Raw genomic sequence first — 72,089 nt, 5'->3', positions numbered from 1 at the left:
CCACTTCCATCACACGGAGTTCAAATTCCCTCTAAACCCTTTCAGAATATAATCACAGATGTAGTATGTCCTCTGCCTAAAACTAAGAAAGGTAACCAGTACATCCTCCCAGTCCTATGCCCTACCACCAGATATCTTGAAGCTTTTCCCCTAAAGAATATTTCTGCGAAAAATGTTGCTAACAATTTAATCCATGTTTACTACCTTTGGCATTCACCAAGAGGTGCAGAGTGACAAAAGCTCTAACTTCACCAGTGACTTCTTTTGTCAAGTCTTGAATGAACTTGGTGTCCAGCAAACCCTGTACACAGCTTACCATCCATAGTCGCAAGGAGCCCTTAAGAGGAGCCACCAAACTCTTAGAGCCATGTCTTGCAAATACTGTCATGAGAAGCGCCAGGACTGGGATGAAGGTTTGCCCTTTCTATTGTTTGCCATTCGAGAAGCCCCTCAGGAATCCATCAGTTACTCTCCCCTCATTAGTTCTTGGTAGGAAGGTGAGAGGACCACCTAAAGTAATCAAGGATAATTTGATCAGTCCAAACCCGACACGACTACTTTCTGTAACTTCTTACCTTGAACAGCTTAAACACTCTTCATAAGTTTTGCCTGTTTGCCAGAAAGCATTTAAGTTCTGCTCAAGAGACTATCAAAACCAAATATGACTTAAAGGCAAATGCAAGAAAATTTAACCAGACACATCCTGTCGACATATAGATATGTTGCAACATTTTGCATTTGCCAGTCCTGACAACGTACTGGTACGTTGCGCAATTGCAAGGTTCATAATTTGCACAATTTTCAATTTTTGCATGTGATTTTTCGTACGTATACACGGGACACCTTCCTCTATTCCTCTACAAGATGCCAAGCAGGGACAATGCCTTACACTGCATAACCTCCCCCGCTTGCATGCCATTGTCTCGGCAATTCACCTGTTACCAGTGACCAGGCCAATAAGACATTCAGGGCCAGAGTGATTCCCCAATCAATGACAATGTGGAGGACAAAGTTTACATAGCATTAGAGGAAGAAACAGTCATAAATGATGATCAGGTAATGTGGCAAAAAAAGGTCAGGTATGGTGATGAGTTAGTGAGTGAAACAATGCTTATAATGCCTATATTACTGTTTGAAAACCAATATACTCTCGTACTACATATAAATTTGTACCAAGTAAATAAATAAATACTGTTTATGAGTGGTGTGAAATAGTTACCCTCCCATAGAACTCGTTTTCTTTGGTGCCAGCCTGTTAGAAAACCCAGTAAGGTAAGGAGGTACTGCTACCTGGATCGAGTATTTTAAACCTCAGATGAGCGATTTCTCTGTGAATTTTCAATGTTTCTCACCAAAAGCAGAGGTTTTGGCCAAAAAAAAAAAAAAAATTGACAATACCTCGGGATTGGGGGGTGTCGGAGGTGCGAAATAGCTCGGGACATGACGGGTTAAAGAGGGTGATAAAATGATAACCTACTTCCCAGTCCATAGTTCTCCATTATCTGCAAAATATCATGGCCCTTATTCAATCAGAAATAAATGAATTTATATCACAGATACTCCTGACCACTGCCAGGCAACACAGCTTGTTCATATTAACTTACTGAGGCCTTATATAAACCAAAGCCCTGCAACTGATCCCTTGAGGCTCCCCTGTACAGTAAGAAACACGAGTAGAAATGGCACGTTGGAAACTGCTGATCTTGAGTGACTGGAGTGGCTACTCTAATGCAGAGATATTAAAGAAGTTACCGTATACTTAGAACATCTGAATTCCACACAAGTAAATGAGCTCTTCATCGTGTTGTCTACCTACCAGGAGGTGTTTGAAGATACACCTGGTCACTGTATTTAAAGTACCATGATGTGGAATTAATACCTGGAACTACTTTATCCGCCAGGCACCATACAGACTTCCCCATCGGATGAGAGAGCAGATGAAGGAAGAAGTGGATTACCTATTGGAAAACGGGTTAGCAGTCCTCAGCAATTCACCTTGGGTCTCTCCCTGCCTGCTGGTATCCAAAAAGGACGGAACACTGCACCTTTGAACAGCCTACTGACGAGTCAACATTGTGACCACGCCTGATGCATATCCTTTCCCTCGGATAGATGACCTTATTGATACAGTGGGCTAGTCAAAGTTCATTTCTATAACAGACTGGCTTAAGGATGACCATCAATTACCTTTAACTAAGACTGCCCAATTAATATCTGCTTTCGTTAACCCATTTGGACTCTATCAGTATTTGGTTATGCCCTATGAGATGCGTAAAGCCCTGCTACCTTTCAGAGACTAATGAACAACTTTCTACAGGACCTTGAGGGAGTACAAGTGTACCTAGATGACATAATTATTTTTCAGATACTTGGTCTCGACATATTGGGCCGTAGTTCAGGCGGTCCAATGGTGACGTTCAGTCGTCAGACATTCCTGAGCGTCAGTCACCCTTAATATAGAAAATCTGGACCGTCAGTCTTGACGAAGCCCAGTTCAGGAGTTTGAACGCCACGACAGTCGCTAGACTGGGCAAGAATGCACTGCATGAGCACTGATAGCGCGCGAATTCTAAATGTTTCTTCTTTTTCATAAACCAGACACTTCGCAAACCCATTCTAAGCTGTTATTTTTATGTATGAAATAGAATTTATGCGCTAGAACTGGCAAAAAATTACCGTAGAAACCTCAAAGGAATGCATTAATGAGCAAGTTACGGATCCCGTGTACTGCATAGGCTGAGCATGTATTATAATTTATCCTCCTTTGTCTTTACTTGCATGAAATTATTAATTATTAAAGACCCCTAAATCTGAATTCATCCAAGCAAAGTGAATGAATTATTGCTTACTTCATAGACTTCCATGGTAAGTTTCTTGCCAGCTCACCAGTCAGGAACTACAATACAGTGTGTCCAGATATGTGCATCTCTACTCATGTAGCAGTACATCATATGTTCCTAAATTTGTACTGAAAGATGTAAATACATTGCTGTTACAGAATTATTTTTAGCATGCAGGCTGTCTTGCCTCTGTAGGCTACAAGCTGGTTGAATGGTGACATTTCAGCATCAACACGTGAGAGATGCACAAACACTTCATTTTTTTTCAGCAATTTCTATCCACTCCTGTCATCCAGCCATAACCAGTAGACCATGTTGGAAAATACAGGTTATCAGATGTGTGTACTGCCAAAGTTATTCATTTAGTTTCTATATATTTGGTTATAGTTTTGTCCCTATACTATTGCCACCTTCCCTGACTTGGTTATTACTTCAAAATTTCCATTGTAGCTTAGTAGTTAGTTTTCTTGTATTCACATTATTATTAGCTTTCCCTTGAAATACTGTGCAGTGATTCAGGTTACTTGGTATAGCACAGTATCTCTTCCTCTATCCCAGTCTGCTAGATCAATCTTACCTCTTTTCCCAGAAATAATTCCACCTCTATAATATTTTTATCGAGTTCTGCTTTATGCATTTTCAGACTGCTTACAGTCCGGGCTAGAAAGCACGATTATTGAGTGAACCTTGCATTTGGACATACATTTTTTTTTTTACACTGGCTTTAGACAATTTCGACCTGCTGATTTCAAGTGTGATGAGTGCCAGACGATAAAAGTTGAGCGTTTTTGTAGAAATCTCTTTAAAGCAGGTATATAAAATCATGGTAAAAGGCATTGGCTATCTCCTTTTATACCTATCTAGAGCAACAGCTCTGCCAAGATTGACAAATTTGTATGGAGTTAAGTAAAATTAATTTAATTTTACACTTCATTATTACTTATGTATTGCTAAATAGGTCATTAATGTATATTATGAAAAAACTAAAGATGCTGTAATTTATAGTTTCATTCAAAACTGAATTCTGATTAGAAGGCTGGTAAAGATTTGTCTTTGTCTTTCTTGCAGTGATGGATTGCGCAATATGTGGTAGCAACACGACGAAATGGACCATATTCACCACTGACCAGCAGCTCTATCAGGTGGCTGTTAGCATAACCAGGGTGGACCGCTACCTCTTCAGTAAATTTGTCCCAAGGCTTGGCGGTATGCACATGCTAATGAGCTTGTGCTGTTGGTGTACTGATGGCAGGAAGTGGCCTTGAAGCCATTCAAAAATCTACATTTTATGGAGTGCCTAAACTGCTTTCTGGCAAGAAGTTCCCCCCAAATGTAAGAGCATTGCACCTTGCTGTAGAAGGACTTTTGCGTCCAAAACTGGTCAGTCAGGAACTTCACACAATTATGGAGCTCATTGAATACCTTGATGACACAAGCCAGCAGAGTAACACAACCAAGCTATAGGTGGACAGCCTTATCAAACCTGAATTCATCATGATGACATTTGTTCGGGTAGAGAGGGAAGGGGACTGGCCACTCCTTTTGTTTGCAGCGGAAAAGATGCTCCCATATTTTTTCGCATCAGTTCACGTCAATTATGCACGCTATGGGCTCTATTATCTATGGTTTACGCAACGTCTTGATCCCGAACTTCTGAAAGGGTTTATATCTGGAGAGCATGTCATGTGTCACCAAGCTGGCCTATGGAATGCTATATGGTCAGATCTCTTCAATGAGACCACCTACATGCGATATGGCAAAGGACCATCTGGCATCACTGGATCTACTTTAAATGAAACACTCTAGCCAATTGGGCACTATCTCACAGCTCATGTGCACAGCTGATGAATGACCTGGAAGCAATGAAAGATGGAGAAGCTCAACATGTTGTCACCTCTCACAAGGAGGTGCAACTGACACGCAGTCACGCATCACGGCAGATGTGACTGATAGAATGAACATATGATGCTCTTTCAACATGCATTGACATACAATGATAATCATCCAGTCTCTGGTCTTGTTGATATATTTTCTGGGCGAGTTGTTGATGATCCTAGTTAATGTTCATTGTTGCCTCGAAATCGGAACTGCCCAGTGGTTAGAATATGAGAGCCAATGGCCATCAGGCTTCCACAACAAGTTAAAAAGAAATGTCAAAACCATAGCAGCTGCAATGACACGTACTACTAAGGTTGGCCAAAGTCACATCATTGTCGATACTGAATTTACCTATGCATACATCACTGCAATACTGGTATCATCAACAGAGACCATTTCCATAGAGAGAATATTCTCTCATGAACTGGTTCACACCCAACTTCTCTCTGTAGGAGAATGGTGAAATGAGGACATGCAGAAAGTCTGTACTCAAGCATAAACTTCACATAGTATGTGGAATACGGCACTGCCAACATCCAATGGTGGTAATCGTAGATGGCTGTGCTTTATTATGGACAATTCCTTGGCCAGCATTACCTGCAAAGCCTTCATCGTTCATCAGCACTGCAGTGTCCAGAATCATGCGATATACTGAGACAGCATCAGTCCTTCATGTGGTGTTTGACAGATACTATATGCTGAGTACAAAGTCATGCTGTCGAACCTCATGACAGAAACTATTGAGTCGCATGTTCAAGCTGACAGAAGAATCGCTTTTACCCAAACAGGCCATCGTGTTGAATGTAAGTGCAAACAAGGAACAGGTCATCCATATGATTGTAAAAAAGTTGTGTTCCATCCAGGTCCCACAAGGAAAATGCATCATCGTGACTGGCCCTGATCCACATCCAATAGAAGTTGTGGTTGGTTCACAGCAGAAAGCAATAACACATGAGGAGGCAGATGTCATCATGGCATATTACATGATTCACGAAGCTTCTGCAGGCTTTTCACCAATTCGGGTTGTATCTGATAACACTGATGTGCTTCTTATCCTTGCACATTACCTGCATGCATGAACAAGCGGCTTGCCAACTACAGTTGAGGTAACCATGGAGTCATGTTCTGGAAAGAACACTGTCATCATTGTCAATGAGGTGGTCAATATGCATGCTGCAGTCATCTGTAACCTTCTTGAAGCTCATGCCCTTACTGGATGTAATGCAGTCTCTTTATTTGCTGGTACTGGCAAGGCAAGTGTGTTCAGAACACTTGAAAAGTTCACTGGTTTGCTTCTTCTAGGTGATGTTGCAGCATCACCAAATGACTTCACTAGCTCTTGTTAAATTTGTACCCATGTTATATGGGCAGGAGCCAGAGATATCACTAGGCCACATGGTGCTAATATTTTCAAGAGAAAACTTGCTGGTAAACAACATGTACCACCAAAGTTGAGTAGCCTTCCACCTACTCAAGGTGCATTTAAGCTACATTGTGAGGAAGCCCATTTCCAAACAGCTTTGTGGAAATCAGCAGGCATGGTTTCGCAGCCTGGCTTGGACCCTTTGCAGCATGGCTGGGAAATGAGTGGACAAGAATTGCGACCAAAGTATGCTCTGCCTGGACAGTTAGCTGCATCAGATGAAGTGCTTAATGTCAACTGTGGCTGCAAAACGACACGCTGTCCATGCACAAAAATTACACTTCCGTGCTCAGACTTCTGCAAATGCATGAGCCAAGCAAGCTGTCAAAACCCATTCAAACTGAACATGGACAGCAGTGTTGACGATGGCGATGAGTCTGAATAAATATTGTGTGAATATATTATTATAAACATTATATTTTGTCAGAATTAATTTTTGAATTGATTTCTGAAACTGAATACTCATAACCCGTCATATGATACCATTACGATATAAAGTCTTTGTGTACTTTTTTTCATGTATGGATAAATCATTATTGTCATATTTCTAGTAATATCATCTAAATGTTCTGTCAACAAAAACATAATATATAACATAATTTACACCTTTAATAACCATTGAGATTCATTCTCAGCATTTCATAGGATTCCTGGCAATAATTTTGGATTTTTGTGTTTTTACAAAAATGCTCAAAGTTTAACATCTGGCACTCATCATATTTGGATTCAGCACAAAAAAGTCTAGAAACAGTCATGCAAACTACTGTATGTTAAAAGACAAGGTCTAACAATTTCTAGCCTGGACTATTACTGTTCTACTTTTCTAGCTTTCCCCTCAACTATTCATATTCTTGCTCTCCTTCACTAAATATTTATCTCATTATTTCCTTTTTGTCACAGGGAATGCTTAACTGCTCCTTCATGCTTTTATATATCCCTTTCACCCAAACCAATAGTCCCTGCCTTTCTTACTCATCTACCCCATTACAATAACTGCCATTTCCATCTAATTAACCATTTTTGTACTACATATGCATGTTACAGGCCATCTCCTGATGCCCGCAGCTGTTTTCAGGTAAGAAAATCTCTTGGGATAAAGGTCCCTCAGGATTTTTTCTAAATCGAAATAATCTGCATTGCTTTATTAACAAATATTGTATTAAAGCCAAAACACCTATGCTCAAAACTAAGCGTTTGAAATAGGTACCCCACTGCAGGGGGTCACCTTGACGTGGTGGCGGGGTTTGAAGCATGGTTGGCGGTGCCACCTACTTTGGAGGCGTGCCTACCTTTGTAGGGTTCGGCATTTGTCTGCCACGTGGGCCAAGCAACCCCTACATCACTGGTGGAGGAGGCCTGCTGGTGATGTTAGTCCCTGCCCTTTTGCCATCTAGGGCAGGACTGTTGCCTCCCCAAGTGTTTGCCGTGCTGGGAAACAGGAGTCCTGGGGGTTGAGTGATGCTGCATGGTGCGCCCTGCAGCTAGGAATACACCTCTTTGGCCCTTTATTCTGGCTAGATGGGCGGCCTGGTTGGGCCCGACCAGGTCAATCGGCTGGTCATGCATTGGCTAGGGTCTAGTGGGCACTGGGGGGGCCTAGTGGCTCCTATCGTCCTAGAGTCACCGTTGCCCAGGTCCCCCTGTGGTTACCCACGTATACTCTCCTGCTACCTCTGGGGTCGCCAGTGGTGTCGTCCCTGGCATAAGACCTCACCTTGTTGGGCTCCATGGCAGGTGGAGGGGTGGGGGAATGAAGCTCATAGACGAGCCATATGGAAAATTTTGATAAAAATGTTGTTGACAACACGGTCTCTGTCCCAGGACGTTCTTCGGATTGAACCACCCTCATAGCCACTCTGGAGCCTTTTCAAGACCATGGTGGCTTTCCTTCTATGCCCCAGCGTTCAACTGGGACTGGGAGGAAACCACATTGGGTTGGTTCGTCTCTTGGGTTCAGCTCAGATGACACAGAGCCTAAGTCATTTGTCAAGTATCTAGTGCTCAGGTTATCCAGAGGTGGATCTGTGCTGGATACTGACATATTTGAATTGCACCGTTCGATTATTTCAGTTTGTGGCAGAGAATTCCGAATATCATCCCAGGGCGATGGAAGCATCCTCACTGAAGTATCGTCACCTGAAGAGAGCTTGCAATTATTGAGTTTGACCTCGGTTTCTGGATTAGATGTTTCATGCACTCCAAACAGTACCAGTGTAAAGGAGTGATCTTTTCTTGTGACCTCCTTCGATACTCAAAGGCCAGGTTTTTAGAGAAACTGCAGTTGTCAGGCGTGGTGAAGGTCAAACGCGTACAGAAGAAAATCGAAGGAATATTGACCCCAACACCGAGATTGTTCCTGACATTTGATAGATTAACGCTACCTAAATCTGTGAAGCTGGCTTGGCTGTCACTTCCTGTGAAGCCATATGTGCCCACCCCAAGGTGGTATTTCCACTGTCAGGGATATGGCCATGTCAGCAAATTTTGCTGCCGTGCACAGGCTGGACTTCCTGGTGTTTGTGTTTCTTGTGGTGGATCAAGCCATACCAGCGACTGTACAGGACCCATTAAATGCTATCACTGTGGAGGTCCTCATGCTGTCTTTTCAAAAAGCTGTCCAAGATACTGCCTTGAAAAGGAGATCTTATCCATTCATACACGTGAGAGGGTTTCATTTCCTGAAGCAAAAAGAAGAGCCCAGACACTCTTCTTTCAGCCAGGGGGTATTTATGCTTCTCTCCTTTCTAGAACACCAATGCATCGCCCTGTATCTCAAAGGCAGCCTCAACCCACTCCAGTACCCACTCCTTCAACTCGTGATATGCAGAATGCTGTCCCCATGGTTAGTACTGTTGGTGAGAAAGATGCTTGCCCAACTGCTACTCCAACTGCTTCCACCCCCACTTCAGTGGCTGACGACTTGTACACTTCTGTGGTGGAGGCAGACATTCACATTGACTGGACTCCTTCTCCCATCGTAGCCGGTATGCCCGAGGCTACATCTGTACCTGGCAAATGTCATCGTTGTTCATCAGAGTCCTCTGAGCATGAAGACCGGCCACCTAAGGTCTCTGTTGTCGACCCTTGTGTCGACCCCTCTCCTGTTCCCTCTGCCCCTCAGACTGAGGAATCTAGCCAGGTGACAGCTGAAGCTGATGGTTCATCGCTGGTCTGGTCCCCACCTGGGGAGGTTGTTGGACATCTCGCTGGTGCTTCAGATCTACAGCATAGGATGTCCTCCTCAAATGATCGAGTCCTAAGGACTCTACTTCCACTTCTGGGGCTTCTGGTGGGAGCACTGGCCGTCCTACACCTTCAAAACCAGCCTCCAAGCCACCTTCCAAACAAACTGGTATGCCCACTCCAAGAAGGAGTGTTGTAAAACTTACTTCCTCAGCCTCTCGTTTACCCACAGATGTTCGACAGAGGGTGAGGGTTTCTAGTGCTGGACAGGCTCCTGTTAAGGGACTTCATAAGCATCAATCGAAACCCGCTCGTTTGTCAGGTGTACAGTCCCGCATTTAATCATCATTCTTCCATTATGGTTTCCATCATCCAGTGGAACTGTCGGGGTTTATGTGCCAACTATGAGGAATTGTGTCTTCTTGTTTCTCAATTTACTCCTCTGTGCATGTATATCCAGGAGACCATGGTGGGTGATACTGTTCCTTCCAGTCCCTCTGGCTACCACACCTTTTATTCTGATCCTGTGCAGGGCCAAGGTCATCATGGGGTGCTGCTATCTTTCTTCACAAGGATATTCCATACAATCATCTGGACATCTCCACTTCCCTGCAGGCTGTCGCTCTCTGGATGTTTTTACGTCAGCAGTATACAGTTTGCAGTCTTTATCTTTCTCCTAGTGCTACTGTTGAAAGGGTGGACCTGGAACGCCTTATTCATGATCTTCCTTCTCCCTTTCTGTTACTAGGAGATATGAATGGTCACCGTCCGTTATGGGGAAAAAGTGAGGCTAACCCTCGGGGTGTAATGCTGGCCTCTTTAGTGGAAGACGAGGAGTTAGGCATTTTTAATGCCAATAAAATGACTTATTTCCATAGGCAGACTGGAACCTTTACTGCCATTGATTTGTCAATGGCAGTAAAATTTCCAGTAGTTGCAAGGAGAGTGGAAAGGTTACAACAGGATGAGAAAAAGACAGAGTATAAGAGAGAAGTAGAGGAACGATTGGGCAAATATGAATTGGAGCAGATGGGAGACGTGGAAGGTGTGTGTAGGATATTTACAGTAGAAATATGTGCAGCATGTGATGTGGTGTGTGGAAGGAAGAGAAGACGGAGTGGGATGCAAGGAACAGCGTGGTGGACTGAAGAGGTGAGACAGGCTGTGGCAAAAAAAAAAGAAAGCATACAATGAATGGATGAGAAATAGGGGCATGGAAGAAGTTGAGAGGCAGAAGAGAGAGCTATATGTAGAAAGAAAGAGAGAGGTGGAAAGATGAGTAAGAGAAAGAAGAGAGTGGATGAGGAATTTGAAAGGAATTTGAGTGTAAAGTGGAGGGACTGTAAGAAAATGTTCTGGAAAGAGGTGAAAAGAGTAAAACAGGGTGGAAGTGACGTTAGCAGGGGAGTGAAAGATAAAAATGGTAGATTACTAGTGGAGAAGGGAGAAAAAGTGAGCAGATGGAGAGAACATTTTAAGGAATTGTTGAACATAGAGGATGGAAGTAATGCAAGTATAAGTGGCTGGGGAATGGCTGGGAGAAGGAGGGAGGTGAGAAGACAGGAAGAAATCAGTAGGATAAAAGTTGTGGAAGCAATGAAGGAAGTTAAATCGGGGAAAGCCCCAGGAATTGATGGAGTGTGTGGTGAAATGCTGAAGCATGGTGGAGAGATAGTAGTAGAATGGATGTGGAAGATGTGTAGATTGGCCTGGGAGGAAGGTAGAGTCCCGGAGGATTGGAAGTCAGGTATAATTTTTCTCTTGTACAAAGGAAAAGGGGAAAAAGAAGTGTGTGGTAATCATAGGGGCATTTGTCTTCTTAGTATAATAGGAAAAGTGTATGGTAGGATACTTATTGACAGAGTTAGAGAAAGAACAGAGAAATTAGTTGGAGAAGAACAGGGAGGTTTCAGGAAGGGAAGAGGTTGTGTAGATCGGATATTGTTTCTTAGGTTTTTAGTGGAAAAGTTTCTAGAGAAAGGAAAAAAAGTTGTATGCAGCATTCATGAATTTGGAAAGAGCATATGTTGGGGTGGATAGACAAGGATTGTGGAAAGTATTAAGATTATATGGAGTAAATGGAAAGTCGTTGAATGCTGTGATGAGTATGTACGATGGTGTGAAAGCTGCAGTGCGTGTGGATGGTGAACTAAGTGAATTCTCTTTGAAAGTTGGGTTGAAACAGGGATGTGTCATGTCTCCATGGTTGTTCAATCTGTACATGGATGGGGTAATAAAAGAGGTACAAGGTAGGGTACTGGATGTTGGAGTGGCACTGGTGAGAGAGGATAGTGTTTGGAAACTTCCTGTACTGTTGTTTGCAGATGATACTGTGTTGTTGAGTGAAGACGAAGGGGAGCTGCAAGGTTTGGTGGATGAGTTTGGAAGAGTGTGTAAGAAACGGAATCTAAAGGTGAATGTAGGGAAGAGTAAAGTGATGGTCTTTGAAAGAGGTGAAGTCAGTGAATGTACAGCGAGGTTGGATGGTGAGGAATTGGAAAATGTGAGTACGTTTAAGTACTTGGGTAGTGTGATGAGTAAGGGTGGAGGTTTGGAGGGTGAAGTGCTTGAAAGGGTACAGCACGGAAGAAAGGTTGCTGGTTCTTTGAAAGCAGTGATAAGAAACAGGGAAGTGAGCATGGAAGTGAAAAAGTTACTACATGACAGTATTGTGATACCAACTCTAACGTATGGAAGTGAAGCTTGGACGTTGTTGGAAGGACACAAGTCAAGAGTGAGAGCAGTGGAAATGAGTTATTTAAGAGGAGCCTGTGGAGTCACATGGAGAGACAGGCTGACGAATAAGGATATAAAGGAGCATTGTGGTGTGGATGTGGATGTGATAGGAAGCGTTATGAGGAACACACTGAGGTGGTTTGGCCATGTGGAGAGGATGGAGGGTGAAAGACTGACGAAGAGAGTGTATGTGAGTGAGGTGGAGGGGGGAAGAGGGAGGGGGAGGCCGAGGATGATATGGAGGGATGGGGTGGAGAGGTATATGAGAGAGGGGTGTGTGAGTTGGGAGCAGGGCAGTAAAATGGCGGGGGACAGGGCGACTTGGAGGCGATTTGTTTGTGGCCACCCCAAACAGGATTGAGGCGTCTGGCAATAGATAGATAAATAGATTTGTCATTATGCTCAGCTGATGCTGTTTTAGATTTTACCAGGGATGTGTTGCCAGACCTGTATGGCAGCGACCATTTTTCATTACTTTTAACTGCTAGTGCTGGTGGACCTCAGCCACGTCTTCCTCGCTGGCTTCTGGATAAGGCTGACTGGCCAAGTTTCAGGGAATTGTGTTCCATTTCCCTTTCTGTCAACGAGTTTGGCTGTCTTACTGAGGCTGTGTCATATTTCAATACCGTGTTGCATGCAGCAGCCCTGTTATCTATTTAAAAAACGAAGGATCGGTTTCCTACACGTCCGGTTCCTTGGTGGAACTCTGAGTGCAGTTCCGCAGTGAGAGCCAAACGAGTCGCCTTCTCTCGACTTCGTTGTCACCATGGGGATCCTCAGTATTTGGTGGCGTTTCAGAGGGCACGAGCTCATATGAGGTGGGTTTTAAAGGAGGCCAGGCATTCATCCTGTAAGGGTTATGTTTCCTCCATCAATTCGAGGACTTCCATCACCCAGGTTTGGAACTGGGTAAGGAAAATTTACTGTTCCCTCCCCTCCTGTTTTATCTGCAGTAGATGAAACTGTGGCTGATCCACTTGCTGTTGCAGAGTTGCTTGCTGATCATTTTGCCAGTGTGTCAAAGGAGGATGCAGATACACCTTCGGGTTGCCAACGTCGGCGCCTAGAGTCTCGTGGTCTCAGTTTTGCCTCTCCTGGAGGAGAGCCTTACAATGTTCCATTTTCAATTTCTGAACTCCAGGCAGCTCTGTTGCAGTGCCATGATTCCTCTCCTGGTTATGATGATATCCCTTTTGCCTTTTTACGCCACCTGTCTGATGAGTCGCTGTTGTTTTTGCTTTCACTGTTTGATAAGATCTGGTATTCTGGGGAGTTTCCGGCTTGTTGGGATGTTGCTGTAGTTATTCCCATCCCCAAACCAGGAAAGGATCACCTACAGGCGACGAATTATCGGCCTATTTCTTTGATGTCTTGTATATGTAAAGTTTTGGAAAAAATGGTCAATGTTAGGCTTGTGTGGTTTTTAGTGAGAGGTGACTTGTTATCCCCTGCCCAGTATGGTTTTCGAAAAATGCGATCTACCTCTGATGCACTGCTGTCCTTGGAATCTTCTGCCTGTGAGGCTTTCTCTACTAACCAACACCGGGTCACGGTCTTCTTCGATCTGGAGAAGGCATATGACACTGCCTGGCATCATGGTATTTTACTCTTTCTTCATGAGTTTGGTCTTCGTGGACGCTTGCCTGTTTTTATTCAACAGTTTTTATCGAACCGAATTTTAAGGGTGCGAGTGGGAGGAGTGCTTTCTAATGCCTGAGCACTAGAAGATGGAGTACCACATGGGAATATCCTTAGTGTTACTCTGTTTGCTGTAACCATTAACAGTGTCATAAGTGTACTTCCTGACGGTGTACGAAAATCACTATATGTTGATGACCTCTCGATTTCCCTCACCGCATCTAGAATGTCTCTGATAGAGAGGAAGTTGCAGCTGGCTCTCAATCGAATTTCTGACTGGGCGGAAACTCGCAATTTCCATTTTTCTTCAACAAAGACGGTGGCTATGCATTTTTGTTATCTTCGAGGGGTTCACCCAGACCCTGACTTGTATCTCTATGGTTGGAGAATATCCTGTGTGGAAGAGACGCGATTTCTGGGTCTTCTTTTTGATAGACGACTAACCTGGGTTCCTCATTTTCCTTCTGTTAAGGCAGCTTGTCATAAAGTTTTGAGTCTTTTGAGGGTTTTAGCTCATACCTCTTGGGGTGCTGACCATCAGACCCTCCTCCTCTTGCATAGGTCTCTTATTCCTCCTAAACTTGAATATGGGTGTGAGGTCTACTCCTCTGCAACAGATGCCCATCTCCGGTTGTTAAATTCTGTGCATCATGCTGGTGTATGTCTGGCAACCGGGGCATTCAGATCATCCCCGATTCCAAGTTTATTGGTGGATGCTGGTGTACTCCCCTTGGATTTGCGACGCCAGTTGCTCATGATGAGGTGTTGGTATCATCTTCATCGCATTCCAGACTCAATTTCTTGTGCCATCGTCTCCCAAGATTCTCAATCATCTGTTTTTGACACCCGTCCTAATTTCCCAAAGCCATTTGGTTACAGGGTCCGGTCTGTTATGTTAGCCCTCCCTGTTCAGAGACTGGCAATTTGTCCACATCGGATCCCAAGGGTGGGGTCTTGGCTACTCCCTTGCGTACATTCTCTAGCTCTGTTGTTGAAAAAAAGGGCTCACTTCCCTCTCCTTCTTTTTAGAACATGCCTCCATTCATGAGGGTTCTGTCCCCGTCTATAGTGACGGACCTAAGACTGATACTAGAGTAGGATTTGGTATTGTCTTCCCTTCCTTTAGTAGGGACGGTAGCCTTCCTGGCATTACTTCAGTGTATACAGCAGAACTGACTGCAATTTTATATGCTGTTTAAATTATTTTTACTCTCCTCCAATCCTTTTTTGTGATTTTTAGTGACTCGCATAGTGCTTTGTCTGCACTGGAGTATTTTAATGCATCCCATCCATTGGTTTTATCAATTTTAGAGTGGCTTTTTCTTCTTGGCCGTCATGGCCCCCGTGTAGACTTCTGTTGGGTACCCGCACATGTTGGTGTGGTGGGCAATGAGAGGGTAGATACTTTAGCTTAAGCTGCATCTTCTCAACAGCCCCCAACCGACTACCCACTTCCTGCTTCTGATGTAACACCTTACTTGCGGAACGCAATTTGTACGTGTTGACAGAGACAGTGGGATGTTGTTTTTCACAATAAACTAAAAGAAATCTTTCAAAGAGTGGTTGTGCCAAGGGTTCTTCCCTCTATGTCTCGGCGATTGGAGGTGGCTCTTGCTAGGCTTCGAATTGGGCATTCTCGGCTTACACATGGGTTCCTCATGTGTGGTGAAACTCAACCGTACTGTGATGACTGCCTTGTTCCCCTTACTGTCCGTCACTTGCTGGTTGAGTGTCCGAGTCTGGGGGACCTACGTCAGAGATTCCTCCATAGGCATAAGGGGGCAGATGGTGCCTACTGTTTGTCCTCGATGCTTGGTGAAGCCTCTAGCGATTTTAGTGATGTTTTTAGTTTTCTTCAGGAGGGGGGCCTCCTTCCACTTTTATAAGTAATTGACATTTTATAAACTGTTCTTTTTGTATTTTCAGTGTTTTATTCCTACTAACAGATATTAACTTTTTTTATATGCACCTTTTATTTTGCTGTGTCTTTTACTTTGTCGTCCGGCGGCATATGACCCTGGCAGTTGCGCCACCAGATTTTAGTTATTTTCAATTAATCAATCAATCAATTGAAATAGGTAAAGAGTCATCATCCTAACCAACCAATTCACTCTTATCTGGTAGCTTTACCCAACTTATCTAAATCAAATTATTTTGGTGCAAAAACGAATTACATATTTCAATAAAGAACTTTAAGTGATTACATTTATTTATTAATTCTATTTTTTATTACCCATTCTCTGTGTAAAGGAACACTAAAACTGGTGGAAAATACACCCTAACTAACCATTTACCAACACTGACCTAAGTCTGATATCTGTGATTTCTGCTGTGTAATATAATATAGTCCGCTTATAAGTTATATATTTAGCCTCAGACATGAGGGGAAATGTTGTACAGTACTGTACCCAACTAAGTACTGACTTTCATTATTTAACAACCACTGCAGCAGCTGCACCAATCATCTACAGTATGCACTTGAACCGCATGTTATATACTTCAATAAGCACCCCATCATCAGAAAAAAAAAAAAAAAAAGTTTATTTAATTACTCTCTAGTGCCAAGATTCACACACACAATATTCGACTCCACTGAGACAAACTTATGGGTTTGCCCACAAACGTGATAACTACAGCACTGAACTAGCTAACACACAAACTGTGATAATGCTGCCGTTTCAAAAAATTTTGAGAAATTCCACAGGTACTCTGAAATTGAGAGCACAATTTATTGTCATACTTCCAAATACTATGCACCAGATCACCACCCCACCGCACGGGAAGTTTTGTTTACTCATATTCGCTAGAGAAACGTTTAGTCTTGTAAAATTTCTGAACAACTCTGGCTATCTCGTATATTTTAGCCTGCCAAGGAAAATTTTATTCCCGAATTATTCAGTGTTAATAGATGGAACAATCGGCTATAATATTTATAAAAATTTAAGTTTGCTACACGAAAGCGAGTCTCTGTTGGCGTTAATACTCCTGTCACATTCCAGTATTGTACTCTTTTACTTCATAACCAGCTGATGAACGTCTGATGTGAACACAACAGCAAATTTATTTATGGCACGAAACACGGGAACGTCAGACGCTCACGTTCGGTAATACTGGCGTTTAGTTTTTATAGTACGGCCCATTGACAGAATCTCTGGTGTCCTGGGGAAGCTCAGAGACGATCATCAGACTGTCAAACTGGCCAAGACGACGTTTGCGGGGCCTTGGTCACCTACCTGGTTCATGAAGATGGGCAGGGATATGTTCGACCAAAGTCTGCCAACGTAAACTGCATCCTGACCAAGCCTGTTCCCACAACCAGGAAGGCACTGATGCGGTTCCTGGGCATGGCAGGGTTTTACGTTTGAAGGTATTGCCCTAACTTCTCTGCTGTAGCTGCCCCACTCAACCACCTAATAAGTGGAAAGGTGCCCTTTCAGTGGACTGATGACTGCCAAACCTCTTTCGACCAATTGAAAAAATACTTGGCTTGTGACCCTTAGTGGCTTCTGATTTTCGTATCCCATTCCTCCTGCAGACCGATGGACGTGGTCTCACCACAGGTGCCGTTCTGTTGCAAGAGGAGGGGATACTCTGTCCTATAGCATACCAATCCATCTGCCAAGATCAGCAAAACTCAACATACCTACAGTACGGTCGAGAAGGAGCTCCTGGCAGTGAACCTTGCCATCAAGAAATTTAATGTTACGTATATGGAAAACTCCCACTCCAAGTTTATACAGACCAGAGCCCCTTGACATTCGTGTTGCACAACCAGTTTCCCAGTCGTTACTACGATGGTCTCTCTTCCTCCAGCCCTATGACATACAGATTTAAACACATCAAAGGATCGGAGAACAAGATAGCTAATACACTCTCCAGAACCTGGAAGCTACAGCCTTCGTCAGGATGAGCCATTTGTTATGTACAGTCGGCCTAAGAAGTGACGGCGGAGTATCCAGAAGTTTTCGGTCAGCGATAGTGCACATACTCTTGCTTATATCTCTATGAGTTGAAACCTAATACGTAAAATTGTTACAAAAAACAATAAATCAATGCTAAAGTACCTGTATATTTCAAAACCGTAGGAAGCAGTTCGTTAGTTACGATAATAGGAAATCCTAAACGGAACTAATTGAAATTTCACGAGTCAGGAATAATTTGTGGAGCTCAAGTCTAGTATGGTAAAACGCAATAATTTTTTTAGTAGCGTAAAACTGAACAAAAGGGAGCTTCAACAAACAATTAAAATTAATAATTATTATTTATAAAATAATTTCCGTTACAACACTAGGGAATAATTTAGTCATTTATTTCCGTTTCCAATGTCTCCACGGACGACGACAGAAAGCGGGAAGGCGGCGCAAGCCAGTAAGCTATTTTAAATGTTTCGATCAACACGCACGAAAGGAGATAACATTTACTCAAAGATATAAAGTTGTTACACTGCTTTTGGCCAGTTTTCCATCAAGAAAAATCTCTGGATTATTTAACATATGCCAGAGGGCTATCGGTAAAAGAAGTATAAAAAAAAAAAGGAACCTCGAAATTTCCCTCGAGTCGGAGCTCCTTGGAGAATGCTGACTTGTCACAGTCTGATATCCTCAGTGCATAATCGATTAGCAAGAGTAATAAAATAATTGAGTTCAAAACTTCCAGATCAGCATTTTCTGTTCAGCAGGACATAACAGTTTATTTAAAAGGACAGATATTAAGGTTAAAAGATGGAGTAAAGAGTGCGTGCATTTGCATTGCAAGAGTTTATGAACTCATGTTTTGGTCGTGTTTATTGCCTAGCGTAAGATAAAGAGGCATAATCTGTCATACCTCCTTACAAGTAAAAATATTTTTGCATCAGTTGGGGATAAAGTTGCTAATTATAATTATTATTGGCGAGAGAAAGACGGAATAAAAGGCAGTACGGTCTTGCTGCTACCGCAGGTAGGGCATCATTACGAATAATTTCATTGTTATGGCATCCTTATTGTTGCTGTATCATCACTATGGCATTTGAAAATATGGCAATGTATTGCAGTCACAAGAATTTTCCTTAACTGGTCTTCAAAACTAGAGCATCTGTATTTGAAAACATGGGAAACAAATAAATCAGGAACATGGAGTTATAGGCCTACTGCCCACCGCGCGCGGAGTAATACATGTCACATTCATTCAAATCGGGAAAGGTAACTCTATCAGTGTTAACTTTTAATATATCACTGCCTCCTGTTATTCATTATACATGATTCTTTGCGTGATATAATATATATTTTATTTGATATGACGTGATGAAGGCCTTGAATATTTACCTTATATTCACTGTTTCCTTGAACGTATAGGCACTGCAGAGTGACCGAAACAATCTGAAACTCTGCCATCACTTCTTGGGGCGACTGTACAAGTAATAATGAAATAATCCATATATTTACTGCATTATTAATTTTTATTGTTTACTATGGCAATACAGTAGTTATTTTATAATGTATTCGGTGTATTTTCTATAGTGAGCCTTGAAGGACTGTTGCTGTTTGGATTCGTACCCCCTAGAGAAGAGTTCAAAAAAAGAGACCTAGCAGCTGTGCCTCACTCTCCTCAACTGATTTAGTCCTACGGATTGAAGATAACAAATTTGGCAACGAGGATGGGATATCCCTGCACGGGAGGGTCTAACAGATTGCCAGAGGTTGTTTAAAAGCTGAGCCTGGTATCAGGTTCGTGACACTGCTAACCAAATATGGCTGGTAAGGGCTTGCTTGGTCAGATTGATGCTTTCAGTCCTGCTACTGAGGATTTCAGTAGCCACCACCAAAGGCTAGATCAGTACTTCTATGTTAATGATGTTGGTAGTACCTACCGTGCAGGAGCTGAGAGGGCTACAGTTGAGGCTGCTAGTAACATTAAGATATTGCTACAAGATTTATGAAGTCCCAAATTACCCAAGGAACAAACTCTTGATAGGCTTATCCTGTTGCTTATCACTACAAGCCCAAAAGACTTCATATAGCAGAAACCTTTACAATCCATAGATGTACCGAGGAAGCCATGAGTCCATTGCAATTTACAGTGCTAGACTGAGACATGGCTGCTATATGTGATTTTCGTTTGTAAGGGGGATACACAGTGCTGAGACCCAGAAGAAACTTATTAGTGCCGAGAGAACTTTTGAAGAATGTTTGCAGATAGCTCAGGCTCATGAGGTTGGTGGTACTGAGACAACAATTATTCCAGAGTCACAGTGCTCCTGTACACCAAGTCCAATAGTCCCAGGATCGAGATGCTTCTGTACATGCAGCAACCATTGAGAAGGACATCCCAGTACATGAAGTTTGTTACCCAAGGTCACCAAGTCCTGTGCAAAACCCAATAATCATGGACCGACAGCATAACTGCCCCACTGCCAGAGAAAGGAATTCATTAAGTCAGGAGTCTTCTACATACAAGTACTTTTCTTGTGGAAAACCAGGACATGTGAGAGGACAGTGCAGGTTCCATGACTACATGTGTAACAAGTGCAACACCAAGGGACACAAGCAGCTGGATGTTGCCGGAAGAATATACGCAGTGTAAAGCTTGAAGACAGAGAACAAGAGATAGTATTTCTTCCAGAGCCAATACATCCTGTAATTTCTGTACATACAGTACTGGTCATACCTCATATAATCCCATTAATGTTTCTTTAAGACTTGAAAACAGTGATGTTACTATGCAGTTAGATACAGCTAGTGCCATTAATATTGCCCCTTAGAGTTTGTATGAGAAATGTTTTTCTGCTTTATCCTTACAGCCATCAAATGTACGTCTCCTCATATGGCGAAAGTATCAAACCACTGGGTAAAGTGCAAGTGGAAGTTGATTATAAAGAGAAGCAGTTCAAGCATCCATTTGTAATCACCCCCAAGGGAACATGTGCTTTATTGGAGAGAATGAATGAATAAATGAAAATGTGACATGGCTGCCACCGAACACAAACATTAAGAGAAAGTGAAAATATATAAGAAAAAATGATAAAAAGCAAAGAGAAAAACTATGCATAAAACAAACCAACAGTATAAAAGAAACAACCAGAACTAAAAACATGGTGGAAAGACAGAGATTAAAACTAGAACATTATCATTAAAACACAAACTAAAATATGGTAAAGCCATACAGCTTGTGGAGAAAGCCAGAACTCAACACAAAGGGGAAGGTGATCCCCCCATAGCACAGGTCTCTTCCCCAAGCACCAACGAGTGAAGATACGATCCGTTGCTGGCTCTCCACCCAGAGAGGTACCGCTGATGAAGGTCCCCAAGAATGGGGCATTCGACAAGGAGATACCTCAAAGTCAGAGGAACCAGACAGTCATCACAATAGGAAGGGGGCTCCCTCTCCATTAAAAAACCATGAGTCAGTCTAGTGTGGCCAATCCGGAGATGGGACAAAGATGTTTCCCACTGTCGGGATAGTCCCACATACCCCCCATCGCCTAGGTTCTGACAAATGCAGCGGAGTTTGTTCGCCCCTGCTGCATCCCACCTCCTCTGCCAGCAGAAAAGGACAGCCTCCACAGCGGCTGCATATAAATCCTTGGATGGGACACGGTAATGAGGAGAGGAAGGGCGACAGGCAGCAGCTCTAGCCAAAGAGTCAGCATGCTCATTGCCCACGACCCCCACATGTGCAGGGACCCAACAAGTTGTACAGAGTACCCTTGCCTACATAATAGGAAGAACCACTCCAAGACAGACAGGATTAGGGGATGTGATGGGAAGCCATGAGACAAAGCTTGGAGGGCACTGGCTGAGTCACTAAAAATGGTAAAAGAAGCTGGAGGAAAACTAAAAATCAATTCAACCGTGATCAAAATGGCATTAAGTTCAGGAGTAAAAACAGATGCAGAAGGAGGGAGACTCCCACCACGGCTAAAATCACGAAAAACGACACCAAAGCCTGTCCCCACACGGGATTTAGAGCCATAAGTATATACAGGGATCGAGTCACTGTGAGCAGAGGTATGTTCTGAAAAATAAGACAAAGCTGCCTGTGAGGAGAGGCCTTACTCTCATGGAAGTAATCACATGAATGTACCTCTGGGAGAAGCCAGGGAGCCACTCGAGGGACATGCATAGGGCAAACAGGGGAGGACTGGACACCCAACTCTCCCGTGGCAGCCCTCGCTCCGTACCAAACAGGTGTGGATAGCAAGGGTGGGTGTCATAAAAGGGCAGAAGAGTGACCTTAGAGACAGCCTTACAGCTCAGTGAAGGCGGTGCCAACGCTGTAGCATCAAAGGACTGCCAGCAGACATCCAGTGGCTGTTCGTTCACATCAACCAACGGACTTTCAATCAGGGAAGACTGGAAAGCCCCAGTTGATTGACGAATCCCAGCATGATGGACCAAATTTAGTGGTCTCAACCGTGCCTCGGTAGCAGAAGAGTATACCACACACCCATGGTCCAATTTGCTCCTTACTAAGGCACGGTAAAGTCGGAGCAGGATAGTTCTGTGAGCGCCCCAAGACAAGTGAGATAGAGTCCGTAGGAGAGACAGGGCACGGAGGCATGATAGTCGTAATGAATGGATATGAGGTACCCACGTCAGCCTCCTGTCAAAAACAAGGCCAAGAAACCTTGCCTTGTCCACACATCACACCCTGTGGCCATATAACTGGAGGTCTGGGTCAAGGTGAACTCCTCTCAAGCGGCAGAAATGCAAGGCCACCGTCTTTGTTGGGGAGAAACGGAAGCCATGCATGGTGGCCCATCGAGAAACCCTGTCTAGATCGAGCTGCATGTGATGTTCAGCCACGGACATTCAGAAAGTAGCATACCATAGAGCCAAATCATTGACATACAGTGAGGCCGACATCCCCTCTGGAATAGAGGACACAATACCATCCAGTTCTATAGCAAAAAAGGTCACACTGAGGACACTTCCTTGAGGCACCCCTTCCTCCTGAGAGTATGAAGGAGACAGGGTAACACCAACCCTAATCCTGAATGATCAGTCATGCAAAAAATTTAATATAAATAGGGGCAGTCTGCCATGTAAACTAAAAGAATGGAGCTGTTGGAAGATACGAAATCGCAATATAGTATCATGGTTTTTCAAGGTCAAAGAAAATGTACACCAGATGCTGCTGTCTAGTAAAAGCATCACATGCTGCAGGCTGAAGAGAGACAAGTGCATCTGTCGCTGAGCGACATTTTTGAAAACCAGACTGACACTGAGAGAGACATTCATTCCTTTCTAGGAAATTTATCGGCGTGTGTTGATCATTTTCTCAAATATTTTGCACAAGCAGGATGTTAAGGCAATTGGCCGATACGCCAGGGAACTGTAACCTGCTACTTCCCCGGCTTTTGGAATGGCAGGAGAATAGCCTCACGCCACGGGGTGGGAAGAGAAGATTCCCTCCAGATTCTATTAAAAGAGCTGAGGAGAAAAGACAGTGAATCATCATTGAGGTGTCGAATCATCGTGTATGGAATATCATCCAGCCTTGGTGAGGTGTGATGACAGAGGGAAAGGGCAGATTGGAGTTCGCAGTATGAGAAAGGGAGGTTGTAGTACTCCATATTCCCTGAATGGAAGTCCAGCACCCTTGCCTCCTCTATCTCCCATTGTCTGGTAAAAAATCAGTGGGCTAGTATCTCTATGACTGGCCGCCGCAAATGCAGACACAAAAATATCGGCCACAGCTGCAGGGTCACCAACAGGCTCACCATTAGATATCAGCATGGGGGACCTGACTTGAGTGAATTTTCCTAAGATCTTTTGCACCCTCTTCCACACCTGAGACACTGGTGTCTTTGAGTTTACAGATGACACATAAGCCATCCAAGAGTCCCTCCTAGCTTGTTTGAGTACCTGATGAGCCTCAGCCCACACCCTTCTGAACTCAACAAGATAATGCTGCATCTTTGATAGGGGGAGAATGCTAACTTTTTATTACATTCAGCAATATTACAATCTTTTTTCCACCATGGGACAGGCCAATAGCGATACGTGTCAGAGGTTTTAAGAACAGCCTGAAGGCCAGAAGAATGCAGAATGGAGGTAAAGAAAGAAACAGCCTCATCAATATGCGTTAAGTCTTCAACTGAGACACCAAGAGAAATCAAAGAAGAGAAAAGGGACCAGTCCGCCTTATTCAGCCTCCACCTCAGGAGATGGGAACAGGGACTAGAGGCTGCTGCAGTAAGGAGGATGGGAAAATGATCACTTCCATGGAGATCTTCCTTAACCTCCCAGGTAAAGTCTAGGAGACAGTAAGAAGAGCAGACAGAGAGGTCAATTGCTGTAAATGAATCTGTTTGGGGGTGAAAATGTGTAAACACCCCAGTATTGAATATGGCAAGATCCTTATCCTCTAATAACAATGGCAACAAACTCCCATGTTGGTTAATGAGACAGTTGCCCCACAAAGGGTGACGACCATTAAAGTCCCCCCAAAGAAGAAAGGGCATAGGTAACTGACCAAGAAGGTTCTCAAGTTCCACCCTTCCGACTACTGTGTTGGGTGGTAAATAAATGGAACAAACTGTGTACCAACGGTGGGCATACAACCGCACAGCAACACACTGGAGGTCAGACTGAAGGCGAACTGGCCGATGAGGGATGTCAGCTCTCACCAGAACAGCACTAACCTCCAACAGGACCCTGGGTTGGCACTGAATCAAAAGCATTGTACCTAGGTGGTGCATGAGGAGTGGCAAACCCTACAGGAGTTTCCTGGAGACACACACACGAAGTGGAATAAGTCAGGAGGGTCCGCAGCTCCTCCCAGTTGTCACGCAGCCCTTGACATTTCCATTGTAGTACACTGGCTGAGAATGCCATAGTACCCACAGTGAAGGAAGAATCAGTTTAAGGGGCAAGACAACGTTGCCCCCGACAAGCAACCAGATTTAGATTGCTGTTTAGAACTGCCCTTAGAAAAGGACTGCTTGGCACCATTATGGTGTACAGTGTGCCGCCCGGCTGAAGATAACCTGCAGGAAGAAGATGAGGACCGGACAATGGTCTTCTTCTGTGGTGGAACAAGAGATGGCTTGGCAGGTGGACCGCAATTTGCCTTGGCCAGAATAGAGCAGGCAGTGCCACCACAAGGAGCAGCACGATTGGCAGCACATCCCATAGTACTGGAACACTGAGAGGGCAAGTCTCATGCAGTGAGCAGGAGCATCGACGACCTGGGTACCACCACTGTCTGGTGGTGGCTGGGTCGTTAGTGAAACGCCATCACCAGCCTGCACTAGCCCCGACCCCTGAGCATCCCGAGCTGGAGACTAGTGGGCTCCACTACTGAGATCATTGGTAGCATTGTTTCAATCTCTGAGCACTCCGAGAAGCCACGGCGATGCTTACCATGCACAGGAGGGACATTGGGAGTTTTGGATGTGTCAAAGCAAGGCGTAGCATCAACACGGGTGTTTGCTGCAAGAGGAACTGGAGGAATTGGGGCGAGGGAGGCACTCCCAGGTGCAGGAAGCACCACCCCAGAGGGGACATCCCCAGAGATAGGAGGTGCATCCCCAGAGGAAGCACAGCCACTCACAAGCTGCATTCCCTCAGTGGAACCCCCTGGCCGAGAAGGCCGGGAAGTAGAACTCCGAGAGTTTAATGGGGCATTGTGTGACGGCAAGGGCACCTGCCGGATAGCTTTAAGGTGAGACAAGGCAGCAGCAAAGATAACCCCAGGGCAAATGAACCTCTCCCTTACCCTGTCCTTTGCTTCAGAAAAGGAAATTTTCTTTGTTCAGGCAGAAATAATCTCATACTCAAACTTGTATACATCGCAATTCCTTGAGGAGGCCGCATGCACTCCTCCACAGCTCAAACATTTAGAGGGTTGAGAACAATCAAGTTTACGATGATAAACTCCACCACAATATCCACAGATCTCAGGAAGCCAGACGGTTTCCGCCTGCAAGAACGGCGAACATGACCAAACCTTTGACAATAATAGCACCTTCTAGGTTGGGGAACATAAGGTTTAACCTTAAGCTTCCACCACGCAGCAGTGACAATCTCCGGCAAAGTAAGGCGATCAAACGTCAGGATAAGAGTGGCCATGAGTTTTAAAACCCCATCAACTTTCTCAATAATTCTCTGTACTGCTACAACTCCCTGAGGAGCCAGCCCCTCCAAGAGGGAAGAATCAGAAAAAGAAACCAAGTCACGAGAGTACATAACCTCACGGGACTGATTTAGGACCAAGTGACGCAAGGCAGATACTGGATAACCGGCAACTATAGTAAGAGACTGGATGTGTGAACTCTCCTCTTCATTCCTGGCTTGTCGCAACAGAGAACCATTGCCCTGCAAGGAGACCTTGGGGGTAAATCCACATGCTGTAACTAGACCACTGTGAATCTGAAAACAGCTCAGGTTCTGGAAGGAAGTACCATCATCTGTTTTGAGTACTGTGTACTTTGTATAAGAGTGTTTCACTAAGATGCCAGGTAACAGCTCAATAGAAGGGACATCTGAATTCACAGTTTTGGCAGACAACCTGGACGGTACAGGGTCGTTGGCCAGAGAGTTACCAGGTGACCAGGTAATGCCGACTCATGCAGCTGGTCACCGAGTACATGAGTGGTTGTAGAAGTGTTTAATGTATCCATATGTACATTAGTGAGAGAGAAAATGGCACCAGGTGCCAAGAGAAACCGCCTACCAGGGAGTGAGAGGACTGAAAGCAGTCTGATGGGAGCGGGGTACCTCGTCCCCAGAGGGTGACCCCAAAAAGACACCCTGTGATGAGAAAGTTCGCTCCCACAAGTGCAAAGACCCCCTTCCCCAACCCCCCCCCAGCCAAGACACCCAACTAACCAATTCATGACAGCAGCAAGGCGACCCCTCTGGAGGTGGTACCAATGATCCATACGGGTAATCTATGTTTCGGGCAGCGCTCAGTCAGACCCCTCACCCACAACCCTACCTGCATGGTAGATCCTGCCTTACATCCACGGGCAGGCTTGTGGGATCACAGAGGCATGCAAGCCCCCCCACTGGTATAGAAGAGGAAGAAGTAAAAAACAAGATCACAAGAGACAAAAAGGAGATGGCAAGTGTAATGAGCTTACTGAAAGAAGTATCAGAGGAAATCTGTAGTAAAGACATAGAGGAACACAAAAGGTTAGGGAAATACGAGAAAAGCAGGACAAGACCTCTAAAGGTGACTTTCCAGAGTGTAAACACTGTGGAGGAAATACTAAAAGATGCAAAGAATCTTATGGAAAAAGAGGAATTCAAAAATGTATGGATAAAAAGATGCCTAACACAAGAGGAACTGGAATTACTGAAAGAGAAAAGGGAGGAAGCAAAAACAAAAAATGAGGGAAGATCAGAAGAGGAGAAGAAGAAATTTTTTTACAAAGTAATAGGATTGCAGGTACGAAAGTGGTACACAAACAGGATGGAATAAAAAGGAGGAAGATAGTAAAACCATGTCATGACAAGTATATAAACAAGATGATAAAGTTGATGTACTAAAATGTGGATGGAATGGTATCTAAATTACTAGAGATGAATGATTGTCAGAGAAAATGAACCACAAATAAGATGCCTAACTGAAACAAAATTAACACCAAGGATATCCAATGACATACTAAACTTAGAGGAATACAATGTATGGAGAAGAGACAGAAATTTAAAAAAAGGAGGAGGAATTATATTATTAACTAAGAAAAATCTAAAAGTCAATGAAATAAAACTAGATATACCATCACAAGTAGAACTGACTGCAGTAGAGATCAACACATCTGAAGGGAAAGTAATTGTAGCCAATTTGTACATGCCACCCAGATCAAACACATGGGAAAGAGACGAGTATGAGGACCTGGCAGAGAGTACAATTCAGAGTTCAAGATCATTACTACATAAAATGGAAGAGAAATCGGAAAGAATTATACAAACTGGAGATTTTAATACAAATATAAATTGGAATACTTTAGATAAAATTAGGCAAGAAAGCTGTTGGGACCAAAAGCTCCTGGATCTCGTGCAAGAGTTTTTCCTAACGCAACATGTGAGGGAAACCACCAGAAAAAGAGGACTCGATGTATCTTCAGTGCTAGATCTAATATTTACTAGGCAAGAAAATGATATTGACAGTTTAATATATCACCCTCCACTCGGCAAAAGCGATCATGCAGTACTAAATTACAACTTCAGGATAGCATATGACATAGTTAACAGCAATGAAAGTTACAAAAAGAGCCTAAACTATAAAAAGGGAAATTATCAAGACCTAAGGAAGTATTTCTTAGAAGTTGATTGGGAAAATGAGCTTAGAGGATAAGATTTAAATGCTGTATATAAAAAATTCTGTGAATTTTATGAAATAAGAGTCCAGAAGTACATCCCACAGCACAAAGAAGCAGATAAGAAAATACAGAAATGGTTCAATACAGAATGTAATAAATCAAAAGAAAGAAGAGATTTGTTGTGGAATAGATACAGAAGACACAATAGTGAAAGGGCGTATAATAATTACAAACAGGCAAGAAACGATTATACAAGAATAAGGAGGGAAGCCCAAAAACAGTTTGAGGAGGATATAATAAATAAAAGTAGTGATCAACCAAAGCTGTTTTACAGCTATATCAGAAGCAAAACCAAAGTAAACGATATAATACAATCCATTACGGACGAGGGAATCATTATACACAAGAGAAAGATATTTGTGAAGCACTAAATAAGAATTTCCAATTAGTTTTTACAGAAGAAAAAAATTTTGAGAGGGACTATGTGGAACATGCATGTCCACACATACTACCAGATATACAAATAGCAGGAAAAGTAATACAGGAGGAGTTAAGTAAATTAGACAGAGGAAAAGCAAGTGGTCCTGATGAAATTTCATGATGGGTACTACGAGAATGTGCAAAGGAGTTAAGTAAACCATTATTTTTAATTTTTAAGAAATCCTTGAGTCAAGGTAAACTACCTGATATTTGAAAAAAAGCAAATATTGTCCCCTTATTCAAGAAAGGAAATAGACAAAATCCACTCAACTACTGACCAGTATCACTGACCAGTGTTGTAAGCAAGGTATTAGAAAAGCTTATAAGAAAAGCTTGGGTAAATCATATAGAAGAACACAGTATGATAACAGAAAGACAGTTTGGTTTCAGAAAAGGAAAGTCATGTGTAATTAATCTGTTGAGCTACTATGACAGAGTAACAAACACAATACAGGAAAGAGAAGGATGGGTGGACAGTATCTATTTAGATTTCAAGAAAGCTTTTGACACAGTACCACACCAAAGACTTTTATGGAAACTGTACCCTCAAGGAGGAATTTGAGGCAAACTGTTTTGTTGGATGCAAGATTTTCTCATAAAAAGAGAAATGAGAACAGTACTAAGAGGAAACTACTCATCATGGAAAGAAGTGACTAGTGGAGTACCACAGGGTTCAGTGCTGGCACCAATCATGTTTTTAGTGTATATAAATGATATAAACAGTAACACTGGAAATGAGAGCTATCTGAATATGTTTGCAGATGATGGAAAAATACAAAGGAGAATTACTAACACAGTCTTTTGTAAAGAGCTACAAGAAGAATTAAATAAACTTCATGAATGGAGTAGTACATGGCAAATGGAATTCAATGTGGACAAGTGTCATGTAATCAAGTTTGGTAAAAGTGGAAAAAGACCTGATTGGGATTATAAGTTAGGAAATAAAACCATATACACATCAGAAAGAGAGAAGGACCTAGGTGTGATTATCACTAACAGACTATTTCCGGCTGACCACATCAGCGAGAAGGTACGGAACATGTATACACTGCTTGGAAATATGAGAATAGCATTCACATACATAAATGAAGACATGCTAAGAAGGATAATAACATCATTCATTAGACCAACCCTGGAATATGCATCAGTAGTCTGGACTCCTCATCTCAAAAAACACATAGACAAGATTGAAAAAGTTCAAAGGGCCGCTAGAAGATGGATACCAAACTTAAGGGACCTAAGCTACGGAGAAAGACTAAATAAACTAAATCTACCAACACTACAGGAGAAGGAAAAGAGTTGACATGATAATGCTATATAAGTGCATAGCAGGGAAGGAGAAAATAGACATAAATGATTACTTAACATATGGAGAAGCATCAGCAAGAGGACACTGCAAAAAAAATGCATAAGAAGAGAGGTGATAAAGACGTAAGGAAATTCAGTTTCCCAAACAGAGCAATTGATCAATGGAATGCACTACCGAATGAAATAGTGTGTGCCAAAACAATTCACAAATTTAAGGATATGTATGATAAATATGGTTTAAGACACAGGACAGTACGAGCTTGACTCATTCCTGTAAAGATACAATTTGGTAAGAACAATTAGGTAAGAACCGTGACAGGGTGGCTGCCCACGGGGGTGGTACTGGGGAGAAACTGGTTATGTATATTGGTACCTGACTGGAAAGATGTGCTGTTTGTGAACCATCTACAGACTTCTAAGGATGTTTCAGACCTTCCCACTATTCGGGAAAAGTACAGTCACGCGTACTAATTTCTGCTCAGGGGTTACCCCTTCCTTCCCCCCTCTACCCTGGACAGAGGGAAGGGGGGAATCGCGAACAAGTCTACCCCGCCTTCTGCCCCCAACTCCCCCACCCTCCACCTCCAGCTGCCAGTTACTGATTAGACGCAAATTTTCTCATGTCCTGTAAACATGACTAAACTGTCGTCGCACACGCTTTCAACGGCCAAGAGTTGGACTATATTTTTAGAATAAATTATTACAGTATTGAACTGCATTCTCAAATTGAAAATATTCACCATCATTGTAATCCAGTGTCGTCCGCTGCACAATTCTGGATTCCAGTGCTTACCTTTTCACTTCCCCCAGCTGTCTCTCTCTCTCTCTCTCTCTCTCTCTCTCTCTCCCTCTCTCTGAATTTACTTTTCCCACTCACTCTTTCTTTTTAAATTTATATAACTTTCTCTTTGCTTCTCTCCCCCTCTCCCCCTTCTCTCTCTTTCTTTGTCTTAAGTCTTCCCCGCCTCTCACCCCTCCCCTCTCCCCACCTTAGGCCTGATCAGCAGTCAGTTATACCGTCACCGCTCCTTCGTATATCGTGTGCAGGCAACATTTATCACACACACTTAGGTCAGATGTATGGAAAGCTAATTTTTTTCTATATATAATTGTATTTCTCATTATGTGCCATGTTCAAATAGAGAACACCAGACCAATATTCGTAATTTTTATTAGAGTGACCGGTCCACTTCACATAGCTGTGTAGCTGGGCTTATAAACTGCACACACACACACACACACACACACACACACACACACACACACACACACACACACACGACTTAAATTTTGCACTGAGAGCGTGGCGACTTCAAATATAGTCATTCTAACAACTGGATCTGCTTGCTCCAAACCTTCCCTGTCCCAGTCAAACTCCTCATTCAATAACCGGTTATTGAATGAGGAGTTTGACTGGGACAGGGAAGGTTTGGAGCCAGCAGATCCAGTTGTTAGAATGACATCAGAGTAGAAAAGAGGAGGGAATCATGATGAGGTAAAGTTGTTAGATAAGTTTTTGGCAAGGTGCCAGAAGGAGCGGGAAGAATTCGAGTTGGAGAATTGAGAGCATTTAGTGCGGATGAAGTTATTTTTAGCAGAGCAAAGAACACACTTGGCACAATTTCGGGCAAAAACGTATAAAAGATGTGATTCAGGGGTGGGTTGGCTCTGGTACCTTTTATAGGCTCTCTCCTTGTTCCGGACAGCATTAGAACAAGTGTGATTAAACCAAGGCTTTCTTGCATTAGTCAAAGGAAATGAGAAAGGAATGTATACTTCCATGCCCGAGAGAATAACCTCCGTAATGCGCAAGGCACACTCAGATGGCTCCCGGTCATGAAAGCAATAATAATTCCAGGGAAAATCAAAGAAGTACTGCCTGAGGGCCTCCCAATCCGCAGCTCCATAGTGCCACAGACAACGTTTCTTTGGAGGGTCCACAGGCTGTACCGGAGCTATAGGACAGGTTAAGGTGATAAGGTTGTGATCGGAGGAGCCCAACGAAGAGAAAAGATTAACAGCGTAAGCAGAAGGATTAGTTGTAAGGAAGAGGTCAAGTATGGTGGAACTCTCTCCAAGGCAGTCAGGGATACGGGTAGGGTGCTGTACAAGCTTCTCTAGATCATTAAGGATAGAAAAGGTGCAGGCTTGTTAACCTGGTGGTTGGAGAGGAGAGCCAAAGGTGGTGGTGAACGTATAAATCTCCTAGAATGGAGATTTCAGAGAAGGGAGAAATTGGTAGAATGTGTTCCATCGTAGATGTAAGATAGTCAAAGAATTTTTGATAATAGAATTAGGAGATAAGTAAACAGCACAGATATATTTAGTCAGAGAATGACAGGAAAGCCGAAGCCAGAGTGTAGAGAATTCAGAAGAATCGAGTTTAGGAACATAAGAGCAAGATGAGTCATTGTGTATATATACACAACAGTCACCTTTGGCTTTGAAATGAGTATAGAGAAAGTAGGAGGATACAGAAAAGGGTCTGCTGTCAGTTGCCTCAGACAGCTGAGTCTCAGTTAGAAAAAGGTGAGGTTTAGAGAAGGAGAGGTGGTGCTCAACAGAGAGAAGGTTAGAGGAAAGGCCGCAAATGTTGCAGAAAAGAAGAAGAGAGTCAGACAGTGGTTCCAGGCAGTTCGAGTTGTCACCGGGAGAGGGGCGGGAGGTGGGGGCATTTATGATCCCCCCCCTGGAGACTCCGAGGCCATGTGTTTTACTGCCATGATTTTTTTTTTTTTTTGGAAAAGGAAGCAAAGTATGTACTGTGCATGTAGTTTGGTGTTGATAGAGAAACTAGTATTGGAGAGAATGCTGGCCTACCCTCTGTTACTGAGACACTGAAAAAGTTCAGCAAAGGGAGATGGTCGGGACCTAGCCCAGAGGGCTGATGAAACGGGACCTCCAGCTCTCCTTGTCATCAGCTTTCCATCCACCTTGGGAGTACTGCCCTGTTCGATGGTGCCCAAGAGATGGGCATTATGGTCAGGATTATCTATTATTCTGGTTGGTTACTTTTAAGAACTGAGAGATTAAATGATTTTGCAAACAGCTTGCACTCTAGACCTGCATCGTTAGTCCTGGCAGAAAGCAATAACCATTCAACATTATTACATTAAAATCATCCAAAATGGTATTTTCCGTGCTAAGGGCAAGGTTAAGGTTACTCAACTGTGTGGATATGGTATCAAATACTCTGGGTTCTGAAGAAGCACTGGGGGAGAGATAGGCTACAAGGATATATCTGGTATTATTTTGATAATTTAGTTTAAACTGAGTAATCAAAATTAGTTGAAGTTTAAAACACTGTCAACTGCAAATTCAGATTTGATATAACAACAGGTGCCACCCATGTTACGGTTAAAGTTCAAGATGGCTATTTATGGAAAAGACATATAGACCAGTGGCTGCAATGTCCTGAAGAGTGCCTGATGAAATGTCCCTTACGACGTTGTTTCAGAGAATGAATCAAGTGACTCATTCCAGTTCCATACCTCATGTTCCTACAGAGGTGTCTACGGTTGAGAGTGATGTATCTGTATATCCCCAAGTTGGTGTTAAAGAAGAATCAAGTCGTGTAGCATCTGAAGTTTTGGAAGTGCCTTCTAGTTCCCCATTTATGGCAAGATCTTATCATAATGAACAGCCAGTTCAGCTCAGACGATATCCACAAAGGCAAACCCTCCTAAATATTTGGATGACTACACTTTCTGAATACTGTATTTGTTTCCATATTATTGAATAATGTTTAAGAATATTGTACTATAACTTATTTACTTTTTTTTGTCATACAAGGGAGTCTTATTTCTTTGAACAGTCTGAATTTATTTAAAGTTTGCCAGTACTGAACTGTCCGGAAAATCAGTACTGGATTGTTCTTTAATCACTGTACTATTTGTGTATTCATCCTATTGTTTATTGGCCTATTGATGCTTTGATTCGTGTATACACCAGCAAGTATGTATATATCTAAATTTTTTTTTAGTTAATCATGTTTACATTAGACGCAAGTTTAAAAATGGGAGGGGATGATATGTAGTAAAAGTAATTATGAAATGAAATAATCCATATATTTACTGCATTATTAATTTATATTCTGTTACTATGGCAATAGTTATTGTATACTGCATTCAGTGTATTGTTTTGTATACATGAGCCCTGAAGGGCTGTTGCTGCTTAGATTCATACCCCCTGCAGAAGAGTTAAAAAAAAATAGACCTAGCAGCAGTGCATCACTCTCCTCAACTGATTTAGTCCTACGGATTGAAGATAGCACATCGTTTATCAAGACTACTACAAAGTTTCGTCCTCTGAAGGGGGAGGTGTCATGCCCTTACCGCTCCTTAGGTGTATGTTTCTGCTTAAGGCCGAAATACAGTGAATCTACGAAGTCTCCTTGAACCCTTACCTAGAAACGTATGCCCGAGACTTAGTTGGAGCGCCGACCTTGTTAGTCGGGACAAACAGGGCTTTATTCGACTCGAAAAGGGCTCCAAGGGAACTCATCAGTCAGTCTCACTCCACACGACACTGAGGTTTCTCTTCCTGAGATGTAAGGGGTTAGGACGGGAGATGACTGTTTAGGATAAGTGCTGTTTTTTGCGGTTTTGGATGTTTACTGTAGGTTAAAGTAAACACTGTGAATGCTGTGCAAATTCCTGTATTTAATATTTTACCTGGGTTATTAATATAATAAGGTATGCCATTCACTTCTGGTTTTGAATTTACCTATTTTTATCATGCTGGAAGTCGTATGACGCACTTTCTTGCCATGGTTAAGTAGTGTACCCTAGCCTTAGTTCACTGTTAACATAGAGTTGTTTTGCTAATTGTGGATGGAAGGGGCGTTATAATATACAAATATTTGCATTAAAATCTGCACTATATGGGAAAACTGCAAACATTCTTCCTATGCCGTTTACTGCACTAAGTAAAAGGCGATTCCAAAACATTCATGTTATTCATCACGGAAGTCCGTAATAAGAAGTAACGAGCTGAAGCTTTTATTAAATCAACCCTTAGCACTATTAACCCATATATATGACTGGCGCCATCTATAAGGTGGCATGTCTGGTATAATGTCTTGTTCTCACTGGAAGCAACATGCCTTTTCTCTGGTGCAACGGGACTTTTTCATAGACAGTGTTATTACCAAAATCATGTGGATCCAAGTCACCAGACTTGACATCCTCTGATTACTCCCTGTGGGGTAGAACTGAAGGTCGACACTAAAGCTACGCAGGCAAACATTACTGGTGTGGAATGGGCTTGTGGTAAACTGAGTAACTCCATGAAAGATAAGCAACTGGTATTACGTCGAGATGGTTGTGCAACTAGTGTGTCCTCCCTGTTTTAATTTATGGATCGAAAACGTGAGTCTAACACAATCACTGAAACCTAAGGAGTGTTGCTTGTAACAGAGGAATGGATAGGATTTATTATTTGTCGCATGTAGGATAAAAATAGAACTTCTGTAAAAGAGACAGACTAAAATATGGGACATAATCTCTATAATAAAATGCAAGCACTGATGTGAACAGTTCACGTCCTTTGTAGATAAACCGACGGTAAACCAGTATTATGGGATGGCAACCCAGAGATGAATTAGGTATAAGTCACAGAACAAGATGGCAAGATAAGATTTGGAGATTCGTTGAGATGTGACAGAATAGTTTATAATCCAATAGACCAGAATGGAAAAAGATGGGTGAGCCCTTTGTCTTTCATTAGATTAACTCGGGGTTGTGGTGGTGATGATTTATTATTTTATGATTATGATGATTTATGATTCGATGATTATGATAATGATAATGATTGATGGTTATGATGATGATGATGATGATTGATGATGATGATTGGCAACATAATACGGACAGGGTATCAGGTTGTATTCACGAACTCAGCTTCACCTTGCTGGACTAAATTATCTGGAGGAAATTCTCAGGAACGGTGGAGAGCTGCAGTGAAGTGAAACAGCTGATCATAAGGTAACAAGAATAGTGTTATCACACATTTTCCTTTTAACTTTTCTTGCGTTTCCTATTATTTTTCATTTTTAATTATCGGTATTAGTTTATTTATTTGCTAGACATTACTTACCCTTGAACATATTATTTAGCTTTGGGGAGTTGCTTAATGATAAAGGGTTAATGAATGTTACATCTAAATCTTCCAATATGTTTAGTCTCCTACCGTAAATATTGTCAAGACATCGCCAAAACAAAATATAAATGACGACACTGCATTGAAGGGTTTCACATCTGAATATGGAGTAAAATTTATTGATCTAAGTCATCTTATTAACCCATTCAGCTTGGTGACTCCATTTCTTTCATTCTTGTTTTCAAACAATTGCTTTTAGCTGTGAGGGATTAGCCTACTTGTAATGAAATGCCCCCCCCCCGTGGGCAGCCACCTTGTTGTGGTGGGGGGGCTTGCATGCCCCTGTGATCCCACAAGCCTGCCCGTGGATGTAACGACATCCGGCAGGGTCTCCCACGCCGGTAGGGTTTTGGGTGAGGGGTCTGACTAAGCGCTGCCCGAAACGTAGATTACCCGTAAGGGTTATCGGTGCCGCCCTGCAGAGGGATCGCCTCGGTGCTGTCCCGAGTTGGTTGGTTGGGTGTCTGGGCTGGGGGGTGTTGGGGAAGGGGGTCTTTGCACTGGTGGGAGCAAACTTTCGCATCACAGAGTGTCCTTTTGGGGACATCCTCTGGGGACGAGGTACCCCGCTCCCATCAGACCGTGCTCGATCCCCTCTCTCCCTGGTAGGCGGTTTCCCTTGGCTCCTGGTGCCATTTTGTGTAAAGCATGTGTATATGGATACATTGCAAACTCCTTTAACCACTTATGAGGTCGGTTACCAGCCGCACGAGTTGGCATCAACTGGTCACTCTCTGGCCGATGACCCTCTACCCCCAGGGTCATCTGCCAATATTGGGAATGAAGGCGCCCTTCCTATCGAGGTGTTACTTGGTGTGTTTGCTAATAACTCTTACACAAAATACGTTGTCCTTAAGGTGGATAGTGGTACTTCTTTCAGGAACCAGAATTGTTTTCAGATTCACAGTGGTCTAGTATCAGCATGTGGATTTACCCCCAAGGTGTCTTTGAAGGGCAATGGCTCTCTATTGTTAGAAGCCAGGAATGAACAGGAGAGTTCACGCATCCAGTCTCTAACTGTGGTCACCGGTTATCCTGTATCTGCCTCTCGTCATTTGGTCCTCAACCAGTCCTGAGGGGTTGTGTATTCTCGTGACTTGATCTCATATTCTGATTCTTCCCTCTTAGAGGGGCTGGCTCCTCAGGGTGTTGTAGGAGTACAGAGAATTATGAAGAAGGTTGATGGGGTTTTAACCCCCACACCCACCCTTATCTTGACATTTGACCATCTTACCTTGCTGGAGGTTATCACTGCTGTGTGGTGGAAGCTAAAGGTTAAACCTTATGTTCCCCGACCTACAAGATGCTATTATTGTCAAAGATTTGGTCACGTCCGCCGTTCTTGCAGGCGAGAAGTCTCTGGCCTTCCTGAGGTCTGTGGAAATTGTGGTGGAATTTCTCATGGTATAGATGATTGTTCTCAACCCTCTAAATATTTGAACTGTGGAGGAGCACATGCTCTGAACGGAGGAGAAAATTTCCTTTTCTGAGGCAAAGGCCAGGGTAAGGGAGCAGTTCATTTGCCCTGGGGTTACCTTTGCTGCTGCGTCGTCTCGCCATAAAGCTACGCGGCAGGTGCCCCTGCCATCACACAATGCCCCATCAAATTCTTGGGGTTCTACTTCCCGGCCTTCTCGCCCAGGGAGTTCCACTGAGGGAGTGCAGCCTGAAAGCAGCTGTGCTTCCTCCAGGGGGGTGCCTCCCATCTCTGGGGGTGTCCCCTCTGAGGTGGTTCTTCCAGCATCTGGGAGTGCCTCCTCCATCCCAGTTCCTCCGGTTCCTCCTGTGACAAACACCCGTGTCGATGCTACACTTTGCTTTGACACATCCAAAACTCCCGATGTCCTTCCTGTGCATCCTTGTCCTGACATATACAAAAAAAACAGCGTCTCTCATACTTCTGTATCAGCTGCTACTTCCATACCGACTGCTGCTCCTGTACCATCTGCCCGCTCTGCTACTGTTGCTCACTCTTCTTTACAGTGTGGCACTATAGTTTCTAATGCTTTAAGTTCTGGTGCAGAGATGGAGGTTGCATCTGCCAACCTCAAACGAGTGAGGAGTTTTTGGGAGACTCCCCGCCTTCTAAGGTTCAAACTTCTGTACCACATGAAGATTCTGAGGGAGCTCATCACTCGACAACCCAGCCAGTGGGGGCGTCTAAGTCTGTGGGTGTTCATGATGGCCTTTCTAGGATTCCCGTCCCTGCCTCTTCCTCAGGTGTGGTGGGGTCTGGGTCTTTAGATACTCATAGAGCTCAGTCGCTTGCTCCCACTGATCCATCACCCAGTGGCCAACCTTTGGATGATTTGGTTGGGGGAGGTTCGGTTGGTCCAGAGGTGCCAGCTGAACCCTCACATGGGTGTGCGGACGGGACACGTGAGTCTTCCAAGAAGGTCTCTGTGCTTCAGACTCATTCTGGCGATGGGTGGGACATGTCTCGGGGTAAGGGTACTTCCACCCATGGAAACTCAAAATCTTCATTGCCTTCTCGGTTGGTGAGGCAGAGCTCCACGCCTAGGAAGAAGGGCTTTCACTCCCTTCCCAACGAGGTTGCTACATAGCTTTCTAAGTTCATAATATTTAATACTAATCACTATGGCTCAATCGGTACCAATCTGTCTTCAGTGGAACTGTAGAGGTGCCATGGCAAATTGGGAGGAATTGCAGTTATTACTCTCTGCTATGAACCCACTATGTGTGTGTCTTCAGGAGACAATGGTGGGGGACAGACAGTTCCCTTCCATTAGGGGGTATAAGGCCTTCCATGCATCTCCTCCTGGTGGTCACAGCGGTGGATGTGCAATTTTGTGCCGTTCTGATGTCCCCTCTATTTCCTTTGAGATTCAGTCGCCCTTTCAAGTTCTAGCAGTACAGATGCACGTTGGGAGGTGCTATACCATCTGTTGTCTGTACCTTCCACCTTCCGTTCCTGTTATACATGCTGATCCAGAAACTCTTATCAGCCAACTTCCACCCCCTTTCCTACTCCTTGGTGACCTTAATGGCCGCCATCCTTTGTGGGGTGACTCACTTTCAAATCCCCAGGGTGATCTTCTTGCATCTTTGGTTGGGGATTTAGATTTGGTTGTCCTAAATGATGGAAGGCCGACCCATTTTCATGTTCAGACTGGCACGTATTCTGTCATTGACCATACTATCTCCTCCTCTAACTGTGCCCTTGATTTTTCTTGGGAGGTTTTGGATGATCTACATGCTAGTGACCATTATCCTGTAGTGGTTCACCCTACTCGCTCTGTTTCTGTAGCCCGTCTGCCACGCTGGTGTCTGGACAGGGCTGATTGGTCTCTCTTTGAGGAACTATGTGTATTTGCCAACAGGATTACTGATTTTTCAACTATCGATGATGCCAAATGTTATTTTACTAAGACCATTTTCTCAGCAGGAGTTCATTCTATCCCACGGACCTCTGGTGTTTTTTCCCGGAGACCTGTGCCATGGTGGAATGATGACTGCTCCATAGCAAAGGGATCTTACAAAGCAGCTGCTCATCGGTATTTTGCCAATCGTAATGTTGTTTTCTAAAACTGGAGTTTCGCAAAGCACGTGCACACTATAGATGGGTCATGAAGAATGCTCGCCGTAACTCGTGGAGGTCGTATGTTTCTACAATTACATCTTCAACTTCAATGTCTGTGGTGTGGAAAAAGGTGCGCAAGATTTCTGGTAGGTTCTCGCCCCCCTCCCCTCCGGTGTTGCGCCTTCACGGAGAACTTGTGTCTGCGCTAGATGCAGTAGCCTCTGCTTTTGCAGATCAGTTTTACGCTGTCTCCACAAAGGATCCTTCTCAGCTATTTGCCACCTGTCGTAGGAATCAGGAGAGGCTGGGTCTTGACTTTCGCTCTCGTGGCGGAGCGCTGTATAATTTAGATTTCAGCCTCCGTGAGCTACGTGCTGCCCTTTCAGAGTGTCGTGACACTGCTCCTGGGCCTGACGATATTCCATACACTATGCTGCGTCATCTTCCGACTGGTTCACTTGAGTTTTTATTGGACCTTTTTAACAGGGTTTGGAGTGAGGGCTCTATTCCTAGGAGTTGGAAGTTGGGTATTGTCCTCCCCTTTCCCAAGCCTGGTAAAGACCATTCCCAAGTCTCCAACTATCGCCCTATCACTTTAACATCATGTGTGTGCAAGCCGTTCGAAAAGATGGTCAATGTCAGGCTTATGTGGTTTCTGGAGAAGGGTTGCTTTCTCTCTCCGTCGTAGAGTGGTTTCCATAAATTACAGTGCACTTCAGACAACATTATCAGGCTTGAGGCGTCAATCTGTGAAGCTTTTGCCTCTAAGCAACATCTTGTGGCTGTGTTTTTTGACCTTGAGAAGGCTTATGACACTGCCTGGCGCCATGGCATCCTCCAACAACTTCATGCCTTTGGTTTAAGTGGTCGCCTGCCTGTGTTGCTTGGAGACTTCTTGACTGATCGTGTATTTCGGGTCCGTGTGGGTTCTACCCTCTCTGTGCCACTGTGCCAGGAGGAAGGTGTCCCTCAGGGAAGTGTCTTAAGTGTTTCCCTGTTTGCAATGGCCATTAATGGTATCATTGACACTGTGCCTGCTGGGGTATCCTCATCCCTTTATGTGGATGACTTAGCTATATGGTTTTCTGACTCCCGCATGTCTGCTATTGAGCGGTGGATGCAACTTGCCTTGGACAAGATTTCTGCCTGGGCCACTTTCAAGAGTTTTCGGTTTTCCCCTTCAAAGACTGGCTATGCACTTCTGTAGGATGAGAGGGGAACACCCAGACCCTGATCTCCAGCTTTGTGGCAGGAGACTCCGTTGTGTGACAGAGACGAAATTCTTGGGCCTGACTTTTGATTGTCGTTTGACATGGGTCTCACACTTGGCAAATCTTAAAGCATCATGTATGAAGGCTCTCAATCTATTGAGGGTTCTGTCCCATAACTCTTGGGGTGCTGATCGAAGGACACTCTTGCATTTGTTTCAGGTATTTGTAACCTCTAAGCTGTCATATGGCTGTGAGGTATATTCCTCTGCCACAGAATCAAGACTACAAACTTTAGATGCTGTCTATCATACTGGTCTTCGCCTTGCAACTGGGGCTTTTTGGTCCTCTCCAATTCCCAGCTTATTGGTGGAAGCTGGTGTGCCTCCCTTAGATCTACTGCATCAGTCTGTTGCAGTACGGTGCTGGCTCCGGATTCGTCACCTTCCAGACTCACTTGTCTGTGAGGGTATGACGAAACATTCTTGTCTTTTGTGTTATAGTAGACACCATCGCATGCCTCGTCCATTTGGCTATAGGGTTCAGGATATAATGGAGGGGTTTCGTTTGTCGGCAGTACTTGTCAGTCCTGTTCGGATCCCGAGGGTTGCGCATTGGAGATTGCCCGAGGTAACTTTCTTCAGGCCTATTGCAGGTTCAAAGGATTTTGTCGTTCCTCAGTGTCTTTTAAGGTTATTTTTAGAACATTCTTCTAGGCATTGGTGGTTCTATGCCTGTGTATACTGATGGCTCTAAATCCACATCAGGTGTTGGTTTTGGAGTGGTATTTCCCAATTTTAGCCATGGAGGTAGTCTTCCTTTGGTTGCCTCAGTTTTTACTGTGGAGTTGTCAGCCATCATTTTAGCCTTGAAGTTGGTGTTTGTTCATCCTGACAATTATTTTACTATTTTTAGTGACTCTCAAGGGGCGCTTCTGGCCCTGGACTCTTTTAACTCTTCCCATGCCTTAGTTTTAGCTATTTTGGAGTGGCTATTCCTCATTCGTCGTCGGGGGAAGAGAGTGGATTTTTGCTGGGTTCCCGCACATGTTGGTGTGGTGGGCAATGAGACTGGGATGCATTGGCCAAGGCTGCGGCTACTCAACAGCCCCCAACAGAATATCCGCTTCCTGCATCTGATCTAACACCTTACTTGTGGGACAGAGTGCATGTGTATTGGCAGCGATGTTGGGATGGTGTTGCTCATAATAAGCTGAAAGAGGTCTTCCAAAGAGTGGTTGTGCCAAGGGTTCTCCCTTCCATGCCTCGGCGATTGAAGGTAGCTCTTGCTAGGCTTCACTTTGGGCACTCTCGGCTTACACATGGGTTCCTGATGAGTGGCGAGACTCAACCGTACTGTGATGATTGGTTTGTTCCCCTTACTGTCCGTCACTTGCTGGTCGAGTGTCCAAGTTTGGGGGACCTGCGTCAGAGATTCCTCCATACGCATACAGGGGTAGATGGTGCCTACTGTCTCTCCTCGATGCTTGGGGGAGCCCATAGCGTTTTTACTGATGTTTTTGGTTTTCTTCAGGAAGCGAGCCTCCTTCCACTTTCATAAGAAATTGTTTTCTCTTTTAACTATTCTTTTATTATTTTCAGTGTATTATTTCTAGAAAAAGTTATTAACTATGCACAATTTATTTGCCATATGTTTTAGCTTGTTATCCGGCGGCAAATGACCTTAGAAGTTGCGCCGCCAGTTTCTACTACAATCAATCAATCAATCTTTGTGAAACACTCCTACACAAAATATATAGTCCTCAAAACGGATGATGGTACTTCCTTCTGGAACCTGAACTGTTTTAAAATTCACAGTGGTCTAGATACAGCATGTGGATTTACGCCCAAGGTCTCTTTGCAGGGTGATGGTTCTCTATTGCTAGAAGCCAAGAATGAAGAGGAGAGTTCACACATCCAGTCCCTAACTATGGTCGCTGATTATCCTGTATCTGCCTCTCGTCACTTGGTCCTAAATCAGTCCCTAGGGGTTGTATATTCTCGTAACCTGGTCTCATATTCTGATTCTTCCCTCTTAGAGGGGCTGGCTCCTCAGGGTGTTGTAGGAGTACAGAGAATTATGAAGAAGGTTGATGGGGTTTTAACCCCCATGCCCACTCTTATCTTGACATTTGACCGTCTTACCTTGCCGGAGGTTATCACTGCTGTGTGGTGGAAGCTAAAGGTTAAACCTTATGTTCCCTAACCTAGAAGATGCTATTATTGTCAAAGATTTGGTCACGTCCGCCATTCTTGCAGGCAAGAAGTCTCTGGCCTTCCTGAGGTCTGTGGAAATTTTGGAGGAATTTCTCATGGTATAGATGATTGTTCTCAACCCTCTAAATGTTTGAACTGTGGAGGAGCACATGCAGTGTCCTCAAGGGATTGCGAAGTATACAAATATGAATACGAGATCATTTCTGTCCGAACGAAGGAGAAAATTTCCTTTTCTTAGGCAAAGGGCAGGGTAAGGGAGCGGTTCATTCGCCCTGGGGTTACCTTTCCTGCTGCATTGTCTCGCCATAAAGCTACCCGGCAGGTGCCCCTGCCGTCACACAATGCCCCATCAAATTCTCGGGGTTCTACTTCCCGGCCTTCTCGCCCAGGGGGTTCCACTGAGGGAGTGCAGCCTGGAAGCAGCTGTGCTTCCTCCAGGGAGGTGCCTCCTGTCTCTGGGGGTGTCCCCTCTGCGGTGGTTCTTCCAGCATCTGGGAGTGCCTCCCCCATCCCAGTTCCTCCGGTTCCTCCTGTGACAAACACCCGTGTCGATGCTACACTTTGCTTTGACACATCCAAAACTCCCGATGTCCTTCCTGTGCATCCTTGTCCTGACATATAAAAAAAAAAAAAACAGCGTCTCTCATACTTCTGTATCCGCTGATACTTCCGTACTGACTGCTGCTCCTGTACCATCTGCCCGCTCTGCTACTGTTGCTCACTCTTCTTTACAGTTTGGCACTATAGTTTCTAATGCTTTAAGTTCTGGTGCAGAGATGGAGGTTGCATCTGCCAACCTCAAACGAGTGAGGAGTTTTTGGGTGACTCCCCTCTTAAGGTTCAAACTTCTGTACCACATGAGGATTCTGAGAGGGCTCTTCGCTCAATGACCCAGCCAGTGGCGGCGTCTAAGTCTGTGGGTGTTCATGATGGCCCTTCTAGGATTCCCGTCCCTGCCTCTTCCTCAGGTGTGGTGGGGCCTGGGTCTTTAGATACTCATAGAGCTCAGTCGCTTTCTCCCTCTGATCCGTCACCCAGCGGCCAACCTTTGGATGATTTGGTTGGGAGGGGTTCGGTTGGCCCCGAGGTGCCAGCTGAACCCTCATATGGGTGTGCAGACGGGGCACGTGGGTCTTCCAAGAAGGTCTCTATGCTTCGGACTCATTCTGGCGATGGGCGGGACATGTCTCGGGGTAAGGGTACTTCCACCCATGGAAACTCAAAATCTTCATTGCCTTCTCGGTTGGTGAGGCAGAGCTCCACGCATAGGAAGAAGGGCTTTCACTCCCTTCCCAACGAGGTTGCTACATAGCTTTCTAAGTTCATAATATTTAATACTAATCACTATGGCTCAGTCGGTACCAATCTGTCTTCAGTGGAACTGTAGAGGTCTATCTGTCTATCTATTTATTGCCAGACGCCTCAATCCCGTTTGGGGTGGCCACAAACAAATCGCCTCCAAGTCGCCCTGTCCCCCGCCATTTCACTGCCCTGCTCCCAACTCACACCCCCCTCTCTCATATACCTCTCCACCCCATCCCTCCATCTCATCCTCGGCCTCCCCCTCCATCTCATCCTCGGCCTCCCCCTCCCTCTTCCCCCCTCCACCTCACTCACATACACTCTCTTCATCAGTCTTTCACCCTCCATCCTCTCCACATGGCCAAACCACCTCAGTGTGTTCCTCATAACGCTTCCTATCACATCCACATCAACACCACAACGCTCCTTTATATCCTCATTCGTCAGCCTGTCTCTCCACGTGACTCCACAGGCTCCTCTTAAATAACTCATTTTCACTGTTCTCACTCTTGACTTGTGTCCTTCCAATAATGTCCAAGCTTCACTTCCGTACATTAGAGATGGTATCACAATACTGTCATGTAGTAACTTTTTCACTTCCATGCTCACTTCCCTGTTTCTTATCACTGCTTTCAAGGAACCAGCAACCTTTCTTCCCTGCTGTACCCTTTCAAGCACTTCACCCTCCAAACCTCCATCCTTACTCATCACACTACCCAAGTACTTAAACGTACTCACATTTTCCAATTCCTCACCATCCAACCTCGCTGTACATTCACTAACTTCACCTCTCTCAAAGACCATCACTTTACTCTTCCCTACATTCACCTTTAGATTCCGTTTCTTACACACTCTCCCAAACTCATCCACCAAGCCTTGCAGCTCCCCTTCGTCTTCACTCAACAACACAGTATCATCTGTAAACAACAGTACAGGGAGTTTCCAAACACTATCCTCTCTCACCAGGGCCACTCCAACATGCACTACCCTACCTTGTACCTCTTTTATTACCCCATCCATGTACAGATTGAACAACCATGGAGACAGGACACAACCCTGTTTGAACCCAACTTTCAAAGAGAAAAATTCACTTAGTTCACCATCGACACGCACTGCAGCCTTCGCACCATCGTACATACTCTTCACAGCATTCAACAACTTCCCATCTACTCCATATATTCTTAACACTTTCCACAATCCTTGTCTATCCACCCTGTCATATGCTTTCTCCAAATCCATGAAAGCCGCATACAACTTCTTTCCCTTCTCTAGAAACTTTTCCACTAAAGATCTAAGAATGAATATCTGATCTACACAACCTCTTCCCTTCCTAAAGCCTCCCTGTTCTTCTCCAACTAATTTCTCTGTTCTTTCTCTAACTCTGTCTATAAGTACTCTACCATACACTTTTCCTATTATACTAAGAAGACAAATGCCCCTATGATTACCACAAACTTCTTTTTCCTCTTTTCCTTTGTACAAGGGAATAATTATACCTGACTTCCAATCCTCCGGGACTCTACCTTCCTCCCAGGCCAATCTGCACATCTTCCACATCCATTCTATTACTATCTCTCCCCCATGCTTCAGCATTTCACCACACACTCCATCAATTCCTGGGGCTTTCCCCGATTTAACTTTCTTCATTGTTTCCACAACTTCCATCCTACTGATTTCTTCCTGTCTTCTCACCTCCCTCCTTCTCCCAGCAATTCCCCAGCCACTTATACTCGCATTACTTCCATCCTCTACGTTCAACAATTCCTTAAAGTGTTCTCTCCATCTGCTCACTTTTTCTCCCTTCTCCACTAGTAATCTACCATTTTTATCTTTCACTCCCCTGCTAACTTCACTTCCACCTTGTCTTACTCTTTTCACTTCTCTCCAGAACATTTTCTTACAGTCCCTCCACTTAACACTCAGATTCCTTCCAAATTCCTCATTCACTCTCTTCTTACTCTATCTTACTAATCTTTTCACCTCTCTCTTTCTTTCCACATATAACTCTCTCTTCCGCCTCTCTACTTCTTCCACGCCCCTATTTCTCATCCATTCATTGTATGCTTTCTTCTTTTGTGCCACAGCCTGTTTCACCTCTTCAGTCCACCACGCTGTTCCTTGCACCCCCCTCCGTCTTCTCTTCCCCCCACACACCACACCACATCACATGCTGCACATATTTCTTCTGTAAATATCTTACACACACCTTCCACGTCTCCCATCTGCTCCAATTCATATTTGCCCAATCGTTCCTCCACTTCTCTCTTATACTCTGCCTTTTTCTCATCCTCTTGTAACCTTTCCACTCTCCTTGCAACTACTCCTTCCTCTCGTCTTTCCCTTCTTCTATTCCTCCATCTTACTTGCATTCTAATTCTGGCCACCACCAAGTAGTGGTCAGAAAGTCCACTCCCCCAACCTCTATACACTCTTGCATCCTTTACACATCTTCGCATCCTTTCATATCCACACACACATAATCAATCATTGCCTTCCTTTCATTCAGTTCACCACCCACCCTTCTCATCACTCGCCATGTATACCTGTGGATCATTTTATGCCTGAAGAGGGTATTGGCTATCACCAACCCCCTCCCAGCACAAATGTCCACTAACGCACTCCCATTCTCATCTATCTCAGCAGGCACACCCCACTCAGCAACTATTCCATCCACCTTCACATTCCCAATTTTACCATTCATATCACCAATCAAAAACACTCTCTCATTCCTTCCAAACTTTTCCATGCACACTTCCACATTTGTCCAGAACTCTTCTCTCACTCTTCTAGCACGATCTTGCGTTGGTGCATACACACACACAATCGCCCACATTTGTATTCCAACTTTCAACTTTACCCACACAATCCTTGACCCAACTGATCCATACTGTCTTATGCTCCTCTTCCATCTTTTACTCACAACTATACATACTCCTTCCTTTGTCCTCTCATTCTCACCTACTCCTGCACATATACCCCATCCATACTCCCATTCTCTCACACTTTCTCCTCTCCATTTTGTTTCAGTTATTCCACATACATCCACTTTCGCACCCTCAAGCACCTGGACAATCTCTCTCTCTTTCACTTCATCATTCGCTCCTCTTACATTCCATGTAAGATTTACCAAGTCCTTTGTCCGGTCCTGGGTCGTCATCGTTTGTTCAGTCCTTGTCCGAGGCTTCTTGTTTGTTTTTTAGGTAGCTGTTTCCCGGGGAGGGGCACTAACCCTCCGCCAACCCTTTTAGTCGCCTTTTACGACAAGCAGGGATACTGGGGGAGTATTCTTGAAAACCCCCCTACCCCCAGGGGAGGTGCCATGGCAAATTGGGAGGAATTGCAGTTATTACTCTCTGCTCTGAACCCACCATGTGTGTGCCTTATACCCCCTTCCATTAGGGGGTATAAGGCCTTCCATGCATCTCCTCCTGGTGGTCACAGCGGTGGATGTGCAATTTTGTGACGTTCTGATGTTCCCTTTATTTCCTTTCAGATTCAGTCGCCCTTTCAAGTTCTAGCAGTACAGATGCACGTTGGGAGGTGCTATACCATCTGTTGTCTGTACCTTCCACCTTCCGTTCCTGTTATATGTGCTGATCTAGAAATCCTTATCAGCCAACTTCCATCCCCTTTCCAACTCCTTGGTGACCTTAATGGCCCCCATCCTTTGTGGGGTGACTCACTTTCAAATTCCCGGGGTGATCTTGCCTCTTTAGTTGGGGATTTTGATTTGGTTGTCCTAAATGATGGAAGGCCGACCCATTTTCATGTTCAGACTGGCACGTATTCTGTCATTGACCTTACCATCTCCTCCTCTAACTGTGCTCTTGATTTTTCTTGGGAGGTTTTGGATGATCTACATGGTAGTGACCATTATCCTGTAGTGGTCCAGCCTACTCGCTCTGTTCCTGTAGCCCGTCTGCCACGCTGGTGTCTGGACAGGGCTGATTGGTCTCTCTTTGAGGAACTATGTGTATTTGCCAACAGGGTTACTGATTTTTCAACTATCGATGATGCCGAATATTATTTTACTAAGACCATTTTCTCAGCAGGGGTTCATTCTATCCCACAGACTTCTGGTGTTTTTTCCCAGAGACCTGTGCCATGGTGGAATGATGACTGCTCCATAGCAAAGGGAACTTACAAAGCAGCTGCTCGTCGGTAGTTTGCCAATCGTTATGTTGTTTTTCTAAAAATACAGTTTAGCAAAGCACGTGCTCACTATAGATGGGTCATGAAGAATGCTCGTCGTAACTCGTGGAGGTCGTATGTTTCTACAATTACATCTTCAATTTCAATCTCTGTGGTGTGGAAAAAGGAGCGCAAGATTTCTGGTAGGTTCTCGCCCCCCTCCCCTCCGGTGTTGCGCCTTCACAGAGAACTTGTGTCTGCACCAGATGCAGTAGCCTCTGCTTTCGCAGATCAGTTTTACACTGTCTCCACAAAGGATCCTTCTCAGCCATTTGCCACCTTTCGTAGGAATCAGGAGAGGCTGGGTCTTGACTTTCGCTCTCGTGGCGGAGCGCTGTATAATTTAGATTTCAGCCTCCGTGAGCTACGTGCTGCCCTTTCAGAGTGTCGTGACACTGCTCCTGGGCCTGACGATATTCCATATGCTATGCTGCATCATCTTCCAACTGATTCACTTCAGTTTTTATTGGACCTTTTTAACAGGGTTTGGAGTGAGGGCTCTATTCCGAGGAGTTGGAAGTTGGGTATTGTCCTCCCCTTTCCCAAGCCTGGTAAAGACCATTCCCAAGTCTCCAACTATCGCCCTATCACTTTAACATCATGTGTGTGTCAAGCTGTTAGAAAAGATGGTCAATGTCAGGCTTATGTGGTTTCTGGAGAAAGGTTGCTTTCTCTCTCCATCGCAGAGTGGTTTCCATAAATTACGGTGCACTTCAGACACCATTATCAGGCTTGAGGCGTCAATCTGTGAAGCTTTTGCCTCCAAGCATCATCTTGTGGCTGTGTTTTTTGACCTTGAGAAGGCTTATGACACTGCCTGGCGCCATGGCATCCTCCAACAACTTCATGCCTTTGGTTTACATGGTCGCCTGCCTGTGTTGCTTGGAGACTTCTTGACTGATCATGTATTTCGGGTCCGTGTGGGTTCTACCCTCTCTGCGCCACTGTGCCAGGAGGAAGGTGTCCCGCAGAGGAGTGTCTTAAGTGTTTCCCTGTTTGCAGTGGCCATTAATGGTATCATTGACACTGTGCCTGCTGGGGTATCCTCATCCCTTTATGTGGATGACTTAGCTATATGGTTTTCTGGCTCCCGCATGTCTGCTATTGAGCAGTGGATGCAACTTGCCTTGGACAAGATTTCTGCCTGGGCCACTTTCAAGGGTTTTCGGTTTTCCCCTTCAAAGACTGTGGCTATGCACTTCTGTAGGATGAGGGGGGTACACCCGGACCCTGATCTCCAGCTTTGTGGCAGGAGACTCCGTTGTGTAACAGAGACGAAATTCTTGGGCCTGACTTTTGATCGTCGTTTGACATGGGTCTCACGCTTGGCAAATCTTAAAACATCATGTATGAAAGCTCTCAATCTATTGAGGGTTCTGTCCCATAACTCTTGGGGTGCTGATCGAAGGACACTCTCGCATTTGTTTCAGGTATTTGTAACCTCTAAGCTGTCATATGGCTGTGAGGTATATTCCTCTGCCACAGAATCCAGACTGAAAACTCTAGATGCTCTCTAACATACTGGTCTTCGCCTTGCAACTGGGGCTTTTCGGTCCTCTCCATTCCCAGCTTATTGGTGGAAGCCGGTGTGCCTCCCTTAGATCTACTGCGTTAGTCTGTTGCTGTACGGTGCTGGCTCCGGATTCGTCGCCTTCCAGACTCACACTTGTGTAAGGGTGTGACGAAACAGTCTTGTCTTTTGTGTTATAGTAGACACCCTCGCATGCCTCGTCCATTTGGCTATAGGGTTCAGTATATAATGGAGGGGTTTGGATTGTTGGCAGTACTTGTCAGTCCTGTTCGGATCCCGAGGTTTGCGCCTTGGATATTGCCCAAGGTAACTTTCTTCAGGCCTATTGCAGGTTCAAAGGATTTTGTCACTCCTCAGTGTCTTTTACGGTTATTTTTAAAACATTCTTCTAGTCATGGTGGTTCTGTGCCTGTGTATACTGATTGCTCTAAATCCGCATGAGGAGTTGGTTTTGGTGTGGTATTTCCCAATTTTAGCCGTGGAGGTAGTCTTCCTTTGGTGTCCTCAGTTTTTACTGCGGAGTTCTCAGCCATCATTTTAGCCTTGAAGTTGGTGTTTGTTCATCCTGACAATTATTTTATTATTTTTAGCGACTCTCAAGGGGCACTTTTTGCCCTGGACTCTTTTAACTCTTCCCATCCCTTAGTTTTAGCTATTTTGGAGTGGCTGTTCCTCATTCGGCGTCGGGGAAAGAGAGTGGATTTTTGCTGGGTTCCCGCACATGTTGGTGTGGTGGGCAATGAGACTGCGGATACATTGGCCAAAGCTGCGGCTACTCAACAGCCCCCAACAGAATATCCGCTTCCTGCATCTGATCTAACACCTTACTTGCAGGACAGAATGCATGTGTGTTGGCAGAGACGCTGGGATGGTGTTGCTCATAGTAAACTGAAAGAGGTCTTCCAGAGAGTGGTTGTGCCAAGGGTTCTCCCTTCCATGCCTCGGCGATTGGAGGTAGCTCTTGTTAGGCTTTGCATTGGGCACTCTCGGCTTACACATGGGTTCCTGATGAGTGGCGAGACTGAACCGTACTGTGATGATTGCTTTGTTTCCCCTTACTGTCCGTCACTTGCTGGTCGAGTGTCCAAGTTTGGGGGACCTGCGTCGGAGATTCCTCCATAGGCATACAGGGGTAGATGGTGCCTACTGTCTCTCCTCAATGCTTGGGGGAGCCCATAGCGTTTTTACTGATGTTTTTGGTTTTCTTCAGGAAGCAGGCCTCCTTCCATTTTTATAAGAAATTGTTTTCACTTTTAACTATTCTTTTATTATTTTCAGTGTATTATTTCTAGAAAAAGTTATTAACTATGCACAATTTATTTGCCATGTGTTTTAGCTCATTGTCCGGCGGCATATGACCTTAGAAGTTGCGCCGCCAGTTTCTACTACAATCAATCAATGTAATGAAATGCTCAATGAAGAACATATCTAGCCCTTCAGTTTTATAATGCATTATGATTTTTAAAAGGAAGTGTAAAAAAAAAATATAGTGAAAAGGACTTTTCTTTGCAAAAGACACTAAAATTTGTTAGCAAATGGAGTAGACTGTTGCACCAGTCAAACTGGGCGGTACGAAGGCCGTCTTGATTTGAACAGCCCCGGGTCTCCCGCCAATATCTGACTGTGACGTCACAATGGTAGCCATTGTATTATTCCGCCTGCTCACCCACCACGTTATAAACAGTGAGGCACGTCAACAATTCTCTCACTTATTTCAAAATTTCCTGTCTTCCATCTGGATTTCTTTCAAGGTAAGCCATACACGTATTATTAAATATGTATAGCTATACTAGAATGCATGAGAAGCATCATTGCTGTTATGCTGAGTGTTTTTAGGTCGACTCCTCGTCCTAAAAACACTAGCGACTGAGCGGGGTCCTCTTTCCTGACCGGAAGTGAAGCACCAACAAAGGAACAGGACATAAAAACTAGGCAGTGTACCTTAGCACATCTATTGCCTTAATTCTAAAACCGTTACAATATGACACAGAGTGATATTTAAGATACAGGATACAGGGACACAGAGTTAGACTTTGATATCACCAAATACAGTTGCACTTAACACACGATATACCAATGTCTTTAGTTATTTATATGGAGATACCCGTATTTCATTTAAACCCAAAACATATATGCACTTGATAACAAGGGGAATAAACAAGGTTAAGAGTCCGTGGGGGAAATACTACTATAAAGAAGACAGGGTGCGGATCACGACACTCGACACAGTTACCTGGTTGCGGCGGCACTTCACACAGGTTTTTGATTCTCCCGCGCACCCTGATCTTCATTCACAATTACGGAAAGTTCTTTTATTCTGGGGCAGGGGTAATTACTCTACTTTCTATGCTTGGTGGTCTAAGTATTTTCTACTCTGCTGGGTATGTAATTCTTTTGGATTAATAACAATTGTCACTAGTTTTACATTAGTCACACTCTGTCACTGTTCACCGTTCTTCCTCCCCTGGCTTATTTTCGGTATAAGGGGCGTCACTTATTTACCCGTGTTTCCTGGGTTGTTACACTCTGTCGTTGGGCGTGAGGAGAGGACCTCAGGGGGACCCTGCCTGTAACGGGCAACACACTACCCACAGGGGAGTCACTGCCCGGGTCCGGACCGTCGGTGAGATGCAGGGAGGCCCTCCTGTCTGGGGGCCTCGACCTGAGAGGTGGCCCTCGGGACTGGGGCCAAACAGCTGGAGGAGGTGGGCCTGGCGTCGGTGGCTCCGCGGGGTGAGGGAGTCTGGGTCGCCCTCGCCTGTAGTCTGCTGGGCTCGCCTTGGGGTCCTGGGGGTGCGGTCGTCTGCCAGGGGACGCACCGTCAGGGTTGGACTGCGGCCTTGTCTCCTGCTGGTGCCTGCAAAGGACAGAGATTTTTCAGGCGTGGGAGGCAGGTCCGGTCTCGGACTTTGCCACCACTCTGGCGACACCTCCGGGGCAACACTCCCGGGTGGTGACGAGCAGTTCCCACAGGGAAATGAGATAGGTTGAGTGTACACGGAGACCGTGTCCTCTCTTATATACAGGGAGGGAAGCACAGAGGCGACTCTCTCTCCTGGGTCTGTCACAGCCATGGCTCCAGGTCTTTTCACCCTGGGACCCACTTTTAGCTGTCTGCTAGGGTCTCCTGCCCTTGGAGTGGCTGAGGGTACTAACGCCCCAGTGCTCACATAAGGGCCTCCTGCCCTGGAAGTGGCTGAGGGTACTGACACCCCAGTGCACACTATAGGGCCTCTTGCCCTGGACGTGGCTGAGGGCACTGACACCTCGGTGCACACTATTGGGCCTCTTGCCCTGGATGTGGCTGAGGGCACTGACGCCTCGGTGCACACTATAGGGCCTCTTGCCCTGGACGTGGCTGAGGGCACTGACACCTCAGTGCACACTATTGGGCCTCTTGCCCTGGACGTGGCTGAGGGCACTGACACCTCGGTGCACACTATAGGGCCTCCTGCCCTGGACGTGGCTGAGGGTAATGGTGCCTCGGTGCTCACTCTAGGCCGTAGCCTTGGGCCTCCTGCCCTTGAGGGTGTAATGATGGCCGTCGCCAAAACGTTACTTGGGACTGAAACCTGTTCAGTCCCACCCCACTGCTGACGATGGTTGTCCTGCCTGCAAGGTCGTTGCCGATCTTTGTTCACCTGGTGTCGGGGCAGTTGCGGGGAAAAGGGGCGCATGTCAGTAGTGGACGGGTGACCCTCTTGCCCTGGGTCACTAGCCCCCCCGTTGTGTCTTCCTGGGGTGGTGGTGTTGAGATGGCCCGGTGGTGGGGTGGGGGGTGGGGGGATGGGGGGTCCGGCGGCGGGTATTTTAATTGCTATTACTGAAAGCATTTTAAATGAGAAATTAGAGGTATCAGACTGTCAACAGTGGCTATCTTCTAGGTTACAGTAAAGTAGTTTTCGTAAATACGTTAGGCAACGAAATTACAACACAGCGTAAGTTTCTCAGTGTTCTTTATTAACTGTGCATAATATATTTTGGTGGATCACAGTCGTATTGAAATGTTAATTAGGTTTCTGATGCCTTCACTCCACGCAAAATAACCTAGGCTACTCTGGTAACTTGATTTATTCTTTTAATTCTAAGTATTCGTGAAATATCTAGGTAACAAGGATATCAACCGAAAAGTATAGGCCTAGCTTAGGATAAGAAGAAATATTTATAAGCCCAGCCCAGGCCAAGCAAAAACATTTATGGGCCTTGTCGAGGCAGGAAGAAATGTATAGGCCTAGCCCATGCCAAGAAAAATGTGCATAGGCCAACCCCAGGCCAGGAAAAAATGTGCATAGGCCTATCCTAGGCCAAGAAGAAATGTGTATGGGTCTGCCCAAAGCCAAATGTAATGCCTTTGCCTAAATCTTATGTCTAAATGATGACAAGAATTGTTAGCTAAATATGAATTTTAGCCAGACCGGGGCCTATTTTATTGATATGTTTCCTATAGTTTGAAGAGAGGGACTTAAAGAGATTCGCGCCGTTAGAGTATAAACAGAAATGAAAATATACAAGTTATTAGTCCTAGAATATTAAAATTACATATGCTTATGGCACATACCTTCAGCTTTCGCCTGGGATGTTTGTTGAGCCTCCGTCGATTACCGTAGGACTTGTGGAGACCTCTGAAGTTGGGTAACGAAGTCTTCACTTTACATTTCCCGACAACCCGTAATATGATTACCACAGCCAGATATTAACACTATAAACACTACTCTGTGATTATCAAGTAGTTTGGGATCCATACTCCAAAAAAAAACACTGTGAAAGCAATGAAAATTACGAGCGCTCATGACCTTCCCACTTGTGCTAGTTCGCTGTTGGTATTCTGTCATTTATTATTCATAAAACACCTCACACTTTATATTTCTGTCACTATATAACATTTATATATATCTGGAGTCTTTATCCATAAATTTCCTTCAGTAGTATTAGTTTATTGTCACTGAAGTCATTCAATTTTTCATTCAGTAAAATACGAAGAGAGCCACGGATTCACTTTCACTGTCATAACATCAAGAATTTGTACTCATATTCTTATATTACTAATTACTTACATTTCTATTTACATTTTCTATTGTATTTTCAATATTTACACTTCTATTTTACTTACAGTATGTTATTCACTGTCATTTTCAGTAACATAAAACTATATTACACTGTTCAATCATATGTACTGTACATCCATTGCTTTCACTTGCTATTTACACATTATTTACACATTACTTTCCTTTCCCACTTGCACTTTTAGAACTGCTTCTGGCTGTGGTAATCAAAGAAGCAGGTAACACAGAGGGGAACCTGGCACTCAGCGCACTGCCAAGAGGTGCGTTTGTGCTCAGGTGTGCATCGGGTGGTATGTGCACACACCTGGCACCTGCGGATCGCAGCCTTCCTCTTGCCTGTGGTAGGCATTTGCACCAGTCTGTGCCGATCCATGTACGCCCTCTGCTCAAGTCTGTCGGGAAATGTTACTGGATGGCGCCTTGGAGTTGCTGCTGTCACCCTACCATATCTTTCAAGCAGCTGCTGAACACAAGTCCTGGCGAACAACGTCAGGGAGAAGGACTTGGGTGGCTTGACCTTCATCTTGTACAGGATGAAGGAGTTCAGTATCGTCATGTCTGTGAGATGCAGAAAAACTTTCCTGTACCACCTAGTATTCTTCCTGAGGCAGTCGATCTCTCCAATCATCATGTCGGACTTGTCCACCAGCCGCATGTTGATATTGTAGTCTAACACAGCATCAGGTTTCCTCACAGGTTCGCCTGTCCTATGGTCGACCTTCCCACTGTCTGTCATTTCCCCCTTATGTACGGTGGTGAGCATGTGCACGACCCTCTTGTCATGCCACCGTATTGCCAGCATCTTCTTAGCCTTGCATAGTTGCACATCTCCTCGCTGCGAAGTTCCTGCCTCTGGGAATATAGGGAAGTGGGCACGATTACTCTTCACAGCGCCACAGGAGCCGATGCCGTGCTCTGAAAGGTATTTGGCAAGTTTTGGTGCTGTATAATAGTTGTCTGTATACAGCACATGATTTCAACGAGCACTTTCACTACACAGCCTGAGAAGCCAAGGGGGTGTGTTTTATCAAGATCGGCAGTGCTGGCTGAATAAATGACGAAGTCAAGGATGTACCCTGTCTTACAGTCGCACAGTACAAAGAACTTGATTCCAAAATGATGGCATTTGCTTGGAATGTACTGCACAAACCTAAGACGTCCTCTGAACAAAACCAAGGATTCGTCAATGACAACCTTCTGAAAGGGGTGGAAGAATGTCATAAACTTATCCTTCATTCTGCTCAGAATCTCCCGGATCTTCCAGAGTGGGTCGGTTTGGGAAGGTACATCGTTGTCGGCAAAGTGCAGGTTTCCCATGATGTTCTGGAAGCGATCTCTGGCCATGTACTTATTGAAGGTGGGTGAGGGTAGTAAGGGGTCCATGGACCAGTATTCTTCCAACTCATGCTTCTTTGAGTGTGGCATGAGAAGCATGAGGGCGAAGAACACATACAGCTCCTCACTCACAGCATGGACCACTGTTGCATCTTGACTGCACCTGTACCACTTGCAGCACGTTGTGATTCATATCTGTTGGTCTCATCACATATGTGCTGCATGACTTCGTCATCAAGGAAGGCCAAAAGGAAGTCCACACACTCAGCATCCTCATCAGGAGTGAAGGCAGGCTGTACTCCTGAGGAACTCTCGTCAAAATCGAGATGTTCTGGGACAAAATCGGACCCTTCCATCCACGCGAAGGCGTCCAGGATTCCCTGTCGTGGTGGTGTAGGGTGGGTGAGGGTGGAGGGTGGCTGTGAGGCAGATTTATCACGTTCAAGGTCACTAGCACTGACCCTGGGTTGCCGTACAGCACTAGCAGCCCTTACTCTACTAGAAACTCTACTTTTATGGGTCAGGGATTTACCTCTTCCTCTACGGCCTGCCTTCACTGTTGATGCTGGTGGTGACTTCGACGATGAAGACTCTGGAGATAATTCAGCAGAAGAGGAGGAAGAAATGAGTGAAGTGGGACTTGGGGAACGGGGAGGTGAATCAACTCGGGACTCATGGCGGGCTGGGTCACACGGGGCCATTGTTCCGGGGTTAACGCCGCCTTTTCACTCCCTTCCCAAATTCCTTCCCTTGCTGCACTAACGGCTCCTTTCCCTTGGAGCTAGGGATAACTTGGGACACTGAAGCACTCGTATTAGTAGTTTCTGGCACGATTTCCTCACCCGGCTCATCACACGAATCCCCCGAAGGGTCAAAATCACTATCCATCATCACCATTGATAATTCCGCCAGTTCACGTTCCACTGCAGAGTCACTTAGTCCTTTCCTGCTTCCCTCATGAGTTTTTCTGGGTGTAGAGGTCACGGGGCCCTTTGCAATGGGCGCAGAAGCAACAGAAATCGTGGGGCGCGAGTGCGACATGCTTTGACCACAGCGGAGGACAAGGAACTAAATGCCGGGGCTTATCTGAGAAGGCAAGGGTTGACAGTGACAATGGGGCTGACAGCTGCTAACTTACATGCTAATAAATTATTGGTAGAAAATCTCGGCAATACATAAAGAAATAGGTAGTGCCAGGTGAATTTAAATGTCACTTAGGCTTCTCCCTTCCTTTCTGATATATATTTTTATTACAGAAATAGATTACAAGGCATAATTCAAAGGGGAAATTACCGTGGTAATGTAGCGAATGAATGCATGTGAGGTGGTCAGGTGATAATTAGCCAATTCCTGGTGTATACCACTATCACTTACCTTATTTTTTTTTGGTATGTATTATTTTGTATAAGTATAGGGCATAGGGCTTATTTCAATGGATGAAATCTGTGGAAAAATCCGGGGGAGATTTGCTTAGCGCAGTGCAGCCGGGGAGGTGAGAGGACAGGGTAATGGAGGGGAGCTAGGGAGGGGAGTCAGGAACTGGGGAAAATCGCTAAAATGTCAACAATGGATGGGAGTACATATGAGATTTGGAGTGCTGACTAGTGTTGGACATTGGCAGTACTGATAGATGATACAAGCCACCATTTGAAAGCTTGGGATAATTCAAAATAGCACAGAATCACAAAAGTGACGCCCCGCGGTATGATCCATTGCGCCCGAGTGTCACGAAAGTGACGCCCCGCGATTAAGGGGCGTACTCACATAACACCTCTGCCTCCAAATGTCTACACCACACCACATGCACATTAGATATCACACCTATGTTCATTCCCCTTAACAATGGCCACTCCATTATTACCAGCAAATTCGGTGGTATCTTTGATTCCCACAACTGGCAGGGTAGGGCTGGCAGCACAGGGTCCTCCCAGTCGCAATCAAGCAACTGTGCTGACAGCGATAAACACTGTTCATGCTCCTTAGCACAGAAGTGCAGGTTCAGCAATATAGTTCATTAATATCCATAGTTTTAGTACCAATTCAGAATTCCGTTCACTTTTTCCTCCAATCCATATCCCCTTTAGCCCTGTTTCTCACAGAAATCCAAACCTCTCCCTCTCTCCCATTGTGTATTCCTGGTTACCATCTCCTCACAAACCTTCGTAACAAGGGTGGCACCTGTTCTTTTATCAAATCAGAGCTTACGTTTGACACTATTTTGAACTTCGCTTCAGCCAACATTAATAATGCTGTGTAACAATGAGTTTGCTTATTCAATTTTTTTGGTCTTGTTGGACACAGTTTTTCATGCTGATTCCAGTGGTGTATGTTTGTTTGTCTCAAGGTTTTTGGCAATTGTTTATTTCCAGTCTTGTTACCGCGTGCCAATGTAATGGCTGACGTATTGCTTACCACGTCACACACCATCTGTGTCCATGCAGATGTCGCTGATATGACCACTATTGCATCATGCAATGCGGATCAAGTCAGTTAATTCGATGAGCGAGTCTCACATTGTTAGTTTGGCTGGTTGACATGTTTTTGAGCTGTTCCTTAAGGTGTTTCTATTGATAAGAATGACCAGACGTTCTTCTCAGCTGTTAGCCAATACATTTTGTTATGTATGTGGAGAATATATTGGACCGAAGATGATCAGACATAAAATCCACCTTGATGTCAAATTTCCTCATACATACAAAGCATATTTTGGTGTGGCAATGGGCATTCAAGATAAGGATTGGGGTCTGCACTACATTTGTGGTAGATGTCGCTCTGCACTTGAAGCTTGGCTACGAGGAGAGAGAAAGAGGTTGCCTTTCGCAGTTCCGAGATTATGGCAAGAGCCTTCGAATCACCATGACAATTGTTATTTTTGCATGGTTGACATAGATGGTGCAAAGAGTATGAAGGGCAGAAAGAACATTGTACATCCAAATTTGCCTTCTTCAACCTCTCTGGTGCTTCACAACGATGAGCTGTTGATTCCTGTCCCTCCTACGGACACAGAAGTTGTCTCTGACCATGAGGACATCGTCTATGACAGAAACGACTGATGAATATATGTTGGAGAATGTTCCAGAGACACTGCATACTTTCCCAATTAGCAAGAATTGGATGACTTGGTCCGAGATTTAGGACTCACTATGTCCAAATGCTGAGCCGCTGGTGTCACATCTAAGTGAATGGAACTTGCTGGATCTCAGTTGCAAGTCGAGTTATAGGAATTGCCAGAGCAAGTTTGCATTCTTCTTCAAATTTTGTGAAGATACCTCACTGTTACTGTTTTGATGTTAAGCGTTTGTTCCAAGTCACGGAAGTGGATTACAAGGCCTGAGAATGATGACTCTTCATAGACAGTTCCGTAAAGAGCCTAAAAGCTGTACTTTTGCGTAACAGCAACGAACTCCCATCAATTCCAGTTGCACATTCTGTGGAAATGAAAGAAGGCTATGAGAATGTGAAGATTAGTCTGACAAAAATAACTTACTCGGATCACAACTGGGAAGTTTGTGGGGATATCAAAATGATTTCGTTCGTACTTGGAATGCAAGGCAGTTACGCAAAGTACTCATGTTTTTTATGCATGTGGGACAGCCGAAGCAATGCAGAACATTTTGTGAGGAAAGACTGGCCTCTCAGAGTGTCTCACACCAGGCTTGTGCAACATTCTGAGAGCTCCACAGATCTCCAGAGAGAAGTTATTTCTACTGCTGCTACACACAAAACTTGGACTTGTGAATATTCGTGAAAGCAATCGACAAGGATGGTGATGCTTTTCTGCATATCTGATCAATGTTTCCCAAGTTGAGCATGGCAAAGGTGATTGCTGGCATATTCATTGGGCCGCAAGTTCAAAGAATGCTTGCAAGTAGTGAACTCCAGGGTAAAATGACCAATGATGAACAGAACGCTTGGCATGTTTTCAGAGGGGTTGTAGAAGGTTTTCTTGGCAACCAGAGGAGACCAGATTTTGCACAGCTCATCAATGACCTGATTCCCGCTGCAGGGTGTCACCTTGACGTGGTGGCGGGGCTTGAAGCGTGGTTGGTGGTGCCACCTACTTTGGAGGCATGCCTACTTTTGTAGGGTTCGGTATTTGTCGGCCTCATGGACCAAGCACCCCCTACATCACTGGTGGAGGAGGCCTACTGGTGATGTTAGTCCATGACCATTGCCATCTAGGGTGGGACCGTTGCCTCCCCACATGTTTGCCGTGCGGGGCGTCCTGTAATGCTGGGAGACGGGAGTCTTGGGGGTTGAGCGATGCTGCACACTGCGCCCTGCAGCTAGCAGTATACTTCTTTGGTTCCTTATTCTGGCTAGACGGGCGGCCTGGTTGGGCCCGACTAGGTCAATCGGCTGGTCATGTGTTGGCTAGGGTCAAGTGGGCACTGGGGGGCCTGGTGGCTCCTATCGTCCTGAAGTCATCCTTGCCTAGGTCCCCCAGTGGTTACCTGCATATACTCCTCCACTACCCCTGGGGTCGTCAGTGGTACTGTCCCTGACATATGACCTCCCCCTGTTGGGCTCCGTGGTGGGTGGGGGGGTGAGGGAATGAAGGTTTTTGTTATGTATTATGGATTCTTTACTTGCTTCACATCCAGCACATTTTGACAAGTTCATATCGTACTTGGTCCTGCTGGGGTAGACCTCTGGAAATGTGACATTTTCCGAACCCATCGAGAACTGGTCACTGCTTGTGGTGCAACCCCTAAAGTTGTTCCACAGGCTGATGTCAGTTTGTTGGTTGAGGTGTCTGACCCTTCTCAGAGTGTGACTATTTTATCTTTAGCAGAGCTTTCTGGTCAGTCAGTTACATGCTTCCCTCATGCTTCATTGAATAATTCTTGTGGCGTTGTCTATGCTAAGGAACTACTGACTTATGATGAGGCACGCCTTGTTGAAGAGTTGTCTGCCCAGAATGTAATAAAGATTGAGAGGATTAAGACAGAAGATAAATGGTGACCTTGTGCCAACTCCATCCTTGATTGTGACCTTTGATTCCTTGAGCCTCCCTGCTGTTCTTAACGCTGCATGGTACCAGTACAAAGTTAGGTCATATGTCCCTCTGCCTCGTAGATGTTTCCACTGTCAGCGTTTCGGTCATATTGGCTGGACTTGTAGGCGCCTTGCCCTAGGTCTTCCAGCAGTCTGTGTGTCATGTAGTTTAGATGTTCATGAGGGTGTGGAATGCCCTGGCCCTGTATCTTGTGTCAATTGTGGTGGTAAGCATGCTGCCTCTTCTAAATCTTGTGATCGTTACAAAATGGAACACGAAATTTTGTCTCTCAGAGCCTCCGAGAGGCTGAGTTTTACTGAAGCTAAAACCCGTGTTCTGTCTATGTATGTCCGCCCTGGCGTGTCCTTTGCTTCTATTTTTTCACAGTCAAAACCTGTTGTGCGCCGTCATGGAGCCCCTGCTCCACAATCTGACCCTCCTCCTCGTCCCTTGTCTGATACCAGATGTCCTACTACCCCTCCTCGTGGTCGCTTAGAGACTCAAATCCAATTGCAGTCTGCATCTCGTCTGGTGGCTGCTCCTGTACCTGCTGTTACTCCTGTACCGGCTGCTACTCCTGTACCAGCAGCTACCCCTGTACCGGCTGCTACTCCTGTACTGGCTGCTACTCCTGTCCTGGCTGCTATTGCTATACCAACTGATGCTCTTGTTCTGATTACTACTTCTGTATCAGCCGCTCCTGTTATGGCTGCTGCTCCTGTACCATCTGCTCATTCTGATACTAATGTTCAGTCTACTCCACAGTGTGCCTCTACAGTTTCTAGTTTGTCCTCAAGTTCTGGCATGGAGATTGAAATTGCATCTGCCAACCTCAAAAGGGTGAGGAGTGAGGAGTCTTTGGGTGATTCCCCTCCACCTAAGGTTAAAACTTCTGCGCCACATGAGGACTCTGAGGGGGCTCTTGCTCGGCAACACAGGCAGTGGTGGCGTCTAAGTCAATGGGTGTTCTTGATGGTATTTCTAAGATCCCAGTCCCTGCTTATTGCTCAGGAGTGGCAGGGTCTAGGCCTTTGGATACTCAAAGGGCTCGGTTGCCCACTCCCTCTGATCAGTCACCTGGCAGCCAGGCCTTGGTAGATTCGGTTGGGGAGGGCCTGATTGGCCCCAAGGTGCCAGCCGGGCCCCCATGCAGGGGTGTGGCCGAAAGATTGGGTCTTCCAGGATGGTCTCTGTGCCTCAGGCTCATACTTGTGATGGATGGGACCTGTCTCGGGGTAAAGGCCCTTCCATCCATGGAAACTCTAAATCTTCATTATCTTCTCGTTTGGTAATGCAGAGCTCCACGTCTAGGAAGAAGGGCTTTCACACTCTTCCCAGTTAGGTTCCTACATAGCCTTGATGTTTCTCATTTCATATTATTTATTACTACTCACTATGGCTCAATCAGTACCAATCTGTCTCCAATGGAATTGTAGAGGTGCCTTGGCGAATTGGGAGGAATTGCAGTTATTAGTCTCTGCTCTGAGCCCGCTCTGTGTCTGTCTTCAGGAGACAATGGTGGGGGATAGACAGTTCCCTTCCATTAGAGGATATGAGGTCTTCCATGCATCTCCTCCTGGCGGTCACAGAGGTGGATGTACAATTTTGTGCCGTTCTGATGTCCCCTTTATTCCCTTTGCAATACAGTCTCCCCTTCAAGTTCTAGCAGTACAGATGCACGTTGGGAGGTGCTATACCATCTGTTGTCTGTACCTTCTACCTTCCATCCCTGTTATGCGTGCTGATCTGGAAACCCTTATCAGCCAACTTTCACCACCTTTCCTTCTCCTTGGTGACCTTAATGGCCGCCATCCTTTGTGGTGTGACTCACTTTCAAATCCCCGCGGTGATCTTCTTGCCTTTTGGGTTGGGGATTTAGATTTGGTTGTCCTAAACGATGGGAGGTCGACCCATTTCCATGTTCAGACTGGCACGTACTCTGTCATTGACCTCACCATCTCCTCTTCTGATTGTGCCCTTGATTATTCTTGGGAGTTTTTGGATGATTTGCATGGTAGTGACCATTATCCTGTGTTGGTCCAAACTACTCGCTCTATTCCTGCAGCCCGTCTGCCATGCTGGTGTCTGGATGGGGCTGATTGGTCTCTCTTTGAGGAACTATGTGTATTTGCCAACAGGGTTACTGATTTCTCAACTATCGATGATGCTGAACGTTCTTTTACTAAGACCATTTTCTCGGCAGCGGTTCATTCCATCCCTTGGACTTCTGGTGTTTTTTTCCGGAGACCTGTGCCATGGTGCAATGACGACTGCTCTATAGCAAAGGGAGCCTACAAAGTGGCTGCCCATAGGTATTTTGCCAATCGTGATGTTCTTTTTCTAAAAATCCAGTTTCGCAAAGCATATGCTCACTAGAGATTGATCATGAACAGTGCTCGCCGAAACTCATGGGAGGTCGTATGTTTCTACAGTTACATCCTCTACTCCAATGCCTAGTGTGCAGAAAAAGGTATGCAAGATTTCTGGTAGATTCACGCCCCCCTCCCCACTGGTGTTGCGACTTCACGGAGACCTAGTGTCTGCACCTGATGCAGTAGCATCTGATTTTGCAGATCAGTTTTGCACTGTCTCAAGAAAGGATCCTTCTAGGCCATATGCTACCTTTCGTAGGAATCAGGAGAGGCTGGGTTTTGACTTTAGCTCTCGTGGCGGAGAACCGTATAATTTAGACTTCAGCATCTGAGGGCTGCATGCTGCCCTCTTGGAGTGTGGTGACACTGCTCCTGGGCCTGATGACATTCCATACGCTATGCTACATCATCTGCCGACTGATTCAATTCAATTCTTATTGGACCTTTTTAACAGGGTTTAGAGTGAGGGCTTTTGGAAGTTGGGTGTTGTCCTTCCCATTCCAAAGCCTTGTAAAGACCATTCCTATATCTCCAACTATCGCCCTATTAGTCTGACATCATGCGTGTGCAGACTATTTGAAAAGATGGTCAATGTCAGGCTTATGTGGTTTCTGGAGAAGGGTTGCTTTCTCTATTCTTCGCAGAGTGGCTTCCGGAAATTACAGTGCACTACCGACAACCTTATCAGGCTTGAGGCATCAATCTGTGAAGCATTTGCCTCTAAGCAACATCTGGTGGCTGTGTTCTTTGACCATGAGAAGACTTATGACATTGCCTGGTGCCATGGCATCCTCCAACAACTTCATGCCTTTGGTTTACGTAGTCGTCTGCCTGTGTTGGTTAGAGACTTCTTGTTTCGGGTCCATGTGGGTTCTACCCTCTGTGTGCCTCTGTGCCAGGAGGAAGGTGTCTCACAGAGGAGTGTCTTAAGTGTTTCCCTGTTTGCGGTAGCCATCAATGGTATTCTCGACACTGTGCCTGCCAGGGTATCCTCATCCATTTATGTAGATTACTTAGCTATATGGTTTTCTGGTTCCCGCATGTCTGTTATTGAGTGGTGCATGCCACGTGCCTTGGACAAGATTTCTGGCTGGGCCACATCCAAGGGTTTTTGGTTTTCCCCTTCTAAGACTGTTGCTATGCACTTTTGTAGGATGACAGGAGTACACCCTGACCCTGATCTCCAGCTCTGTGGCAGGAGACTCCTTTCTGTGGAAGAGACGAAATTCTTGGGCCTGACGTTTGGCTGTCGTTTGACTTGGGTTTCACACTTGGCAAGTCTTAAAGTATCATGTATGAAGGCTTTCAATCTATTGAGGGTTCTGTCCCATACCTCATGGGGTGCTGATCGGGGACGCTCTTGCATTTGTTTCAGGTTTTTGTAGCCTTCAAGCTACCATATGGCTGGAAGATCTACTCATCTGCCACAGAGGCCAGACTAAAAACTCTAGATGCTGTCTATCATGCTGGTCTTCGCCTTGCAACTGGTGCTTTTCGGTCCTCTCTAATTCCTAGCTTGTTGGTGGAAGCTGGTGTGCTTCCCTTAGATCTACTGCATGAGTCTGTTGCAGCACGGTGCTGGCTCAGGATTCGTCGCCTTCCAGACTCACTTGTCTGTGAGTGTGTGATGCAACAGTCTTGTTTTTTGTATTATAGTAGACATAGTCGCATCCCTCGTTCGTTTGGCTATAGGGTTCGGGATGTCACGGAGGAGTTTGGTTTATTGACAGTACCTGTCAGTCCTGTTCGGATCCCGAGGGTTGCTTCATGGATCTTGCCCAAGGTGACCTTCTGCAGGTTTTTTTTGCAGACTCCAAGGATTCTGTCGCTTCTCAGTGTCTTTTAGTTATTTTTAGAACATTCTTCAAGTCATGGTGGTTCTGTGCCTGTGTACTGTATACTGATGGCTCTAAGTCCGCCTCTGGTGTTGGTTTTGGAGTGGTATTTCCCAATTTTAGCCATGGAGGTAGTCTTCCTTTGGTTGCCTAAGTTTTTACTGCAGAGTTATCAGCTATCATTTTAGCCCTGAAGTTTGTGTTTGTTCACCATGGCAATCATTTTACTATTTTTAGCGACTCTCAAGGGGCACTTTTGGCCCTGGACTCCTTTAACTCTTCCCATCCTATAGTGTTAGCTATCTTGGAGTGGCTGTTCCTCATTCGTCGTTGGGGGAAGAGAGTTAATTTCTGCTGGGTACCGGCACATGTTGGTGTCATAGGTAATGAAAGGGTGAATGCACTTGCCAAGGCTGTGGCTTTGCAACCTATACATGCTCCTTGCCCTCTACCTGCTACTGATTTACGCGCTTCAGTATTGTCTGCTGTTCGTGCTTGTTGGCAGTTACGGTGGGACAGCGTTCCTGTCAGCAGGCTAAAGGAAGTCACCAATTTCGTCTCTCAGAGAGTGTTTTACAATGCCTCGTAAGTTAGAAACTGTTGTGGCTTGTCTTCGCATTGGACATACCAAGCTCACACATGAGTTCCTTATGTGTGGAGGCTTGCAGCCATTCTGTGATGACTGTTTTGTTCCCCTTCCTGTCAGGCATTTGCTGGTTGAGTGTCCCAGTTTGGGCGACTTTCGTCGGAGGCTGTTAACAAGGCACCGAGGGGAAGGAGGTGTTTACTGTCTCTCTTCGGTGCTTGGGGGAGAGCCTGGTACCCCTTGGGATGATGTGTTTTTATTTCTGAGGGAGGCTGGCCTCCTTCACCTTTTATGATTCCACTGTTTTTACTTTGATTTCTAGTTTTTAATATGGAGTTTTACTTTTTTAATGTTTTTTATATTTCTACTGCTTATATTTTTGTTTATACGGCACCATATGACCATGTTGTTGCGGTGCCATGCGTTCTCTCAATCAATCAATCAATCAATTACCTGATGGGCACATTCCACCGGCTTGGATGCAGAAAGTCAATCAAATTGCACACTCTGCATTCCCACCTTAATTTTTCAAAATCATATTGCGCCCGGTCAGTGAGGAGCATGGTGAACGGTTCCACCAGGACATTCTGCTGATGAAAACCAGGTATCAGGGCAGGTGGAACGAGGCGATGATGGGCAATTACGTTTGGGGATTGTTGCATGACTGTCATCATAGCTACAAAAGAAAGTCAAGATCGAAAGTGCATTTATAAATACTATGTGCCCAGCATTCCTTGTGATGTTATTGTTTGCTCATTTTCAAGTTAATATTCCTAATAAATATCTGCAAATATAAAAATTCTTTGACATTCTCAACATTCTCAAAATGGTAACAAGTTGCAGTTTCTGTCCTTGTACGATACTTATGCTGTTGCATAATTCCTGTAACTCTACATTTACACAAAAACAAATAGCATATTCGGAATTTACGCATTGACAGTGATCAGAAATAGCATAAAACTCAACATAAACAAAACATTGGTTTAAGTTTGTAACAGTGTAATTCACTACATTAACCAAATTATCGAAATATTGCCAAGTATATCCGTATATATAATTTATTGCTCCTCCCAAGCTTCTGCAGAGCCTAGTCTATATGACTCCATATCCCTACAGTTGACCAACTTAAATCTCACCCTTACCACTGAAAGTACCATTTTGGGTGATTTTAATGTCCATAATGCAGAATGGTATTTGCATTCTGTCAGGACTGACGATAATGGTCTAGATGAGAGCTGTTTGCAGAATCGTTTAATCCCACACAATTGTTAAAACAACCAATCAGAATACCAGATAAGCCGGACCATAACGCCTGTCTCTTGGATCTGTTCACGGTAAATAATCCAGATCAACAGAGGATAGAAATATTGTCACCACTTTGATCCTCTGACCACAATCTCTTCAAAGCCTCATTATCGTAGTCAGTTCCCTCAAACTTTGTTCTGAACCTGTCAGGAGTGACAAGAACGTACTTTGATACTGCAGACTGGGACGGATTTGCAAACTCTCTTGCTGATATTCCATGACAGTCATTGATCTCCAGTGACATCAATTCTACCCAGTCCCACATTAATGATTTAATGGAAGCTGATATGGAATTGCCTATACCCAGTCAACAATTAACTAAAAGATTGGACTCCTAAAAATGGTCTGATAGCAATTGTGCCCGAGCAATGACCCCAAAATCCACAGCATGTAACTTATACTTAAAAAAAAAAAAAAAAAATGTTAATCACTGGCAATTTAAAATTGCTAGAAACCATGCAAAAGCCGTGATAAATCTCGCTAAATCAAACTTTCTTCACACCCAAACCTACATACTATTAAATAATCCTAATGACAATAGAATAATCTGGTCAACTCTCAGGTCTTTCAATAATAACTTTTAACAAGTCATCACCCATTCCCCCCCGCTGAGGGGGGTCACCTTGACGTGGTGGCGGGGCTTGAAGCGTGGTTGGCGGTGCCACCTACTTGGAGGCATGCCTACCTTTGTAGGGTTCGGCATTTGTCGGCCTCGTTGACCAAGCACCCCCTACACACTGGTGGAGGAGGCCCGCTGGTGATGTTAGTCCATGCCCATTGCTATCTAGGGCGGGACTGTTGCCTCCCCACGTGTTTGCCGTGCGTGGCGTCCCGTAATGCTGGGAGACGGGATGGAGGTTGAGCGATCCTGCACGCTGCGCCCTGCAGCTAGCAATACACCTCTTTGGTCCCTTATTCCGACTAGACGGGCGGCATGGTTGGGCCCGACTAAGTCAATTGGCTGGTCATGCATTGGCTAGGGTCAAGTGGACACTGGGGGGCCTGGTGGCTCCTATCGTCCTGGTGTCACTCTTGCCTAGGTCCCCAGTGGTTACCTGTGTATACTCCTCTGTTACCCCTGGGGTCGTCAGTGGTACTGGCCCTGACAGATGACCTCCCCCTGTTGGGCTCTGTGGTGGGTGGGGGGGTGGGGGAATGAAGGTTTTTGTTATGTATTATGGCTTTTTTTCTTAATCCACCTAATTGTCAATTTAACAAGTTTTTAGTCGTACGTGCTCCTGCTGGGGTACACCTCCGGAAATGTGACATTTTCCGTACCCATCGGGAACTGGTCACTGCTTGTGGTGCAACCCTTAAAGTTGTTCCACAGGCTGATGGCAGTTTGTTGGTAGAGGTGTCTGACCCTTCTCAGAGTGCGACTATCCTATCTTGATCAGAGCTTTCTGGTCAGTCTGTTACATGCTCCCCCCATGCTTCATTGAATCATTCTCATGGTGTTCTCTATGCTAAGGAACTACTGACTTATGATGAGGCACGCCTTGTTGAAGAGTTGTCTGCCCAGAATGTAATAAAGATTGAGAGGATTAAGAAGAAGATAAATGGTGACCTTGTGCCAACTCCATCCTTGATTGTGACCTTTGATTCCTTGAGCCTCCCTGCTGTTCTTAACGCTGCATGGTACCAGTACAAAGTTAGGCCATATGTCCCTATGCCTCGTAGATGTTTCCATTGCCAGCGTTTTGGTCATATTGGCTGGACTTGTAGGCGCCTTGCCGTAGGTCTTCCAGCAGTCTGTGCATCATGTAGTTTAGATGTTCATGAGGGTGCGGAATGCCCTGGCCCTATATCTTGTGTCAATTGTGGTGGTAAGCATGCTGCTTCTTCTAAATCTTGTGATCGTTACAAAATGGAACATGAAATTTTGTCTCTCAGAGCCTCCGAGAGGCTGAGTTTTACCGAAGCTAAGACCCGTGTCCTGTCTATGTACGTCCGCCCTGGTGTGTCCTTTGCTTCTATTCTTTCTCTGTCAAAGCCTATTGTGCACCGTCATGGAGCCCCTGCTCCACATTCTGACCCTCCTCCTTGTCCCTTGTATGATACCAGACGACCTATTACTCCTCCTCATGGTCGCTCAGAGAACGCAGTACCTTTGCAGTCTGCATCTCGTCCGGCTGCTGCTCCTGTACCGGCTGTTGCTCCCGTATCAGCTGCTACTACTGTACCAGCAGCTACCCATGTACCAGCTGCTACTCCTGTACTGGCTGCTACTCCTGTACTGGCTGCTGCTACTCTACCAACTGATACTCCTTTTCTGACTACTACTGTATCAGCTGCTCCTCCCGCAACGGCTGCTGCTCCTGTACCATCTGCTTGCTCTACTACTAGTGTTCAGTCTACCCCACAGTGTTCCTCTACGGATTCTAGTGCATCCTCAAGTTCTGGCATAGAGATGGAGATTGCGTCTGCCAACCTCAAATGGGTGAGGAGTGAGGAGTCTTTGGGTGGTTCCCCTCAACCTAAGGTTCAAACTTCTGTGCCACATGAGGACTGTGATGAGGCTCTTCGCTCGGCAACCCAGACAGTAGTGGCGTCTAAGTCAATGGGTGTTCTTGATGGTCTTTCTAAGATCCCAGTCCCTGCATCTTGCTCAGGTGTGGCGGGGTCTGGGCCTTTGGATTCTCAAAGGGCTCGGTCGCCCGCTCACTCTGATCAGTTACCCGGCAGCCAGGCCTTGGTAGATTCAGTTGGTGAGGGTTTGGTTGGCCCCAAGGTGCCAGCCAGACCCCCACATGGGGGTGTGGCCAGAGCGAGTGGATCTTCCAGGAAGGTCTCTGTGCCTCGGGCTCATTCTGGCGATGGGTGGGATCGATCCCGGGGTAAGGGCCCTTCCACCCATGGAAACTCAAAATCTTCATTGTCTTCTCGTTTGGTAAGGCAGAGCTCCACGCCTAGGAAGAAGGGCTTTCACACTCTTCCCAGTGAGGTTGCTACATAGCCTTGATATTTCGCATTGCATAATATTTATTACTATTCATTATGACTCAATCATTACCAGTTTGTCTCCAATGGAATTGTAGAGGTGCCATGGCAAATTGGGAGGAATTGCAGTTATTACTCTCTGCTCAGAGCCCGCTCTGTGTCTGTCTTTAGGAGACAATGCTGGGGGATAAACAGTTCCCTTCTATTAGGGGGTATGAGATCTTCCATGCGTCTCCTCCTGGCGGTCACAGAGGTGGATGTGCAATTTTGTGCCGTTCTGATGTCCCCTTTATTTCCTTTGAAATACAGTTTCCCCTTCAAGTTCTAGCAGTATAGATGCACGTTGGGAGGTGCTATACCATCTGTTGTCTGTACCTTCCACCTTCAATCCCTGCTCTGCGTGCTGATCTGGAAACCCTTATCAGCCAACTTTCACCCCCTTTTCTTCTCCTTGGTGACCTTAATGGCCGCCATCCTTTTTGGGGTGACTCACTTTCAAATCCCCGTGGTGATCTTCTTGCTTCTTTGGTTGAGAATTTAGATTTGATTGTCCTCATCGATGGGAGGTCGACCCATTTCCAGGTTCAGACTGGCACGTACTCTCTCATTGACCTCACCATCTCCTCTTCTGATTGTGCCCTTGATTTTTCTTGGGTGGTTTTGGATGATCTGCATGGCAGTGACCATTATCCCGTGTTGGTCCAGACTACTTGCTCTGTTCCCGCAGCCCGTATGCCACGCTGGTGTCTGGATAGGGCTGTTTGGTCTCTCTTTGAGGAACTATGTGTATTTGCCAACAGGGTTACTGATTTTTCAACTGTCGACGATGCTGAACATTCTTTAACTAAGACCATTTTCTCAGCTGGGGTTCATTCCATCCCACGGACTTCTGGTGTTTTTTCCCGGAGACCTGTGCCATGGTGGAATGACGACTGCTCTATAGCAAAGGAAGCTTACAAAGTGGCTGCCCGTCGGTATTTTGCCAATCGTGATGTTGTTCTCCTAAAAATCCAGTTTCGCAAAGCACGTGCTCACTACAGATGGGTCATGAAGAATGCTCGCCGAAAATCGTGGAGGTCGTATGTTTCTACAGTTACATCCACTACTCCAATGCCTAGTGTGTGTGGAAAAATTTGCGCAAGATTTCTGGTAGGTTGACGCCCCCCTCTCCACCGGTGTTGCGACTTCACGAAAACCTAGTCTCTGCACCTGATGCAGTAGCCACTGCTCTTGCAGATCAGTTTTGCGCTGTCTCAAAATAGGATCCTTCTAGGCCATATGCTAGCTTTCGTAGGAATCAGGAGAGGCTTGCTCTTGACTTTAGCTCTCATGGCGGAGAGCCATATAATTTAGACTTTAGTCTCCGAGAGCTGCGTGCTGCCCTCTCGGAGTGTGGTGACACTGCTCCTGGACCTGATGACATTCCATACGCTATGCTACGTCATCTGCCGACTGATTCAATTCAATTCTTATTGGACCTTTTTAACAGGGCTTGGAGTGAGGGCTCTATGCCCAAGAGTTGGAAGTTGGCTGTTGTCCTTCCCATTCCAAAGCCTGGTCAGGACCATTCCCATATCTCCAACTATCACCCTATTAGTTTGACATCATGCGTGTGCAAACTGTTTGAAAAGATGGTCAATGTCAGGTTTATGTGGTTTCTGGAGAAGAGAGGTTTTCTCTCTCCTTCGCAGAGTGGCTTCCGGAAATTATGGTGCATTACCGACAACCTTATCAGACTTGAGGCATCAGTCTGTGAAGCTTTTGCCTCTAAA

The sequence above is a fragment of the Coenobita brevimanus genome, chromosome 33, assembly GCF_032717465.1.
Source record: "Coenobita brevimanus isolate Jiangsu-jjx chromosome 33, ASM3271746v2, whole genome shotgun sequence".
NCBI lineage: Eukaryota > Metazoa > Arthropoda > Malacostraca > Decapoda > Coenobitidae > Coenobita > Coenobita brevimanus.
The sequence above is the reverse complement of the archived record's forward strand: the minus strand, read 5'-3'. Positions refer to the sequence as shown.